Genomic DNA, 58437 nt, shown 5'->3' with positions numbered 1-58437 from the left:
TTAACAAGATCATAGGAGGTTTCACCTTAAAATCATATGGCAATAAGGAGAATAGCCTCTTTATCATATTAATTGTTTTAACTCTTTTATCTTTTGTCAATGTCGAACACTCAAATGTGTTGTTTGTGAAGACTTGTTTCAACGGTAGCAACGTCATTCTTGTTGTGATACTCAAAATTTGTGCAACTAGGATCTAAATCTATTGATGGCCCGTTTGGTAGCCGGGAAAAATGGTGGGAATGAGAATAAATTCTAGTGTTATTTGACAAAAAATTAGCATCACGAAGTCCATGGTAATGAAATTTTGTCTTAAGCTTGGTGTTTTTCTTCATAGATTTGCATTCCATCTAATACCACTCCCCAAATGGTAATGGATGATAATGGAATTTTATAAAACAAAAGAGATAATTTTGAGTGAGTTACCATTATCATGAGAACGGATATTGATTTTCCGTACAAATTTACCTACAAATTCATTCCCATTGACACCATTTATGGCCGACTAAGACCAAATGTCTATAACAGGGATTTATTAAATTTTTGGCCAGTGTTTACTCGTTGTCTACCAAGTGCGAGTACCTTGTTGGGAAAGGTTGGCTATGAACTCGGTATAGCCTTACATCTACCTTACAAAAGGAATGAAACATTTTCCTCCCTACTCCTTACATCCCTTTTTCTCTCCTCTCCTCTCCACTCCTCTCATTCATCATTTCCTTTCCATATCTGTTTTCTTTTTCCCTATAAATTTTCTGATAAAGGAACAAAGGGAAAATATTTTGCAATTATACATGTTTTACTGGCATGAAAACTGTTTTCCGTAGTAATTAATTCGGTTTTTTCATGAAATACCCCTGAGGTTTCACGAAATTCACCAAATACCCCTGCGTGTTTCAAAATACATAGTATACCCCTATTTTTTTCCAATTGTTCACCAAATACCCCTATTACAAATTTCCGTTAGTTCTCCGTTAAGTCATGTTTATAATTCATTAAATGCACCAATTTATAAACTTTAAGCACAATATACACCTATTTTTAAACTTATTTGCAGCAAATACCCAAATTGCTTTTAAATTTTGTATTATACAAGAAATTCCCACATTAGAAAGATACAAGCTGCAGGAATTTGAAAACCCAATTACGTACTTGAGAAGCTCCAAGAAGACAACAAAAAATACAACAAATTAAGAGGAGGTGGCTTGGTTCAATAAAATGATTATGAGCTAAATGATTATGAATCGCTTTAGTCATCTTAGACAGCCATGCCAATGCTTCTTTAATATCATTGCGCTTTGACAAAGCAGATATGAGAATTCATGTAAATGATTTTATCTGCTTGCAGACCTTGTTCATTACCCTCCTCAAGCAGTTCATAAGCTTCCCCAAATCTTCCCGGCCTTCTTGCAGAGGCCACTTATAATCGCATTGTAGGTATAAATATTAGGAGTCAACAACCTTCTCTCATCATTAAATTCATCAAACTATATGCTCTTTCAAAATTCCCCTGCTTTACAAAATTTCCTGCCCATCAATGAGGGTTGTATAGGTGTCAATATTAGCAACAGAGCTACCATTTGAATTCCGTATACCCATGAGCCTAACCTACTCAATTCAGCGATTCTAACTTCCAAATCATCATCGAGTAGTACCACATTCGAGCATATATTCTGGTGTTTAATCGATGGCTCAACAAGGTACAAGATATGCATCGATCCGCCTCTTTGTCGAGAGTGAATCAGATACAACAATCGCAGGTGCAACGGCAGAAACACCAACAACAACAATTGCAACAAGGAAATCCGCAACAATAGCAACAATAACAATTGTTAAGACAACAAGCACAAGCTGCCTTATATGGGAAAATGAATTTTGGTGGGTCAATGTTAAATCAACAATTAAGGCAGTAACAATTTTAATCTCAGCAACATCAATTGCAATTACAGCAGCTACAACAACAACAACAATTACAATCCCAGCAGCAGCAGCAACAAGTCAACAACAACCATCACTTGAACAACTTGTGGCGACTAACAAATCCGACACCCGAATCTTCACAATTGGTTTCTGAAAGAACACTACTTGAACATTATTATTTGCACCCAATTTCCCAACCCAACCCACAAAATTCCCACCCAATTTCCCAACCCAATTTCCCAACCCAACCCGATAACACCGCCAATAATCACCACCTTCAGGTTCTATTCCTTCCACGTCTCATCCCCAAAACATTCCCACATATCCCATCATTCCCACTAAATTCATCTTTCCCAAACATATATGGATGTGTAGTCAAGAAATCAAACCAAATATGAAGCGGTCCAAGCTTTTATTGGGCATGTATTCATAGATTAACATCCTTTCTCCAAGCTTGTTTCTTTTTGAGAAATAACTGGTAGCTTGGGCGTAACCGAAGAAGTCGAACCCTAGGCTGAGGTTGGCGACGGTAGCGGGGGAAAAGGTGGTGACGGAGGTGAGGGGTGGTGTTGGTTCAATGGTGAGGGTTGGGTGGGTTGAGTGAGAGGAGAGAGAAAGTTTGCAGAAGAATGGGATCTAAGGGTAGGAATTGCGCTAAAAAATACATAAGGGCAAAAACGTAAAGTCATGGTAACGGAGGACTAACGTCCGTTAAGTCTAAGTGTATTTTATGAACAGTACGGAAAAATAGGGGTATACTATGTATTTTGAAACACGCAGGTGTATTTGGTGTATTTCGTTAAACCTAAGGGGCATTTCATGAAAAAACCGTAATTAATTTTATATTGAAAATTATACTTCTACTTATATGTATAGCGGAAAAAAAAAAAAAAAAAAAAAAAAAAAACACTTTCCATTTTCTTTTACAAATGTCTCCTGTTGCATGAACAGAGATGCAGCATAACAATTGATTTATTCACAACATTACCAAGTTCCTCTCACGGGTAAATAGATACACGAGGAATATGTTGAATAAAGGGCCAGTATTCCCCATCTGGGCTCTTGCACCTCTCCGTAAGTATGGGGCATTCACGAATCATGAGTCTCTTCAAGTTGGGGAGGTTACTTATTTGTTGTGGCAGTGATTCCAATCTTGGGCAGTATGACAAATCAAGTGTGTGTAGGGAGGTGAGGCAGTCGATCCATTCTGGTATTGCCTTCAATCGTCTACAATTGCAGATACTCAGACCTTCCAGTTCCAATGTAGATAAATCTCGAATACTCTTCGGAAGAACCTCTAACTCTTCCGCATGAGAAAAATACAAAAAGCGGAGGTTGGGAAAGCAGCTGTTTAAGGGGATAACTTCTTGTTGTTCACCAATTACCAACTTATTGACAAGGAAGAGAGATTCTACGGTTGTTAAACCCCCCAAGTGCTGCTTTGCGACTGTAATTGCCGACTCCACACTATCCACACTCAGACTTTTTAACTTGGGAAATGCAAGCTTCCATTTAACAAGATGATAATGATTCTGAAGTTGCTCCTTCGAATCTTGTTTACCGCTTGACAATATCCTCCACCATCCCTTCAATTTCGGCATTCTCCAAACCATGAGTGATCTAAGTCTAGGGAATAGCGGATCCACGATATTCTCATTACAGTTAGAATTGTCCCTACTAGTGTCGTCGTCCTCAATATACTCCACATTGTCTAACCCTTCGAGAGAGAGCAGTTTCAGACGAGGGAGCCTTCCAAAGGAGCAAAGATATCTGCATATTTTACAATTTTTTAAATAAATTTCAACCAAATTAGGAAGGTGATTCTCTAGCTGTTGATCCATCATCCAGCTTGGTAACCTCTCCCCTCCATAACCCTTTATACGGAGAACCCGCACATTCGAATGGGGCTGGAGACCTTCTAACACCCTCTCATCCTCTTCTGTGCCATAGTTCAAATTTATAAACAGCTCTAGGAGGTTCTCTTTCATCTTCAAGTTTACTGCACTAATATCTGATGACACTATGTATTTGGACTGTCTACACACATCAATACACAACCCTCCACTTAGATTGTTAAGCTGATTTATGTCTGCTAATTTACCCACAACATGATTAGCCTCCGATTCAACATCTTCACTCACTATGAACACATCTAATGATCTAAGATTTGTCAATTTCTCCAATCCCGTGGGCATATGAGTCAATTTGTCAATCCCTCCTAACGAAAACTGTCTCAGGTTCACCAACTTGCTCATATCCCTTGGCAACTCCTCAAGGTTAACAGAATCATGCAAGTAGAGTGATTGTAAATTCACTAGCTTCATGATTGAATTTGGGAGTTTCACTATATCAGTACTAGACACATCTAGAAACCGCAAGCAGGTCAACTCGCCTAGAGATGCTGGCAATTCTTTTATCCCCACCCCATTTAGGTCCAATACCCTTAAACTTTTAAATCTAGATATTAATTTATCACATATGGATAAATTCCTTACCTTTATCTTACCACTATAAAAAGAATTGCCTCTGGTAAGCGATTGTAGGTGTTTGATTTTGAATACTGAGGAAGGCACTTCCCAATATGAGCCCACCGCCTCTTCGCCGATAGACAAATGGCGAACCCTTTCGTCAATTTTATCTGTTTTTGAATCTGCCACCTTATATTTGAATCCAGCTAGCGAGAGGACGAGCTCATACATCACATTTTCCATGCTAAATCTCCATCTGATACCAGCTGTATCATGGTTACTTATTTTGAGAAACCCACAATCACACAAAATGAACATATATTGTTCCCCTGCTTCCTCCAAGCTTTGGTTCCTATACTGTGGCTCAACATATCCCAAAGCAACCCAACGATTGATCATTTGTTCTAAATGAAATAAGCCTCCCTTTTCGAATAAGGTACAATACGTAACACAAAGCTTCAATCTTGCATCCAAGTGGTCGTAACTAAGTTTAAGCGTACGCATAATTTCACTCCCATAAGAAGCAAAATTTGCAAGTTGATCTTCTCTAAAAGTCTGCCATTCTTGAATCGTATGTTTCCTAGCTAAGAGGCCACCTATACTCCGTATAACAAGGGGCACATTGGGACACAATTTTGCAATCTCCTTCCCAATCGCCTCCACCCCTGGATCTTGAAGTTGTGTGAAGGCGAACTTTTGAAAGAGAAGCCATGTGTGATCTTCATTCAAATACCCAAGTTTGTAAGAATCGGAAGAATCCATGATTTCAACTACTTTTTTATTACGTGTTGTAAGGAGAACCTTACTCCCATTAGCCCCAAATGCTAGCAAGCTTCTCAGATCTATCCACTTTTGCCTCAGACACTCGTGATCCCAAACGTTATCCAAAACAAGCAGAAACTTTTTCCCACCAATCGCTCGGCGAAAATGATGAAAGAGCTGATCCATATCACATACATTGGGAGGCAATTCCCCTATACCACGACCACATGCTGATGATGCTATTATATTTTCAAGCACCTTCCTTAAATCAAAATCCTGAGTTGTTGGAACCCAGAACTGAACATCAAAACAACATTTAACCCTCTCATCACTATACACATACCAAGCCAATGTTGTTTTTCCCATTCCGCCGATACCAAAAATGGAGACAACAGAGAGGGCTTCTTCGTCTTCGTCCTCAGACAGCATGCTAACAATGTTGTCCTTATCATCATCTCTCCCAATGACCAAATCAGTTATGATATCATGAGATGTCGCAGCTCTTTGAATGCTCCATGCCCGTGTTTGACTTGGACTTGGAAAGCAGCTAATGCGACCAATCTGAGCATGGTCAATTGTAATGGAATTAAGTTTCTTCCTAATTTCCTTTACTTCCCGAGCATCTTTAAATCGTGCAACAAGCTGATTTGATGCAGAAAAGAACAACCGTGCCTCTTTTATGAAGTTACTTCCGCCCATGAGTTCTTTCTGCAACTCTCTAGTAGCTCTTGCATCCAAGAAGTCAAGCAACCGATCAAGCTCACAACTGAGCTTCTCGGCTGTGTTGATTTGAGCTCGGTTGTACTGCTCTGACATTGTATCTGCATCAATGAGTGCAGATTCAATGAGAGTCCTTGTATCTTGGAGCCTTTTCACCTCGTACTCGAGGTCTGTTACAGACCTTATTGTTCCGTATCCTATGTTAACTAATTTCTTCACGGCAAGTTCAACTAATGCAGTCTCTACGGCCTCAGCCATCTCACTCTTTTTCTGATCTCCCTTTCTGTTAACTTTTCGTCTCTCTCTCACTCACTGACTAACCTGGCTTTGTGAGTTAACTTTTTTTTCCTACATTTGGGCTTTTGTTTTTGGGTAGTCGTGGGGGAAACTTAGAAGAAAAGAGGGATTATAAAGAAAAAACAAGTAATGATATCAAGATGTAAGAGTTTTCCTCGAAATTACCGGGCAGCTTACAAGTCACCCATTGCTGAGGCATCTTCATCAAGATGTGGACAAAGTTTCCTACGACGTCTCAAGTGTAAAATATTCATTGTTGCTAACTAATGATATAAACTATAAAATAAAAACAATTAAAGCAAACATTAAGAAACTGAATAAGTACAACATAACTATTTATCATATTGTTAATGATCCCTGTATTATTATCTCGAGTGACTTTTTAAGTGTATTTCTTGATAAGTTAGATTTTCTAGCAAAGACTTTCTAAGCTAGAAGGGTACAAGTATTCTTCAAGGAAGCTTCCTCGTAGAAATTATCAATTCAATACTCGCAATCACGAGATTCTTAATATTTTTTTTTTATCACACATTGATGTACATCTAATTGATCACTCAGTAAAACCAAAACACATCGGAGTAAAATACTGCACACTAAAATAATGAAAGCAGGAGACAGTTACCTACCCCAATGATTTATTTCTTAATTTTTGGCCACTACTGCAATTTTCCAAACCTACTTTTTTTAAATAATGCACAATTAACGTCTTGACTAATTAACTTTGCAAGTCCTGGAATTCCCTCTGCTTTTGCATAGAGAATTCTGAGAAGTTTACATCTGTACAAAACACTCCAACTTCCTTGGTTATCCCTATCTTTCTTGTAGGTATGTTCACCTAAACTAGAATCCTAGCCAAATATTCATACAATAGCGACTACGAATACTTGTATAATAACAGGTAATAAGATTTGTACTAGGCTTCTGGATTAAGGCACTCAGAAACTGAACTAGAAATCCTGGCTGGCTCACTTTGGCAAAAGTCTAGAGTCAATGGTTCTAAGCAATTAAGCTCAACGCCAAGCATTCGACTTGTTTTCAACCCTAGTTACCATCCATGGACAATTTATTAGGATTATTAATACGCCCTTCACAATGATACTCCGTAATAGTCAATTTATGATGTGAAAAATATCATCACGTAATTTTACGATATAATTATTATTGTGGAGTAGTTGCCAAAGTTGACAAGATTAGACCAGAAAAAAGTAAAATAGGCTATAATATTTAGACATAAAAAATGCTAATACAATAAAAATAATCAATGTTTAGTGATATTCCTGTATTCTATTAGGGAAGGAAAGATCATGGTTCTCGGGTATCTAATCAATTAATCCCCCAAACCAGAGAAGCTTAAGCGGAAATGAAAGAATAGGGTGAAGAAAATCTAAATGTAACACAATCTTGTGCGCTTTAAAAGCATATGTAATGGACTTAATACTCCGTAGCACCAAAATAGCATCGGGATATCATAAAACTCGAGATTCAATTCAACTCATTAATGCAGCAAGAATCTCCATACAAAATTTGTTGGAAAAAAAAAAATTACCATCTGTAGGACACTATTTAAAAACTAAAATACTATGTATATACTCAACCTTAAGATTTTAACAAAAAAAAGGAGGAGAAAAGGCAGAGGAGCTTACTTATCTACCAAGAAAAACAGTACATCAGGTCTTCTGGCGACTCTCCAGTTGGTTAACACGAGGTAACATAATCCTTGGATCTTGTGATCAAATATGTGCTTAAATTGAGGATCCCGTGCCTCTACATCTCCATTCACTCAGATGATGACAAATTTGTACTTTCAACCAAATGTTGGCTTTAATTACTCAACTCCTTCATCACCACTGCAGTCTCCAAACAGAGCAGCCATTTGCATTGCCAACTTAGCAGCCATCTCTCGCCTCTGAAAATCAGGCATCAACCTTGAGTTGCTGCGCATATTTGCAATATCTGACATTAAATGCTCCAAATCCTCAAGCTCCAGATGCGCACCCTTATCAATGTCATCACTAACGTAATCCTCAACCTCTTTAACTTCCACATCCTCATCCTTTTCTCTACATTCAGAAGACTTTGAAGCTGATGGCTCTGCCTTTTCAGCATCCGAAACAGATTTTAGGTCAGAAGATGTATTAGGAGGAATGGCAGACACCCAGCTATCCTCTGTATCATCCCATAGTTCAGCTGAACCCCCAGAAAGGACTTCATACTCGGCTTCATAATCAGATTCTTCATCTGATGACTCTGCAGGGAAGAAAAAATGGTCAGAACTCGGAATCATTAAGATATTGGAACAAGCTGAAGAAATGTTCAGAGAAAATTAGTACCTTGTTTATCAGGTAGAGTTGGTGCAAGAATTCTGTTTCCAGATTTCAAAACCATCCCAGGCCACATGTGGGCAGAAAGCGCACCGTGAAGCCGTTCGACTCCTTGCGAATCACCATTAATGGATAGACCTGACAATGAAAATTATGTTCTATAAAACCGCATATTGCAGAAAATGCACTAAAAAGTTGTCTAAAAGTTGTCATGTTAACTAGTATCAGTATTCCGGACATTTTAAGAGCGTGCAGCGCTTCCACGTATCTGATGTTCGTTTGACAGGGAGAAGAAGATAGAAAGGAATCTTCCATTAATTTTATCTTACACAACATCTTAAGATGTGTCCAAGTGCAGTTTGACTTTTTTTACCTTAAACTTGAGTCTTCTTTTTAGACTACCCCACACCTTGTCCCTTTCCTTCTCATTATTTCCCTTGCATCACAAACACTCACAGTTACTAAAGCTTTCCCCTCTAGTGGTGGCAGTCCACACCTTGTCCCTTTCCTTCTCATTATTTCCCTTGCATCACAAAAACTCACAGTTACTAAAGCTTTCCCCTCTAGTGGTGGCAGTCCCATATTCTTTCCAGTTCTCCTAACCTCCATTTTACTTTCCCAAAGACCAACTATTAATACAAAACCTTATGTTTCCACAGTATCCCATGTGCGGTACTAGAACTGGGACAGAAGAAGATACCTCCTCCAATTGGCTAAACTACATCTATGCATATAAAGGCTCAAAACGCACAGAGGCTATAGGATTTTTTCTCGCCTCATAGAAGTAAGGCTGTAAGGCGCATTATATAAAAGGTAAAAATTTCGGCGAAAAAAGAATTGTGCCTCATAAAAATAACCTCAACCAGCCAAAAAGAAAAGGAGCTTAACACATGCATATATAAGTGACAAAAAATCTAACAATATACTAGTATTGGTTCCAACAGTGGCGACAGATTGAATCAGATGTCTTCCTTCATAAGCTATTTATATGCTTATTTTTTTGGAGAGGGAATTTTGAAATAACATCTATTTCATATATAATAAAGTATATGTAATGGACTAAACAGTAGAAGCGCATAATGCAATACCCCAACACCACCCACAGCTGCTGCAGACATATACAGGAAGGAAGAAAGGGAAGTCAGCGCTACAGGACAAAAGGGAAGTGGAAGCAGCCACCAACCCAAGGGGAGGAACCAATCCACATAGTGGGAGCAGCCTGCAGTACATTAAGAAGTTTGTCCCACCTGAAGCTGCTAGTTTGTTTAAACTACTTTTATTAATTGTTTTTGTCCTATTACTAGCAGTTGGTAATTAAAAGGAGAAGGGAAGGGGAACCAGAAAGCATGTTGAGAATGTGGTAAAGCTTAGGCTTTGGAGAGTGGTGACCTCAAGTCACTAAACTTGGAGATTGGTGGCCTCAAGTCACTACTTTTGTATCCCCTTTTGTGTTCTTCATCCATCAAGCAAATTAATATAATTTATGCCATTAACTTTCTGCTCAAAATATTCAGTTCATCTCAGTATCATAGTATAATTCCGGGATCAACTGAGAGATGAAAAATGTAACTGTTAAAAAAGGTCTAGCACTTCTCTAACCTACTAAATATTGACCATATAAGTAGCAACCTTAATCCAAGAATGCATCGAAATAAAGTAAGTTTTCTATGGCTTGACTCAAGGCCCTATAAGGATACAAATAAAGAAAAATATACTTTCTTTAACTCATATCCTTGTTCACCGAGTTAATAAGCCCTCTCAACAACTAATCCAAACACCATCCGCACATCAGCAAGCCTTGTTGGCCACAACAGGCACATCCACATTTTCTCCCCACAAGAGCATTCTGGGATCCAAGATCATGTTGCAATTGCCCCCTCCGGCCTATTCAAAAATATCTGTGTGACAGTCTTGTAGGCAATAGTAAGCACACGTACGCCAACAATCCCCAACTGCAAATCATATTCTTCAAAGTAACCCCCGTCTCATGAAATTTTGTAAATAGATCCAGGAGGTCGCCTTTAATTGTATCCCAGCTATCCTGTAAGAAAGCAACAATAACCCCATCCAGGCCACTGGGCCAGTGCCTTATCTCCGACCATACCAAATCCATATGCCTACTTCCCTTTCATCAGCCTCTCCAACCATATACACAAATGAAAAGCCAAATCCAACCTAAAAGACTAAATCCTCAATCCCAGGCCTTAGCCATAAGATTATAAAAAGACACAACTTCTCTAGAAGCCATACCAACAAAGTCATCAATAGCCTTACATATTGTTATTCTGTCCACCCGGTACCATGATGTGCATTATGCTTCCGGTTAATGTTCTTTTCATTAAACTTGGCTACTTGCATGTTCTTTTATCATACAGTACTTTCTTGTTCTTTTTTATTTTGAAATTCATGTTCTGTTAATCACGAATGGAGTGTCTTATATGAATGAAGACGAGGTGTGTTCTTTTTTTTTGAACTTCATGAACTTCTATCGGGAGCATTAGTCAATTTGCTGAAAAGATTTTAAGAAATTATAATTTGTTTTGAAAGTTTTTTAAGAAGGTGAAATTTTATAGCATGTTCTTTGAAACTTTACTTAAGAGCCTATGGGCAGCTTCGCAATCTGTTACGCATGCAGATATAGGCTGCACATAACTCTAATTTCGTATATAATAACCCAAAATGAGGCTATGGAAGAGTGATGAAAATTAATCAACTGCTTAAGTGGACACTTTTGGTTGAAGGAAAGAGCAATTGAATTTAAAATATAGAAAGCAAAAAAATAATGAAACACATTGTTATAGTATTTTAGTGTTACCTTCACTAATGACTAATGAGTTAAGGAGAAAAACACAATAGTGGGTTTATGGGCTGATTATTTATAGCATACTTCTCTGATTTATGTTTCCATACACACTTCAATATGCTGCAGTCACATCACATGTTAGCACAATCGTTTCATCTAGTTTTTGGACTTGTACTGTACACTTAGTTTTTCCTTTGTCCTGAATAACAAACTCGCAATAACAGAGTGTGTCATACTGTCATGTACAGGAACTCCATCCTAACCAATACAATCTATAGTAAAAATGACTAAATCTAATAAAATACCAAACCAGCAACATGTCTAACTTCTTCTGCAATATTTACACACAGTGATGGAAGCACCCTATATTTTATGTCAAAAACTAATATAAAATGTAAACACAAATTACTATAACTTTATAAGGTCAAGATACTCACATTTGTCAAATTCAGCATTAGAAGCGCACGCCTCAACGTATTCAATGTTACGCTCCATACACCATTCAAAGCATGAGCTCTTGATATCACAAGATGGTTCATCATTTCCCAATAAACTACTACCCTCAGATTCAAAAACTCCATACTCAAATGAATCCACATCTGAACCAGCAAAAGGATCTGCAAGCCTCTGTAAACGCCTTTTGTATTCATCATGAGCTGGGTGACCAGGAACAAGATCCACTTTGTTTCCAATACACAATAAGATGTCAGATTTCTGAACATCAGTATGTGAGACCCACTTTTTGAGTGCAGCAAGAGAAGATAGCTGTCAAGTGTCAATTGCATAATAAAAAGACATTCGTTAAAATGTGCTGCACATGCTGTAAAGCCTGTAATGGAAGAAAATTCTAAAAATGTTCACCAAAGAGGAAAAGGTAAGTGATGCATGCCTCACTCATGTCGAAAACCATCACTATGGCAGCAAACTGCTTGAAATCAGGCAGGGAACTGGGCGGGATACCTTCATGGAGATGAGCCATCCATATAGCAACATCAGCTGAATAATATTTTGTGTCAATTGTCCACCTGATTGACATGCAAAATGATAAAAATATTTACATAACATTTGATGAAACAAAAATATGCCAAAAATATGCATGTAACTTGAACTCTGATAGTGGGGAATAAATATTTAAGAATGAAAATGTGATATTGTGTCAGCTACCCTTGTATGAGTACTTCAGGTGAAGTATCAGAACCCTCTTCAAAATCCACAGACAAAAGTCCTGAAGTAAGCCAGGAGAGAAACATATTAGAAGGAAACTGACAAAGCCAACAAATATGGCACATCATCTGTATACCAACATCGAGATTCAGGTGACGAAAACATCTTGTGAAAAAGTGAAATAAAACAGATGTTACCCACCATCAATCACTCGAGGTATTAGTTTACATGTCCCTAAAAGCAACGGATCATTAAGAAATACTGCAGGTATGGTTATCGTGGTAACAGTCACAACGACTCACAATTCAGAACTCAGAAGTGAGAGTTCAGGGGTGTTATCACTAGCAGCTATTACACAATGAACTGAAAGTATTTTGGAAAACATCACTTCATCATTGTAGACTATAGTTCTGCAGCATAATTTCATAACCAGACACTACTAGAGCACTCACTCCAAACGCGGCGAAAGAAATCACTATTGCCTGACACAGGAAAGCAACAAAATCTTGCTTGATAATATGAGTATTTATTTAAGAGCTCAATTTCATGTACGCTAACCGCTAGCAATTCATCAATAATCCCAATATTAAAAGCTCCAGATTACCAATTGAATCACCTAAAACAGCAAATTCGCAAATGTCAACACAATTCAAAACCTAAAAAATCACCCAATTGAAAAGTACTGAAAACCCATCAAATTGATCGATAATGTCATAATGGTAACCTAAAATCTTGAAATTGATCAATACAAAACAATCAATAACGACGGAGATAGAGAGAAGGGACATACTGGATAGAATAGTGCGCTTTCCGACGCCGGGAGATCCGATAACTAAAATAGCAGGCCTTTTCTGAATTGCTTCATTTTCAGTATGTTGTTCCATTTTCTCTCTCCTCCAAATTGAACTTTTGATTTTGCCTTTTGTTTGAGGATTACTGGAAATAGTTGCTACCTGGGAATCTTCAGCATTGATTGGAAGATTGTATGAGGAGCTCGAAGATCAATGGTGTCACTTTTTAGTTGAGCAAGAAGGGGGAGTTCGGGCAACCCCAGGTCAACAAATTCAGGATGTTCAAAGCTTTGAGTTCTCGTACCAATTTTAAGTTGGTCCGTAAAAAACTAACCTCATGGTCACATTCATCCGACAAATATCAAAGTGAAGGTGTTGTATAAAATTAAAGCAATTATAGTTTTTATTTTTTTTATTTTTTTATTTTAAGAGGGTGGGTGATTTTGTTAGCAGTCAAGCGGTCATTTGAGTTTAGATAATACAGAGTTTAAGTTAGATTATTAACGAAAAATCGTCGAAATATTGAATTACTTAAAGTAATTTTTCTAGTACATTAACCTAATACAAAATTTTATGCGTGGAACCTATTATAATTCATCTCATTCAAAACAAAACAAAACAAAACAAAACAAAACAAAATAAGACTTGAAAAATAAATAATATATTTTGTATACATGCAAAAAGTACAAAAAAAATCTTTTACTCTTTAGTAACCTTTGATTTTGTAACTTTTCCCAACAATAATGAGGTTTGTCTACTAACCACTGAATACCTCTTATTGTTATTGCCAAGGTGGAAAGACACAAAGACCCGTACTGCCATTAGGGATGGCAATGTATCAGATTGGATCGAATTATACGAATTCCATATCCGGCCCACATCTATCTGACTCGGATTTTTTTAAGTGGGAATCGGACTCGGATTATATTTAATCAGATTTGTTTCGGATTATTTTTCCTCAAGTCGGGTCGGATTGAGTTGGGTTTAGATTATTTTAGCAAATTAAATCACAAAAACAAGAGTTTTAACACATTCAGGTCAATTTGTCGGATTTTACACAAACTCTACCTCTAAATGGTTTGCTCTAGGGATTAAAGTAAAGTTTGCTCTATGAACAATATTTTAGGGAAGCTGATACATATACGATATACCCCTAGATATGGAATATTGCCATATATACGTCCCTAGGGTATGACACTACTCCATACCCAGGGAATATATGTAGCCTTTTCGATATTTTAGGGATGAAAGTACTAGTAGTACCTAAAAAGGTTGTTTGTGTTAGGGCGTTGGGCCCTATAAATGGTTGCCAGTATGCCAGTATCCTACGAACACTTTAAAGCGAAATGAAGTTACAATGGATTTGAAAGATACTCGCTAAGTCGCTATACATGAAAAGAGGTCTCTATATTTCTGATTGAAAAAGTTGGAAAGGAATCCCTTTTGGGTTTTAACCAAAAGAATACAAGTTCAATGTTACGATAAAACTTTTCCATTACACATGGCATGAAAAGGCACCCTAAAATTGGATAGTCATACAAAATAACAATAAAATCAAATATTTCCTAGGTTCTCTTTTACTCCATACAGTATCTGTTACGTTTTGACTTGACACTATTTCTATAATTAATTTTGACCATATTTAAAGATTTATTCGTAACTTAAAACTAGTCATGTGCGATTTTGTTAGTTTATCTCAATATATAATTGTACAATATCAAATTTTTATAATTTTCACTCATTGACAATTAGAAAAATTAACGGTAAAAGATGTGTGTTAGACAAACGTTTTTCTCACTATTAGCAAGAAGCCTAGAGCAAATTTCTTTCGTTGTTAGGACCTAGCTTTCTCTTCTTTCTCTTACCTAATGTAGAAAAGAAAGTCATAAGTTTAGCTAATTTGACTCATTGCGTCCTCTACGAGCTAGATGTAACAACTTTATGACGTAAAAAATAAAAAGGTAAAAGTCAAAACGTTGCAACTAAAAGAGAACGGATAAATTACACTACTCCGTAATACGGAGTAATGAAATCATCAGGTCAATCAGTTTTTCCTCCAACCATATTTCGACAACAAAATAGGGTGCATGCTTTTATCCAATGGATTAAAAACAGTAGCATCCTTTTCGTTTGTCTTCCGCAGCAAGCCCTTTTCTTTCCCTCTATAAAAGCTTCAACAAACCAACTATTCAACCACACTATTCAATATTTCAGTAACGTACTTTTTTTTTTTGGTGCGAATGAGCCGCAAGGGCGGGGATGAGAATCGATCACCTGGAATCGGGATGAAAGCTCTAACCAACTGAGCTGTCCATCATTATTCAGTATTTCAGTAACTACTTTGGGATAGTGAAGTTGTCGCATTTTCGGCTTTGTTGCTCACTTTCACTTACAAGTTAAAAACGGGCCAGGGAGCGGATTTGAACTCGCGATCTGTCGTATCTATAGAGGTATGAACTTCCTTCTTTGAATTTTAAGGCAACTTTTTACGTACTTCAGAATTTCCCCCTTTCTTTTGTGTGTTTTATTGTGTTTTGCAGTAGATCTCTCTCAAGTAATTTTGTTTTTCGATTTTTTTTTGTTTTATTGATTTTATTATGGAAATTCCATTAAATATGGGCTTCAACTATAATTACACGACATGGGTGGTTCTCATGTGCAGTCAACATCGCATTTTCGTACTCCCTCCGTCCCAGAATAGTTGTTACACTTTCTTGGGCACATAGTTTAATGCGATAAGTAATAGTGTGGTTATCAATTATTATTTTATTGAAAAAGTAAATGTGATAGGAGTTAGTGGAGTATTTTTTTAATTGAATGAGAGAGAGTGTGGGGGGGACAAAAACAATTTAGTGGGAAGAGTGAGACAATATAATATTTGTAGGGTCATTCCTAATTTAGAAGTATAACAACTAATCTGGGACGGACGAAAAAGGAAAGTGTAACGACGGAGGGAGTAATACATTTACTAACAAACTATCATTATATTGGATGTTAAATTGTTAACTAGTTTAGCGATAAATTCTTAAAAAATAATATCTAACACTTGGGATCGAATACCGTCTACATTATATGTCGTCTTGACTGAAATTATACCACATCTAATTTTTCACCAAAATATTTACATAATTGCCATTAGATCGAAGGGTTTTCTCAATCAAATATATACATCGTGCTACTAATTTTGAGCTACTTTACATTGTTGAAATATAATGCTGATTTTCGGCAGGTGGAAGAAAATGGCTCGTTCATCTCGCTTCGACGGCCCTAAGTTTTTCAAGGTTTTTCTCCCGGAGCATTACGCGCGCCAATTAGTAATAACCTCTCTCTCTATCTTTCCTTAACTTTACTATGAGTATGTCCTTAGTAGTACTTTGGTAGTACTAGTAACTTAGACTTGTCAAAAATCAAACCAATTCGAAAATACCGGCTTGTGAACAAAATTTTGTGATCTAAAACCCGATACGTTTAAACCCAAACTACTCCAGAAGTAATGGGTCAAATTCTAATCAAACTTGTTTTTGACCCAATCAATCAGTGACGGATGTTCTATATTGCTCGTGTGGGCCTGGCCCTACGGGCGAAATTTTTTATAGTGTATTTTTAGTTCCGGCCCTTAAAAATATGCATAATTGTATGAATTGCATGCTACATTGCTTAATTATTCTACTGCCTCCTTCGTAAAATATTCAAGATCCGCCACAACGACCAATTGAAAATCGTTGTATCTCTACATAATATGTGTTTTAAAATCGATCTCCCAATCCGTTGATCAACCGAACCCGAAATTTATGGATCACGAACAATCATTTATAGATCTGAACCTGAAAGTGATCAAACTAAGTTAAAATTAAATTTTAATATAACCTCACCTGACCGACCCGTGTCCATGTAGTATACTACTAGCAATAATCATTTGATTTATTTCCCCTCTTTTGACCAGCACATTTGTTCAAACTTCAAGTCAAACCTAAACTCTTCAAATGTAACAAGAGAAGCCACCATAACAAGGCCCGGCACAACCCAACAATGGAAGGTAGAACTACTAGAAAAAAACACCGAATTCTACTTCCAAAAAGGTTGGAATAAGTTTGTAAAGGACAACAACATGAAAATCGGAGAATTCATGGTTTTCACATACAATGGAAACTCAAACTTTAGTGTTAAACTCTACGGCACACATTGTTGCCTCAAAGAGGACGTTGAAGAAGGTGAAGAAATTGATGACGTCACATTGATCAATGATGACGTGAAAGTGAATAGGCCAAAATTAGGGAGGCGTCCAAAATGGGTTCTTGAAAGTGAAGTTGTTAAGGCAGCCGAAGCTTATAGGATGACTCATCCTGAAATACCGTCTTTTTTGGTTGGCATCAGCATTTGTTATACTAGCAATATGGTATGATCGTTACCCTTTTAATGCCTCCTAGTTTTATGTTTGTTTGAAAAATAAGTGTGAAATGAGTAGTAAATGACCTTTTATGTTACAATTTTATTTGGGAAAAATACGTTTTAATATTTGTACCACCCGGTTCACCCTTAGGAATAATCCGGATTCGGGACGAGTTATGAGTGATTAGGTTCCAGTCTCATCCCAATTGTTGTTGCGGGGGATCGAACAGCGGGTCTTTCCTACCAAGTTCAGCCTTAATGACCACTGAATCAACATGCAATTGGTTGAGAAAATATTTTATGAGTAAGGTTTGATTTTGGTCAAAAGGTCAAAGTTTTGGCACTTTTTGAGTTTTTCCTTCCAACCGGAGTATGTGGTAAAGTACACTATTAAAAGTTATTAAAGGAATTGTGGAACTTAATTAAAGAGTACTTTTCTGTTTATTTCATCTAAAAGTGCGTAAAAGTTTTTACTCCCTCCGTCCCTTAATACTCGCATCGTTTTGACTGAACACGCTTGCCAATGCACAACTTTGACCACTAATATCTCTTATTACATATTATAAAAATTTATAAAATTACTAATATTTTGAAAATATATATTAAGATGAAGCCAACAATATAATATATACTAACATTTGTTTTCACATACTATAAATAAAATAGAGTCAAAGTGAATTATGTGAATAGTGCAAAAAGTCAAAACGGTGCGAGTATTAAGGGACAGAGGTAGTATTATACAAACTGATTTATTTTGTGTTTGTTTTTGAAGTGCATACCGAGCAAATGGGTGAGTGCCCATTTGAATATCACAACAGACGAGTGTTCCATAACGCTAACCATACCAAGGTCGGAGAAAGCTTGGTGTGTGAAGATGATCACACACCCGCGATACCGCGACCGGGGTGGCTTGCGTTGGAGGCTATCGAGAGGGCTTGATAAATTCTTTCTTGATAACAATATCCAAATTGGAGATGTTTGTGTGTTCAAGCTTGTGGAAGATCGTCATTATACCTTTAAAGTCATCATCTTTCATAAGAGTCACTATAACTAATGTCTCTTTAAGTCTTAACTCTTAAGTGTGTACTAACAAATATATAAAGAACCTTGAATTAGATTTTAATTACTTGGAGTTTAATTTATTTTCCCTTATCCTCTAACGTGTTATGTAACATGTAACATATGTACTTGTATTATGTTACATTCGACATTAATTTCATGTGCTTGGTTTATTATGACTTTATTGTTATTTTATTATAACGGTCTAGAATTCGCATCCCTTTAAATGAAAAATTTCATACTATGAGGTATAGCATGATGTGCTTTATGCTTCGTATTACGTTTGTACTCCGTATTTGTGTACACTTCGTATTTGTATAATTGAAGTACAGTACTGAATTTTAATTTTTAAATGGAATATTACTAGATTTATCCTCCTAACATTTTGGGGAGGAAATGGAGAAATATATAGTGGTGTCATCTCTTTCTCTCTCCTATTCAAGGGAATATAGAAGTATAAAAAAGGGAAAATTTTTGGAGATAAATCTGGAAATTTGAGATTTTCAATATAAATGGAAGGATTACCAGAAGAGCTTTGCCTTAAGATCTTCTGTTTCTTGGATTATAAGAATCTGTCAACTGCTCAGCAAGGTTTGTTAACTAAACCAACCCATATTTTTCAAGAATCAATCTTTTCAATAATTTTAATTAATTTAATTTCTGGGTTAATTGAATTCTCTCATTTTGTATGTGGGAATTCTCTCATTTTTTTGTTCTTTTCATTGGTTATTGTGATTGTAATTGTCAATTGTGTGATTTATGATGATCAAGAATGTTTAATTTTGTGTTGTTGAAATGTTGACTTTGAGCAAATTGTCAAGGGAGCTAAATTGGGAAACCTGAATTTGCTAAATCAATTGCCATTTTTGGAGTGTTGTATATTAATTTTGATTGGACTGAAATTTTGATCAATTTGTAAAGTAATTAGATGATTTCTTAAGAAATTATGATGGTTTAAGATAACTATCAAATTGAGAAGGGAGGAATCAGGTATGCTAATCAAGATTAACTTCTTGTTGTGTATAAGGTATTAACATGATCTCCGTTACCGGACTCATTTTACCTCAAATAACCGTGTCAGACCCTCACACTCGGACATGGGTATGAACACTTGAACACTTCATTTTGGACTAAAATCATGCAACTTTTTTCACAAAATAGCCGTATCGGACACTTGGACACGTACCCATGTCCAATATGGGTACCCGAGTCCGGGTAACATAAAACTCGATACTTTGTTTGGGTTTTATTCCGGTTGAGGATTTAGAACAGTGTTAGGGGCCAGTCCGGTCTGCTCTGGTTTATGTGCCGACTGTAGCTTGCACAATGGAAAGGGTTAACTATCTTCTCTGGTTTTGTATGAGCAATCTAGATGCCTGTCCAATTTTACATTGTAGCTATTGCCTTGGCGGGTGGCGCGTGGTTGCAGAACTTGCATTGTATTTTTCGTGTTGTTCGAGTTCTAGATTATATACTGAGCTTTGTTGCATATCTTTGGTTGTTTCTAAGCTTTTCTTACACGAATCACATACTACTTTCCGGCAAGGAAACCATATTTTAGGCACGACTTCTCGTTTTTTAGAATGTCCTGCACACTTTGCAGTTTGCACATCAATCTCTTAGCAAAGTTGAATCAGTACCAAGTTTCATCTATTTTTTTCACAATGTACCATTTATATACAGTTACACAGATCTTTTTTTCACAAACTTGCACTTAGCCAAGATTGTTGTTCTGAGCAGTGTATACAGTTACACAGATGTTTATTAGTCTCAGATTTCTGACAACCAATTTTTGTAGAATGGACTTTTTAAAGCTCGTTTTGATCCGAGGTCCGAAATTAAACGAATTGTTTTGAGATTTTATGGGAAATGCATCATATGCACATCCTTTACCAACCACTTTTCCCTCCAAGCATTTCCCGAACTGCTCATATGAATTATGAATCAGAATGGGTATTTTGTTTTAATGTTGGAGAGAAACAGTTCCGACTTCTATGCAGAACAACAACTGCTAGAATATGTGGCGAAAGATAGTACAATATTACTATTATTGATCTATTGCTACAAGTTGATTGAATGTGGTTCCTTGTTGGTTTGAAGTTTGCAGGAAATGGAATGTCTTGGGCTCAGATAATACTTTATGGGCTAACCTCTTCAAGGAGAGGTGGGGTGAAGACCGTGCTGTGATCTACACTCCGGCTAATTCAAAGTCATGGAAAGATATGTATATAGTGCAAGACCGTTGTGATCGTGTTGGATTGTAAGTTCGAATTGTTATATGGTTGCGTTGAATCCATTCCATGTTTTCGTTTCTTAATTCTTACCTGCATTTTCTTGACTGTCTTTGTCATTTCTTGGGTCTGAAATCTGTTTGGTGATTTCAGAGAATTGAAGATAATTAGAGAGGGAGTTGATTATTACCTCATCCGCCGTGGTGAAATACGTCGTCATTTCGGTTCAAGGAGACAGCGGAAAGGGCAAGAGGCTAGCACGTTGAGCCGTCCGGGTGAACTTACTCAAGACGGGTCTTTGGTAAGAGGATCTAGTTATGGGATCCTAGAGAAGATGCTGTTCTTTATTGGGGATTTGGAGGTTGCTTCTAATGAAGCGAAACGAAGCCGATTAATGTGAATAAATTGATGTGTTTGTAACCCCTTGTTATCCACAAAGATCTGTATGTAAGCTTATTTCTCTGTTGTATAGTTGTATGCATTAGAGCAATACTAATTTCTCTGTTGTATAGTTGTATGCATTAGAGCAATACTAATTTCTCTGTTGTATAGTTGTATGCATTAGAGCAATACTAATTTCTCTGTTGTATAGTTGTATGCATAAGAAATCCTCTCACTTATTTGTAAATCTCACTGGATGATTTGTAAGTGTCCACTCCTTAATCCTTATATGTGAACTACACGTTAGTCAAAAGATGGCTTTGGGTCGGCACAACCCAACACGAGAAAAGCACGGCCTTGCACGAGCACGAAAATAGCACAACATAACACGAGCACAAAGTCGTGGGTCGTGGATTGGGTTTGGTCTGTTTTTTTTTTCAGGAGAAGCACGGTAAATCATAGGATGAGATGGCCCAGCCAGATAAAAACGTTAAATTTAGTAAAATTAGGCTTGGGCACTAATGCTCGGCCCGACACAAGGGTTTGGGACGTGCCTGGGCTACCTTTTGAAATTTCCATCCAGTGCGCAGGGATGCGGTTCGCCAAGCTAAAGCTGCCCGACGAAGGTGCTAAGACCTAAAACTGGTTGGGTCCATTCCAGCCCAAGGGGCACAAAGCACAGCTCAACCCGGCTCACACCATCTTTAAGTTAGTCGAACCGTATGTTAATCATCCAAACGCAACGTGATCAAATCGAACATTTATAAGTTCGTTGTAATACACGAGAGGTGGCAAACAAACTAGTGGCGTTTCCGAAATGAAGAACGGTAACCGAAATGAAGTTGAAGAAACTACAATACGGTAACCGAAATGTAACAAGTGCGGAAATATGTCAGTATCAGCTCGACAGCTTGTGAACAAATTACAACATCAGAAAAATCTCCAAGATAAACCAGAAATGAAACTTCTCAATTGCTTTCAGATAATTTGTGACACCAATCTCATAAACACTTGCTCAAATTGTTTTGCGCAAGAAATTGCTTACACAATCAACGCAATTTTTAAGGGAGGAGAAAACTATAGTGTATGAAAAACTGTTGGACAACTGCATAATATATAATGTGGAGCCTAAAAAGAAGGAAAAAATCGGCAGACTCCCCCTCCTTCTTTAAAGTTTGAGTAGGCGAGAACGGGAGGTTAAGTACATAGGGTCAAAAAAATTGCTTCCTAATGCATTAATCAAAAGCTATCTATCCAGAACTTTAAACTACATACTACATACTGCTTCTGAGTTCTGACAGTTGCTGATGTACCTTGTATCTCTGTATATATTCTTACTCACGCGTGGAGCAGCAAAACTAATCAATATGATAGCGAGATATAGCTGTGTCAACTTTTTCATGACGCTTTTAAATGGGTTTTTCATCTATCTTTCACGCTTTTTCCTTCTCGTGCTCAGATGTTCATTGGCTCGGATTCAGTATCTCTTTCCTTGAGTCCATATGCTTCTGTTTCTGTTAATAAGTTTATTACCAGTATTAGAAGCAGATAGCAGCTAGATTGGCAGAAGAATAACAAGAACTACTATTGGAAAGGCAAGAAATTGCATAAATTTCTAAAGCTAATGCCAAGTCTAGTCTGTTGAGCATCCATTCTACTTCCTCCGCTCTTTTTTGTTCTTTACGTTTGGTATTATGCACGCGATTTAACGGCTAATTAATATGCATTGAGATTCCTTTGATTTTCTATTTAAACAAGGCAATTTACGTTTATTTATAATGTTTTCACTTTCACTCCGTATCAAAAATATGACACTGGGTAAATGTGAAAGATTTAATGCCCAATAGAAAAGTGTGAGAGATTAAATGTCCCAATGAATTTAATTGGGTAAAATAATCCTTGGGCACAAATTCTGATAGAATATTAAGACACTTATGTGATAATATAAAAGGGACGGAGGAGAGAGTACTTACTAGGTTTTTCAGAAATCGCCATGAGTCGTCTCTGCAAGATAGACGCTACGAAGAGGAAGATTGAGCACATGCCAAACATGACAGTGATGGGGAAAGCGTTGACCTACAAAGACAGACACAAACAAGCGTTAGAAACAAAGGAGAGTAAGAGGCAAAGAGAGATGAAATGGTAGTAAAAAAAAGGAGAGAGGGTTCTGTGGTGACATACATTGTATAGAACAACACAGACAAAAATATTAAGAGGAATGCGGAAGAAGTTCATGATGGTACTCCTGGCTTCCTCCGGAATGTACTGGGACCTCATCTTCATGATAGATGGCCAGAAAATTCCAACACATGCTTCAAAAGCACAGAAGCCGAGAACTTGGATGCAACCTGAAAAACTGATGCCACCACCCTTCACCTTTGAGGGCTCTACAAGGAACTGTGTAAGGATATGAAAAGTCAGAACAATGACAAGAAATTTAAATCCAATCTAGTTTGGGATTAGAGGTGGAGATATAACATACATTCGTCACAATTGGTAGCAAGAGAGATACAGCGGATATGGAGAAAACTATTTGCATATAGCTCTCAACTCTAGGAGATGAACGAGCCAGAAGCCGAGATGCAATAGAGCTTCCCAACATCGAAGCCAGCATAAAAGTTGCAAAAATAAACCCGTGTGGAATTTCCTCATCGTTTGGGCTCAATGCAGGGGTCCAGAGGAACACAAAGGTATACATAGAACCCTCAAACAATGACTGGATGGCTCCAAGTAAAGCTATTTTTTCATCTGAAGATAGTAAACAAAATTTACCCCAAAATTAAGATATCTCTAAGATTTGAAGAAATAAAGAAACAAAAAAGACAATCACTAAAGATAAAGGAGTCTTCTTTAACAAAGGATCCTTTAACTAAAAGTCTAAAAGTAGAACAATTAAGATACTAGTAAATCTGTCAGTTGCTAACCAGGAATCATGATTGGGAATAAAGCATACAGAAGATATATACAATCATTTAAGGTCAAGAGTTTTCTTACCCGAAGCAATAGCTATTGCAGCACCCTTGAACTGTGCAAGCAAATCCTTATTCTCTGATGGATCTCCATAGTTCTCAGTCCATGATGATAAAATGATGGCCATGCCTATAGCAAGAAGACATGCTGCAGCGTCGAAGGGTGCAACAGGCCCAAACCCGAATGTATCCACCAGCAAATTTCCGACCAATCCAGAAAGAATAGCGACGAGACCGTTCCCAAGAAAAATTGCTTTTGAGAAAGTTACAGACAGCCATTGTTGCTCAAAGCCCCTCTACAGAAATCACACGAGAGAAGAAACCCATAGTCAATAGAATAAATAGCCAGAAGATAAAATTCTCAGGTCTATGTTTAAATCGAGATAAAGCAGATAAAAGGCGAAGATGCTTTGAAGGTATGAGCATAAAGTCAAGGAAAAAGGATACACACTGAGATAGCCACATATAAGTTTTGACACAATGCACAAGTTCAAACTTCAAAGTGAACTAAACCAGATAGAGTGCAAAAATCATACTGAAATGCACCAAACCAAACATAGACCTATCAATCATTACAATTGGAATTTCACACCTGTGCTCATGTAGAATATGCAAACAAACGACACGACCCCGAGTCCAAACTCCCACCCACCAAAAAAATAGGATCACAAAGGAAAGAGGAGAAGAAAAAGATTAAACAGTGAACATTTTCCGGACTTGATTTTAAACAGAAAGCATTACCAGAATACCAGACATGATTTCAGTGATTTTATGCAAATTGGATTTTCAATCGTTTTCTATCAACTAGACATACAAAATGTGATAATATGGAAAATCTATTTACTTTCATCCAATTTGGAATGTAAATTAGCAAATGTAATCCATCCATCTGAAAGACAGAATCATTTTTTGGTCAACCATATGTAGAAAAAACTATCTTCTTTTACAATAAACATATCCACTCATGTTCAATATTTCTAAATTTCGAAAGGCACTCATGACGTCCTTGAAAAGAACTTCTGTTTTCGCAGATCACAAGTTACAAATGTCATTATGACACAAAGACACTGAGAGTCAGATGATGCACTGGTTTGAGACAAGAACCAGAATGACCGTTGCTAAGAAGGAACCAGTAGGGTTGGTATGGACTATGGAGGCTTCCTCCTGCCCAACGTACACTCTTGGGGATAATGTATAAGATGGCTTTCAAACAGATATGTATTCATGCAAGGTAATTTGAAACTCACCTTGTTGTGCTCTGCAACAAGCCATGACTCAAATGCAGAGAAAAGAAGTGATGTGGCTATGCCTCCTAGAATTCGACCCAGCATAAGGACTTTGTATTGAGGAGAATGTTTGGTGATGCAACTCAGAATGTAGGTAATGCAATAAGTCACACATGCCCTCTTCCGGCCCCTGGATTTGCGCAAACAGAAGTAAGATTGGATAGAAAGGAAAAGCAATAAAACATTTTGAAGTATCAAGAAAGAAAGTACAAGGAAGCATTACTGTTTGTCAGCCAGAGATCCGACGATTGTCCCAAATAGCATAGAGGATCCGAAACCAGCAATGAATAGCTGTCCAATATCCCCTTTCCCGAAACCATAAGTACTATAAAGATAGTATACATATGGACCCTGCAACCAGTCGCCAGCTGTTCACATATAAACAGTTCATCAAAAACACTTATACATTCTCATCCACAATTCAGTAGCCATATAAGAACAATTTAGCTTAAAGATACACTGATTGGGCTTAAACTTGCCTCTCTTAAGGCACTAGAATCTATTGAAGAAAGTAAAAATCTTAAAATTTAAAAGAATCCTCTGTGCTAGACAAACAACGGACTTCAATCCTGATTGGAGTTCCGCAATAGAAATGCTATCATTAAAGATAAACAATTTGGATAACGTCTCATTATGAACAAGAAAGACATGCGACCCAGTATAGCCAAGGCTCTAATATTCCATCAACATGCTACCAAAAACCAAAGATATATCAAAAATTTGGCATACACCCATTAACCTTGCACTGCATAGTGCATATAACCACCAGCACTATCATTAAGTCAATAAACCCCTATTGCACCTCCAATGCATTGACCATTACTGAAGTTCCACGCCATTGCACTGTGCCTAAAACATGGAAATTCTCTTTTACAGTTTTACCTCAACTATTTTTGGCAATTGATCCTTAAAACTTTGAAATTAGTGACGGTATGACATATCCAAACTAATGACTCAATTTCTGACATACTTACCTAGGGATCACAAGTTAAAAGTATCTTCAAAAACTTATTTTTTTTGGTATGAATGAGCCACAAGAGCAATATAAATTACAAATATGGGCGGAGTATTCGAATCTAAGACCTATTACAATAGACCCCCAATCTTAACCACAAGGCCAAGACTTCATCGGTATCTTCAACAACTTATGAATGCACACTAATTTGCAAGCCAACGCAAAAGCTGAAGTTATCTCTCTATTAGGCCTTGATCACAAGAAGACTTAATCTTCCTTGTCAAATTGAAGTTTGAAAAAATTAATCAAAAATCTTAAGCACACGTATCTGATAAATAGCCTTATATTACAATTATATTAATATGATGATAGTGTATTAGCGTAACTTATGTGGTCAAACTATTACATTGAAAATGTCAAACGATCCTTCTTTCGAATAAAAAAAAACTCTGAAACAACGCTTATTCTGGAACGAAGAAAGTACCAAATTATGATCACATGGTTGAACAATTCTTCCAAATATCTTAACAGGCATTAATTTTAGCACTCCTTTCGACACCAAACAATCAAAACACCACCCCATAACAAGTCACAAGGTGATGCATATGAGCTTGTGAGAGTGCTAAAATCATACCAAATCGATGCACACATAAATTTTTGGTGTATAGAGAATCACACAGAGCAATGATATGGACGAGATTTGATCCCATGGAATGTCGGCAACACTCCTCGCATACACGACTTTACCAACTAAGCTAGCTAAAATCCATCATTACAAATCTAGACACAATTAACATATTATATTCCAAGCCATAAACCACATTAATCTTAATATTATATTGACATTTCAACTACAAAATCTACATTGACATTATTTCTCTAGGACCCACACCATACAATGGCGATTATTTCTTTAAAAAAACAAATCAATCCTAATCCAACAAACCGAGATCCAACAACATTAAAACGCATATAAATCATCACAAAAACAAAATAAAACACCAGATCAACCCAAACAAACCAGAATCAACCAAAATTAAGACAAAAAAATCAACAAAATCAAACGAAAAAACAAAAATGCGGGGAGAATAAGATCTAGAAATTAAAAGGGAATGATCGATTAAAATTACCCATCATGAGAGAATAAACGAGGACATAATTGTTTTTGAAGGAATTGAAAGCAGTGGAAGTATTGATACGATCTTTGTTGTTCTTGCTTAGCTCAATTACCGCAACGACTGCAGAAAGAGATCCGAATAACAGGTAGAAGAACCACTCCATTTTTTTTCTCTGGAGAGAGAGAATTTGAGGAGAGAGAAAGTGAAGAAAAAAAGGATGATGAATTTCTGTTCTTCTGAAAATGAGGTATTTTGCAGTGGGATTATATAAACAGAGAGAGTGTGTGAGAGTGAGTGAGAGTTGCTGTGGAGACGCGGGTTTGTTGATATTGGAAGGAAGGACACGTGGCAAGATCAGGGAAGGGGTGATTATGGGAAGTGATTAATTAATTGTTTAGGTGTCGGTGGATTTTGAATTTGGTTGGTCCTTCATATCATAATTATTCTTCGTTACTCACTACTGTAGTCACTACATACACTGAGTACACTCACTACATACACTGAGTACCAATTGAGGTTGGCATGAGTGGTTAAGGGCCTCTTGCTCCTTAACCAAGGTCTCGGGTTCGAGCCTTGGGAATGGAAAAAATCTCAACTGGGAGGGATGCTGCCCATCGAGGTACCCATGCAAACTCCCACGGGAGATTACCTCGCCGAAGGCGGTGGGAACTCCTCGTACTAGAACCAAAAAAAAAAAAAAAAAAAAAAAAAAAACTACATACACTGAGTACACTCACTGCTACACTGTAGTACTATATAAAAATTAAACGGCTAAAATGTTAAATTTGTAAGTGTTTGGTAAAGTAGCGGTTTAGGTAGCGGTTGTGTAGCCTTTGTCAAACGTTAAAATTAGTAGTGTTTAAGATAGCGGGTACCGTTTGACAAATTTATAATAAAGTTTTAAATAACATTTTAGCTTTTATTTTTATTTTATAATATCAACCGCTACTTTTACCGAACACTCATATTAGTTACCCGCTACCTTGACAGCTAATCATTACCCGCTACTATCTACTCGCTACTCTAACCGCTACTATTCACCGCTACTCGCTACTCTAACCGCTACCCGCTACTCAACGTGAACATGACCTAGTTAGTATATCTCTAAAATAAAATACTTCTTTCGTTCTATAACTATCGCATTTTTTTTTTCTACTGTTCACATTAAAACTTTTATCATTTTTGTGATTCACACCTAAGAAAATTGCAGTCATGCGACATCTTGTTAGATTCGTATTAATATATATTTTCTAATTTTTTAAAAAATTATTTTTACATATATATAATTCGAGATATTAAGAGCCAAAATATGCATTGAAAAGCGTAAAGTCAACCATGATGCAATATTTAAGGAACGGAAGAAGTAATCAATTTACTGTCTACGTCAGTAACAATTTCGGTCTTTTTTTAATGACTCAGCACAAAGTCGTCAACTCAATTAGCGACTTTATTTTAAGTAAGTCGTCAATAGAATTGTTGAAATTAGCTTAAAGCAAATTCACCAACAAGAAAGCCTGTTTTTAGCAATAATAAATGTCATTGCGATTTTTTTTAGAAGTATAAGTTTCTTATGATGAACCACTTATTATTTTGGCATTAAGGACTATTCAGATGAACTAATGTAAGTTCAAATAATTTCAGTTCAACAAAAATAAGTTTTTTCAGCAAAAATAGCTTCAGTTAAATTCAGATGTTTTAAGTTCATTCAATTCAGTTGTACCAACCGAGTCTAATTGCCATTAGCGCAAAGGGGTAAGCAAAATAGTCGGATACTTGATGCAGACCTTTAATTGATTAAAGGAATTTATTTTGACTCGTAATTAAATTAATTGACATGTTTAAATTCGGATATATTTATTATAAACCTTTTTTTTATTGTTTTACTTTAGGTACTTATTAGGACATGTATGATTGTAAGACAGTAAAAAGATACCAAAAAAATCCCCCACTTTAGGTATTTATTAGGGCATCTATGATTGTAAGACAGTAAAAAGATACCAAAAAAAATCCCCCTTTGATGAATCGTAAGTTTGTAACCCCATGCTCACCCAACCTTTGTTTGGTAATTGGTTTACTTTCAACCTTTTTGTTCTGATTTTGTTTTTATACGGTCAAATAGTGGGATAGTGGGATAGTGTGTTACACCTTTTCAACCAAAATGAAACAATTAAATGGCTCATCTTACATTCTTACTCTTGATGACTTCTGCTCAACCGTTTCACATTGACTTTTTACCTATTTCGCCTAAGGGCGTGTTCGGCAATAGCGTTTGAGGTAGAGGGCAACGTTTTGTCCTAGTCAATACGATGCTTGTAAAATTTGTAAGTGTTTAGCAAGGTAACGGTTTAGGTAGCGGTAGAGGCAGCGTTTGGGTAGCTTTTGTCAAACGTTAAAATTAGTAGCTTTTATGGTAGCGGGTAGTTTTTAATTGACAAATTTATAATAAAGTTCTAAACAATATTCTACATTTTATTTTATTTTAGAATATCAACCGCTACTTTTACCGAACATACATATCAGTTAGCCGCTACTTTGACAGCTAACCGTTATCCGCTACCATTCACCGCTACCCACTACTCGAACCGTTACCCGCTACTCAACTGCTAACTGCTACCCGCTACCGCTAATTTTGCCGAACTTAGCCTAATACTGTACTTCGTAATTGGCTAGTATGCATATTATTAAATAAATAAATAAATAAATAACACGGTAAGCTAGATATTGGAATATCTAATATCTTCGTATATTGCTTTACCTAAAAGTATAAAACAATCAATATAAACAAATAACACAACAACTTAGAAAAATTACCAATAACTAGTAACGGATTACCAAACATTTCACGGTCTCGAAAGTAAAGACAAAGAAGTGTGTTGCACGCTTACAACATAGTTCACATATTGAATAGTATCAAAATTACACAACATAATTTGTACGAAGTATATTGAATAGCAATTGTTAGGTGCTAGTTCAATAGGGTCCATTCTTCTTACCTTTAAAAAAAAAATGAATAGCAACTACTTCGTATATTTTTGCTTGGCTATGGACACTTTATGAGTTAAGGACTTACCGTAAAAAAAAAAAAAAAAAAAAAAAACCTAAATTCAAGAACTTAAGGCCAATAGGATGTAAATGCATGAGAAAATATTAGTTAGTAGGTGAATGACATAGGAAGTTACAATGACAATCAAGGGTTGGTCTAGTGGTCGAAAGACTCTTTTTTCATTCATGAAATAGGGTTTCAACTACGTTCATTTTTAAGGAGAATGTTACATCTACAGATCTACCTGAAAAAGACCTTCCTTTTTTTAGCTCCTTTTAAAAATGCCTTAAAACTATAACCTAAAGTTGGTTATCCATCATCCCTCTAAGGATCCTTCTAAAAATGATTGCCACAGAGTAGTAGAGTGCATACTTCCATGTGTTCTTAGTACATAAGAATATAAATGATATAAATACAAAAGAAATGGGACGAATAAGGATGAGGATATATCCAATTAAGATTATAGCACCAACGGACCACCACAAAATCAGATTGTTCACTAACCAAAATATCTTCACCATGGCATCTTTTATGGTCCACCACTTTAAACAAAAACATTAATCCCATCTTCTGCAATCAAAGAACTGCAGTTTTCTAACCATAGTGTTCTAAATTTGAAGCATTGGATTTAAACAAAATGGCCACTTTCACTTCAATTACTCAACACCAGTCAATTTCGTCGTCATTGTACCAAAAATTTCATGAATCAACCCATATTTACTCCTCAAAATCTAGTCAGTCATCTTCTCTGATGGTCAGCTTAGGAAGAACTCCTGCAGGTAGTTTACACTATCGCGGCTCACCAGTGGGATTAAGCATCCGAAATGCAGCAACTAAACAAGCTAAATCTCCAGGTATTTTGGGTCTATGTTCTTCATAATGATAAATTCGGGGATTAGCGTCCCGTTTGGTAGCCGGTAATAAACGGTGGGAATGGGAATAAATCAAAGTGTTGAAAAAAACATCATGGTGTCCATGGTAATGAATTGTATCTCATACTCGGTGTTTTTCTTCATAAATTTGCATTACCATCCATTACTACTCCCCAAATGATAACGGATGGTAATGGAAATTTATATAAAAAAAGGATATGATTTTGAGTGAACTACCATTACCATGGGAATGAATATTAATTTTCCATACAAATTTACATACAAATTCATTCCCATTTACACCATTTATGGCCGGCTACCAAAGGGGCCGTAAGGAGTTAAGGACTTACTTGATTGCAGGGATTTTATATGATCTTGTATCAATGCCTTGTTCTGACTTTCTGATGACTTTCTATTGTTGGAGAGATTAGCTGAAGAAGAGTGGAAGGTAAAGCGTGAAGCTCTGCTACAGAATAGGGTATGCCACTTTCCTTACGGCTTTCTTTTCACCTTCCTCTGGATATCTCAGATTAAACACTGAATTAAAGCAAATCAAAGAAAGACTGTGACTTCAGACAGTTCCGAGTCATTAATCGATTCCCAGATGATGATCATCACAGTAATCAGTTCGGAATCAGAAACTTTTTGTTTAAACATGCACATATAGTGGAAGGTTACAGGCTACGTAATGCATCTCTTTTCCCTGTTAACAGACACTTGTTTTTCAATATTAATTTTCTATTACCACCTAAAAATGTAGGTTTGAGCAGTAATGAAATGCAGGGCAACTAGTGTTTGCTGAAAAGACATTAATCATCTATATTCACATGAGAAATCTATGTATGATCAAAATTAGTTCAGAATTCAGAAACATCTGCATGTCTGAGATCCTAGCTAAAATTGGAATTCAAGTCTGAATAACATGAGGTGAAATTACATCCACTGCTCAGAAAATAACCTAGGATAAGAGAAGAAGAGCAGTTTATCACAAAAAAGGGATAAGTGTGTAAGAAATAGTTAATGCTTAGCCCCAATTTCTGAGACACGACTATCCTAAGATAAAAGTATAGCAAAAGTCACCGAAAAGAGGTGCAACCTGCAAGACATTTTCAAAATAACAAAACATCTCCTTATCTTTGATTTTTTTGCAGGTAAGAAGTGTAGACGCAAAAGAAGCTCTGCGTCTGCAGAAGGAAAATAAGTTTGTGATTCTAGATGTACGGCCAGAGGCAGAGTTTAAAGAGGTTAGCCTGCTAACTTGATCACATTAAGCTAGTCTGAACTCTGAAACTCTAATAGCAACCTGGCACTAAGACAAAGGGGAACTTATGGATAGCTAAAACCGGCACAAATTAATTATTGAGTCTTAAAGTTTCGAATGTTGGGCAGGGGCACCCACCAGAAGCAATTAATGCGCAAATATATAGGCTTATAAAGGAATGGACTGCATGGGACATTGCCAGACGAGCTGCATTTGCATTTTTCGGTATCTTTTCTGGCACAGAAGAAAACCCTAATTTCATACAAGGTAATGTGCAGAATCCAGAATATCAGAATCACATAAGCAACTCCAAAACTAACTAAGCATTTACTTTACACTAACAGAGGTTGAATCAAAAATCAACAAAGATGCCAAGATTATAGTGGCCTGCTCAGCTGGGGGCACTATGAAACCCACCCAAAATCTTCCTGAAGGTCAACAATCAAGGTACATAAGCTATTTCTCAAAATATTTCCTCTTATTTCCTACATTTTATGCATTTAGTTGCATGACATGTTTGACAAACTTTCTGGCCTATGAAAACATAGGCATGTTGAACACACTACCATCATTTTTCTAGAACTTAATTCAACAGCAATCAAAATTTCCGTTCTTGTCTATAGCATAAATGTGGTCACTATCACAAATAGAAAATACCTGCCTACCATAACTCCTAGTATCTTTTCCTAGTAATCCTAGCTTCTACTCCATAATCTATGTTAGTTGCTAATTAACATCAGTAAAACTCTGCATCCAGGTCATTGATAGCAGCATACTTGCTTGTACTCAATGGATACAAGAACGTCTTCCATCTAGAGGGAGGACTTTACAGTTGGTCCAAAGAAGATCTGCCACTAGTTTCAGAAGAATAGTTTGCAGATAATCGATAACTCACGACTCTATGAGGAATTGAGGAGGTTAATTTTGTACGTGTGCTAGATATCGTTTGTGTATAGACAATGAGTTTTCCTTACATAGAGAGGAAGTTTATCTTCTCCACCACAACCCATGATTCCCTGTACAGTTGTCATTGAGAAACTTGCACCTCTGCAATGGTGAAAGTTGCCTACCACTAAATCTAATCAAATTTGGGAAGAGAATTTGTAATATGCTGTGCAAACTTAAAGAAATATCTTGGAAACTCAAAAATTATAAGTCTATGTTTGAATCAGGATCAACAAAGAACTAATCACATTAACATGAGTAAACAAATATCAGGATGATGTGAATTTTCATCATGGAGAAATGATTGAATCAAAAGAATTAAAAATATGATTCACTTCCTAAGTACTAACAAAAACTTTTGTTAAAAGAGATACCTCTTCCAAACAGTGTATACTTTGACCAATATGCATTTCAGAATCCAGAACCAATCTTGAAGGCTGGAAAGTGGAACGGCTTCCATCTGTCTCACATTCGTTGTAGAATTGAAATATAAACTCTGCTGATTGATGGAATCCACAGGAAACTTAGGATGAAGTAATCGTGCATACAGAAACTGACTGCATACCTCTGGACATCCTTAAGCTCTAAGTTGCATTATCTCTTCCCAATATAGGAAACATAACAAATATGTATAGTATTGCAGTAGTTACCCCCTCTTTTATACTTTCAAGGAAGCTCTTGCCATTTTAAGAGCACCCTGATAAGTCTGATTTCCACCAATAAAACCACTCATGTGTGCAAATACACAGCCAGGGATCCCTGCTATCTCTGATAGCTCTTTTCCCTCCAAACCCCTCCAATGTTGTGGCAAGGGTTTTCGGCTTTCAAATCTATCTGGTCCAACAGCCACTGCCTGCACTCGCCAAGAAGTTCGTCTATCATCCTGCATACAGTGAAAATGAGAATGTTAGCAAATTATCATAAGAGCATCTCCAACGGTAAGCTAATTTATAAATTGGCTTGTCATGCCACATAATATTTTAAGCTACTTTCATTTCTAGCTAGTTAGTACCCTAGTGGTTAGCTACTAGCTTGATATTTAATGTAGTCATATTTGTCAATCAATATTTAAATTTAATTTAATTTAATTTAATATATTTCATTGGCCAAGTCTTTTCAAGCAAATTAGCTTAAAATTTGCTTGGCCAAGCTAGTTTATAAATTTAACTCCAATGGTCAAGCTAGTAGCTTGGAATTTCTAAAAATTGCAAGCAAGTCCCTAACTACAACCATTGGAGATGCTCTAATATGCCACATACAAGGATCTATGATGTTGCTCTTCATTATACAATGTGATCCAGATATTCTGCAAAAGCATTTCAACTAAACAATATCCCCCCTCCCTACCCCACCAAAAAAAAGACATAGAAGTACATTATTCATACTAGTGTGTCAGTAATGCTAACATTACCTCATAGATAACGTATTTGATAGAAGGTTCAACCTTCATTTCCTCCTCAAGCTCAAAGATGTGAAGTTTCCACTGTTCAAAAGTGAAAACAAAATTCGGGTAAATCAGTATTACCAGTTTTAGTGCCCCTAACATGCCAAACAACAAAAGCATATGGGGCAGGAAAAAAAGCATATGCATATTACGAAGTATTCAACAATGCAGTCAAATGAAAGCAACTAACTTCTCTATCCCCACTCCAAGGGGGGAAAAAAAGAAGAAAGGCAGAAGGATGCGAAAAATACAGTCACCACTCACCACTTCTTATATTTCTGAATCTCTGAAGACCAACTAATTTTTCCAGATGAATTGTAGATTTTTAGGGGCTTGCTCGGAACACTTAAATAAATTAACTAGGAACCATGTTTAATGGATGAGATGACAATACAAACCAGCAAAGTTTTTCAAGTCGTAGCACGGACACTTACAGGGCAAGACTTCTTCAGCACCATGATTTCACCACTGGAGTCGATATCTTGCCTTGCTTGAAGACACTCTACTACAATTGATCTAGCCGGTAGCCATGATTGTGCATGAAAATGAATGCTCTGCAATGTAAAATATAATAGCAGAATTTAAGTGGAAGAAAAATGAATCCCTGTGTCACCGAATCACCAATGGTTGCATATCACAAGAGAAAGAAACAGGGTAACTGATAAAAGAACATGACAACACAATTCAGATATTTGCACCTCCAAAAACTCATTCCCAGCCAATGCCATTGCCTTCTGGAAGGCCTCATTTTCACGCTCAGCTGACTGATCAGGATCTGTCCAGCCAAGATTCAATCTTCCAACTCTAGATGACAAGTATGTGTTAATGACATATTTTGGTGATAGGTCTGCACTGTATTGATTGACCCCATTGTCTACAGCATCAACCGCCTGCCACAACAGGTAATGCATCAAGACATTAACAACGATATAAATCCAATGACATAAACAGAATAATAACAGTAAAAATACGAGATGGATTCATCCCTTTTAGCTTCCCATCTGCCACCCTTCAAAACGAAAATGAGAAAAGGGGTTACAAAAGAGAATGTTAGGGGAGGAATGTTAAGGTTAGTTAATTGTTTTGTCTGTTTAGCTTTACTTTTGTATAAATAAGTTGCATCGTAGATTGTAATATTCATTCAAGAATTAATACAAACATCTTCATCTTATTCTCTATTCTCTCTCTAAAGCATTCTAATTCTTCTTCTGTCTTATTCTCTCTCTCAATTCTGTTCAAACTATCTGAACACCATTATTGGTTGTTCAACAAGCAGTGAGCTTAGCCTCCTGCATCAGTGGTATCAGAGCCGTTCTTTCCTCATACTATTTTCCGTTCTTGAGAAATTCTGCTTGCACACAGCTTGTTCTTGAGAAATTCTGCTAGCACACAACCTGTTTGAGTAAATTCCCAGCCAAGAAACTTTGAGTTCTTGACGTTTTTCCAATCATATTTGAAACAGAATCTTGTTCTAGCACATTGCAAAATGGGGCTTGATGATTTTTACAACAACCTTCAACAAGAAGAGCCAATCATTCCACAACTTGAAGTTGCTCAACAGAAAAAGGTAATAAAATCATTCAAAAAGCTTTTGAAGAGTGAATGTTTTGATAGTTGGAATAAAGGATTTTGTGAATGGTGTGATGAACCATTACTTCCGGTACATGAATGCAGCCATAGTGGTGATAATTGGGATTTTGTTGTGGTATATGATGAAGAAGGTGATTATGTGATTGCATTGGAGTTCAGTAATAAGGATGCACCAAAGGTGTTTGATAAAATGTCAAGCAGAATTGTAGTTTCCGAAGAAGTAAGTTCTACAGTAGCCAATAACTGCCGTTCAATGCTGAGTACTTAATCCTCTGTGTCAATTCCTTCTTCAGAATTAGTAAAAGTTGATGCTATGCTCACTAATCCTAAAGCATTCTTTCTGCCTACACCATCACATGTTAATCAACAAGCAATGTTGGTCAAACGGGAACTACATATTCTTGGAGAATCAGACAATTCGTTTGAGATTCATGTGAGGGGTTTTGACTACATAATCTCCCTGGAACTAGTAGCAGTACTAGTCAACACGAGGCCTAGACTTTGGCCTCCTCCTCTACCTCCTTTTTAATGGCAAACTAGAGACGTGAAGTGTTGAAACTGTCTGTTGAGACTGTCAACATAAGCAATTAAAGAAGAGAGATGCTAGCTTGATTAGTTAAATGTCAGTTGCTTGGTGCATTCAGTAGAGAAATTAGGAGGTGGGTTCAGAATTTTGTTGGATTTCTTGGTTATCTTGATGACATCAATCCATCACGAGTGAGTTCCATCAGTTGGTTTTGCTGGATACTTACATATTTTTTGATGCAAATTGTTTTGGTGGCATAAAAGTTTTACAGTCATCAATATGTTCTACTGTATGCTTTCATCTTGATGCAGACTTGAGGACAAGTCTTTCATAAGGAGGGAGGAATGTTAGGGGAGGAATGTTAAAGTTAGTTAATTGTTTTGTCTGTTTAGCTTTACTTTTGTATAAATAAGTTGCATCGTAGATTGTAATATTCATTCAAGAATTAATACAAACATCTTCATCTTATTCTCTATTCTCTCTCTAAAGCATTCTAATTCTTCTTCTGTCTTATTATCTCTCTCAATTCTGTTCAAACTATCTGAACACCATTATTGGTTGTTCAACAAGCAGTGAGCTTAGCCTCCTGCATCAGAGAACGATAAATCATGTTGCTAGTGTCTTTGGGGAAGTATCAAATACCCAGATTCAACCTAACCTTTGTCAGTCCATGAACACCAAAGAAAAATTACTGTTCTTATTTTGTACTTATCTGAGGAATAAAATAAAATTTTATCCGATAATGTATACTGGTTGATTGAGCGATTGAGAGCCAATATAAAATTGCTGGAAAAATGAAAGAGCCAACCGGATTAGCATTAAGGCTTAACAAGGACATATACTACTTCCAATGCATATATTATACTTTGTTGATTACTCAGTTTTATATTCAATAAGAAAGCACCTCACACATCATCTAGAAAAAGGTCCTTTCCTAGGCCGGGGCCTGTCTTCTTTTCTGAATAATGGAGTTACTCTAGCTGTTGACATACGCTTTGAGTTGAGTTCTTGCTCGTTACTGCTTTACACCCTATCAATAGATGAGAAACGCACTCTAGACAATAACTAAAGTTTCCCAAGAAGGATTAAAACATAAAAGAGCGTCTTTGAAGACATGTGAAGCTATGCAAGCTCTAGGATGTCCACACTAGATGAATCCATTGTCTAAAAGTGATTAACAAGACCAGGCTGCATGTTTTTCAACCTCAGGTACTTTCCACTAGTTTCCGCTGAAAACACCTCGCATCTGAAAAAGAGTATGCTGATGTATACTCCTTACAAACATGAGGAGGATCCAGTTTAGTACAGAGAAAAAGAAAAAGAAGATATAGAAAGTTAGAAACTGTATCATCTCTTATTTCCAATTCTTGGCCTTGATTCTGCTAAAGATCGGCCCTAGTTCCCGCAGTTTATATGCTTGCATTACCCCGACTAATCCTAGAATGTCCGCATTATGACCTATACCATAAAGCCCTGAATTCAACTTTCTGTCCAAACCAAATCAATGAACTTGACAACTGTAAAGAAAGGTATATATATTTCTATCCTGAGTGAAGAGGAAAGATTTAACAAAACTTTACAAGTCCCCGGTCACTAAGCAGTTGTAAACGACTTTTTAATTACTGTTAAAACTGATTAAGAAGAAAAACAAGAAGTATATCAAACACAAACCGCTAGGAATCAATGGGAATAATGAAACATGTTAAGTAACAAACAAATAACACAAGCAAGCATCAAGAAGAACCCTAGACCCACATTCACAGTTTGAAGTCCAATTACCTCGACAAAATTCTTGTAGACAGCTAGAAACAACTTATGCACATCTGGATGCTCCTGATCAAGCTGAAGCTCCTTAGCAATTATCTCTTTTCCATAATGCTAGAAAAGAGAAGAGAACCAACACAAAGATTTAATTATCAGTGTGTGAAACAATATACTTCTTATTAGATACAAACAACATACATTGTGATTTCCAAATGATGGTCATCATATATACAGCGCACGGCATGATGGGAAGGATAAAAAAAGAGATGAGAGACCTCATAACCAACTGATAACACATAATGTTAAGATACCTATGCACATATTCAGAGCACTTTTCGAGTTTTCTCAATCAAATACTTCGTATGTGTTAGTTCCACAGTAAATCTGTTCTGAAAACAGTTGAGAAACAGCTAAAATACAAGTACTACGTTCTACATAGTTTGTTTTGTGATGGCCTATTATACAAGCAGAGATCATATAAATTTCTACCTACCAACCATAGAGTTAGGGGTTCGATTCTCATCAAACACAGGGGTTTCTCCGGATCACCAATCCCACATTCTGTCATAATTACAAGTGTAAACATTTCACTGAATCACATTCCAGTCTCCAGGCCGGGGTTTCCCTATGAAGTCAGCTCCCCCTTAATCTCCTAAGTTCCATACTCGGATTTCCAACTCAATTACCTAAAAGTCTAAACAATTATCAGATCTATGCAGTCTTTATGTTCGCAATGACAACAAAGCTATGTTACAGTTGACCCTACAACCATTATGTAACTACCTTCATAATTACAAGTGTAAACATTTCACTGAATCATTCACATCACTGTTATAAGAAAGAGATTTCAAAGAATATTGAATATTTAAGCCAAGTAGCGAACTCACAAAGCCAAACCTAATTACCTAAGAACATGAAACAGGCAAGAAGAGCCTCAAAAAAGGAAGATTTAAATAAAGAGACATTTCGTCGAACACCTTGTATACAAGCCCAGCACTACTAAGTTTAGTCCCAAACCCATGACCAAAAACCTCATCAAAACCCTTCTGATGATGATCATATCGATCTCGGCACGGATCATAAAATCCTCCAACATCTATAACAGCATCCAGCGACTCCAACACCTACACAACATTCCACAAAAACATAAAAATGTCAAAATTCAAGTAAATTGTGCAAAACTGAGGAAAGCGAAAAAGGGTTTCAGAACCTGAAGGTCTCGAGTTCGAATAAGCTGAGAATCGGCGAATTTGGAGGTGTGACGAAGGAGAAAGCAGCCGAGAGCTTCGTCGCAGTGAAAGCTGCCGTTGTGTGTTCCTACGCTCTTCGGAAGGTGGGCGGTGGAGGAGAGAGAACGAGAAGAAAACGGCTTGTACAGGGTTTTTCTGAAGGGTAAAATGGTGAGCTTTGGTTGCGGGAAGAGGGAATTTAGCTTGGAGGTCCATAGTCGAAGACGCAGTGTTGTTGTTGCCATTGTTGAATTGTGGGCACCGTTGAAAGAAGGCGGGAGGGAGAAAGTCGCGCCTAACGTCTATTTTAGTTTTGCGACTATCAAAAACTTATATGAATATTGAACTATTCGTGTATTGAACTATTTGTGCATAATGTTTATGCAAGTGATGTATTCAATATATTTTATATGAATATTGTAAATTAAATGATAAGTATTTGATTTTTTTTTTTATAAGAATAAAAGAAAAAAATATTAGGAGATCCTTATCACGAGGAGCACTCGTAATGTATCAGAGAAAATGATGAGGAAATAAACTAAAGTTACTACAATTATCAATATCTAAGCTAGTAGAAATAAGATGTCTAACATTGACAATTCAATCTTGTAAAGAGAGGACCAAGTATCAAGCACAACATTTATTATTAAAAGATTATCACCTTCGATGTGAAGGTTAGAAATACCCATATCGCGAGCAAGGATGATGCTTAGGTCGAGAGTTGTGACTTCTGCGGTGAACAAGGAAGTGGAACCCAGATTGTAAGCGCAAACTTTACGAGGTTGACCATTGGAGTTGCGGATGATGACTCATGTAGTTGCGGAGTTATGACGTACCGAACCATCGAAGTTGAGTTTGAAGAAATTAGGAGGAGGGGCCTCACATGCTACTGAGATGAGGTGGAGGTTAGAGGGAGGATGTGTAGGGGGGTGCCTGATAGGCTCGCCCAAAGAAAGAAAAGAGTCTATACTAGTTATGTAGTCTCATTCCATAAACGTGAAAAGAGTTAAAGAGCACGATGATTCTAAAACATCATACATTTCATGCATATAATGATAAATATATAATGATAAATGTCGTGTTGTTAAATGTATCTGGAGTATCTACATATACAATAACGTTAAAAAAGTTTACACCATACGATATAGTGATATACCATCTAATATTTATCGTCACCTTTGTAACAAATATCCTTCAACAAAAAAATAAACAAATATTACTACTTTCAAAATTAAAAAATACAAACTACCTTGATCTACCTGCAATATTGCTTCTACTTAAGAAAATGTACACTCAATTTTAACTCAAATCAAAAGATTCACCCCTACTACCATTTTTCAATCTTAATCTTCCATACATTTTCTGAATTTCCCTTATAGCATAATAACCATCTCGTTTTCCTTTAGATTCCCCATCTAATTCTTCTAAAACTTGATCTTTACCACTTACATTTAGTTGTTGTTCAACACAATTAATTGGTTTACCATCTTCACTTTCAAAAGGCGAAACCCTCGCCCTCAGGACCCCTACCGCCTGACCACTCGGGTATCGTGGAGGTTTACCATCATCACTTTGCAAAGCCTTAATTATAGTTTTTATAGCCCTACTAGGAGAACTCCTATGTGATATCATAATCTCACTAATCTCGGCCGGGCTTAACCGTGGCCCGTTTTGTTGAATCAAGTCCTCCACTTGACTAAACAACTTGTGTTCTTTACAACCCAAATGACTCAAAGCCAATCCCTTAAACCCATTAAAGTCACAAAATGGGAAGTGAATATGGACATCAACCCGACCCGGCCTTATAACCAAAGGGTCAATATGGTTTTTACAATTCATGGTAAAAACCATTACCCTTTCCTCACCACAACTTGACACAACACCATCCATAAAATTCAAGATCGTGGATAAACTCACCCCATTTGAATTCCCCATCAAATACCAATCCAAATTCTCAATCAAAATCAATGACTTTCTTGTTGTTTGTAACAAGAGCATCTTCAAACCCGACCCGTCAAACGGCTTCGACAAATCAATATCATAAAGATCATACGACAAGAACTTAGCCATCGCGGCTACAAAGGTAGACTTACCCGTACCCGACCCGCCATATAACAAATAGCTCCGTTTCCAAACACGTCCAATTTTGTTGTAATAATGTTTAGACTTCAAAAACAACTCAAGATCATTCTTAACCTTACTCTTAACTTCATTATCCAACACTATGTTATCAAATGATGATGGATTAACAAAAGGAAACGATCTCCACAATGGATTAATATTATTAACCCCATTTTCGCCCGAAAAACGGTTAAGATAAACCCTTAATTCCTTTTTCTTTTGCTCAATCTCATCAACCACCTTGTAAATATGTTGAATGTAAGGAACCAAAACCCTCTTCTTATCTTTAGCCTTAATCTTCAACACAACCTCACCTCCACGATCTATATTATCGCATTTATTGTACATCCAGGTAACTTCTGCATGTAAAAACGTATCCGAAACACACCCATTAGAGTCTAAGGACACAAGAATATCACCCGGTTCATCTCCTGAAAAAAGAACCGCCAAATCGGAATCTTCCAAAGAAGGCAATGATTTTATGTAAGTAAAGATTTTTCGAAACAAGGGATTTTCTTGAGAATGATCATTGTATTGAGGGATTTTGTATGAATTATAGATATGAAATTGGTTTACAAGAAGAGTTGAAAACCTAGTAATGATACGAAAAAGTGACGTGTGATACAAGAAATGAAATAAAAATATGATCACTAATAGTGTAATTAGTAACCAAATTAAGAATGTGAATTCTAGGATCATCATATTGGTTTTGGACAAGCAAAGTTTAGATTAGACAGAAAATAGGGATTACTTATATATACTTATGCCTTAAGAAGGCGGTCGAGACGGGGGAATTGAATTAGTCAGAGAAAGACACGGACAAGGAGTAGCAAAAGTATGAATAAAACGTTGTAAATAGTGACGTAGGGTTTGTTGAAAATGATAACGTTTGTTCAAAGATAAGCAGTAAACTTTGGCACTTTGCCTAAGTGAAGATGAAGAATAAAGAATGTGATAATATTGACTAAGTATGGAGAGAGAGAATGAGAGATTAGTCGTAATGGATGTATTTGTTTGACACATTTTAGCTGAAACTTTGCCTTTGGAGTAGGGTGGTAGTTTCGGAGGAAGTGGAAGTGTGGAACCTATAGTCTATAGCCCATTTCCAAAACATGGTCTTTTAAAAATGAAAACAATTCCAAGTTTCTTTATAGATGCTACTTTGAGCTATTACGGATTCTTATTTAAAAGTGGTGTACAATAACTATCGGATATCGGAAAAAATTAACTTAAAATGTTTAAAAGTTATCCCGACATGCTTCTTAAAGTAAAAGTTATTTATTTTTTATTAATAAAATTTTAAAAAATTTATTCCTTCAAAATCATTAATAGTGTACTCGACCCTCTGTCCTTTTAATTCTTTACGTATTTCGTTTTGGGTGCCGCAGTTTAATCTTTAAGTTTGGAATATTCTCTTTTACATTATACTCCGTACTCCGTAACATAAAGGCACCTAATACTATATCAAAAATTGTGTCAAGTGATTATTTTAATTAATTAAATTCATTGGGACATTAAATCTCTTCCATTTTCCATTGGACATTAAATATCTCACACTTTTCTAGTGTCAATTTTTTTTATAAAAGTGAAAATATTATAAATAAACACAATTTGTATTGTTTAAATGAAAAAGGAGGAATCTCAATCAACATCATTTAATCGTTAATTTGCATACATGATACCAAACATAAAGAATAAAAATGAACGGAGTGAATTTAAAGGTAACTATTTAACCTTTTAAAATGTTTATTTGATTCTTATTCACTATTTGGTTCATGAAAAAAAATGATGGATTTTAAAGGGTTAAATGATACTCCGTAAATTTTTACGTAGTACATTAATATTTAATAGTGATTTTGAAGGAATTTATGAAAATGAAAATTTTTATCACTAACAAAATAGATAGCTATAAAATTGGTATTATGAGAGGGACCTACAAAAGATGAAGTCACCAAAATACTTATCTCTATTCCTAGATACGGAGTATATAAACTTCAGAAATTGATTTTGACACACCTTCTCGTGAGTGGAGCACAGAAGATTGTGCTCTCATAACGAGAGACAAAACCAATTGTTGTTAGCCAAAATCATTTTCCCTAATTAAACTCTATGATTTGCTCTATTTTTACCCCACCCAAACACAATAAAAGAGGCATATATGATAGGTAGTGCCTAGTATAAGCATATGTAGTTAAACCAGAACCATTTAACAGATAACAGACCAATATTATATCAAAAATTGTGTCAAGTGATTATTTAATTAATTAAATTTATTGGGACACTAAGGCTATGTTCTGTTCACCTTATTTCCACTTATTTCAGGAAAAATAAGTTCAGATAAATTCATATAAGTTTAGTTAATATAAGTTCAGGAAAAAAATAAAGGCTGACCAAGTATAATTTATAACTAAAATAAGTTTTGATAAATTCTAATAAGTTTAGATAAGTTCAGTTTAGAAAATTCAGAAAAAATAAGTGAAAATCAGGTGAATAGAACGCACCCTAAATCTCTTCCATTTTTCTATTGGAACGTTAAATATCTAACACTTTTTCCGTGTCATTTTTTTTTTAATAAAAGTGAAATATTATAAATAAAGCAATTTGTATTGTTTAAATAAAAAAGAAAGAATCTCAATCCACATTAATTAATCATTACTTTTCGTACATGATGCCAAACGTAAAGAATAAAAATGAACGGAGGGAATATAAAGATAACTATTTAACCTTTTAAAATGTTTATCTAATTCTTATTCACTATTTGGTTTATGAAAAAAAATGATGGATAAACATTTTAAAGGGTTAAATGATAAATTTTTACGTAGTACATTATTAGTGATTTTGAAGGAATAATTTTATGATAATGAAAAAATTTATCACTGACAAAATAGATAGCTATAAAATTGGTATTGTGAGAGGGCCCTACAAAAGATGAAGTCACCAAAACACCTACCTCTATTCCTAGATATATAAACTTTGAAAATTGATTTTGGCACACCTCCTCGACTCCTCGTGAGTGGTGCACAGAAGATTGTGCTCTCATAACAAGAGACAAAACCAAATGTTGTTATGCCAAAATCATTTCCCTAATAAAACTCGGTGATTTGCTCTATTTTTACCACACCCAAACACAATAAAAGAGGCACATATGATAGGTAGTGCCTAGTATAAGCATATCTAGTTAAACCAGAACCATTTAACAGATAATAGAGATATACATCTGCATAATTTCAACCATAAATGCAGATCAGGGTAGAAAGATCAAAACCTCAACTGGGAAATCTAGCTTTTGAAGGTTGAAATTGCATTACATTTGATTTTTCTACAATGCTGCATAGACAAATCAACAGAGCAGATGTACACAGGGAAGAAGTTAGCTTTGACTCTGAAAATACTGCAGATGCAGATTTTACCAAGGTTGTGGTCATTTCTGATAGGCAACACCAGCTTCATCACGATTCACGATGAACACGAGAGGCGGTGTACTATTCACCCAAGCTACAGATGTTGATGAATTTCTGGACTGCATTATGATACTGTGTTCCCTGTGATTACGTTAACGAGAATCAAGAATTATAACCAAGCAAAAGAAAGAAAGAAAAGTATGCAAGTTCTAGCTTCTTGAAATCACGAGATATTTCGCAATCAAAACTCACACCATTACATCACAGTCAGAGGTATGACTTCTCCTTGGTAAAGTCAAATGTTATGTATCACCAAACTTCTCAAAGACTCAAAGAGTCAAGAGTATTACTCCTAAAGGATTGACTTTCATGCAATACTATGACCTCCATTGTTAATCCCACGATAAAAGAAAAGAGGGAAAAAAAAGCGTACAACTTCCTTTCAACTTTTATGTAAAAGATTTTTTCTTTCAATTTCGTTTCATAGATGCCTAATGCCCAAACATTCACATTAAGTCAGGACTTGAGAATCAAAATTTTTAAAATAAATGAATATTTAAATAAAATCACTAAGGATTATATTTCATACTTGCATACATTTAGCCTTCAAATACAGCCTTAAGGCAGGACTGTAGGAGCCTCAGGCAGTCGGCTACTAATTTGACAATGGTCTTTACGGCACATACAATGATACAAATGTGCCACGGACAAAGCATCTAATTGATATTTCCTCCCAAAAGAAATTCAACTATACAAGACGCATTACAAATAAATGTACTCCCTCAGTCAGAAAATCACAAATTATATTTTGAAATTTAAGAAAAAAGTTGCAACATTTACTAAAATATAAGAGTTGGTTTATGCTTGGATTTGCCAAATTATGTCATGTCATCAATTATGATTTGAACTCATATAAAGGATCTTTTACACTTTGTTGGATAGCAAGATAGAAGGGGAAAGCGGAGCTTCATTTTTCCTCCGAATCTCTCCAATTTTGGAGAGAAAATGAATCCCTACCTCTCGATCTCCTTCCTACCAACCCTTATCCAAACAAGGGAACTTGTTCCCCTCCCTTTCCTTTCCATCCCTCCTTTCTCCCCATTTCCTCTTATCCAAAAATAGTGTTTGTAAAAGTATGTCATATCCTTAACTATGAGAGTTTCGGTCAAAGAGAAAGTACAGATAATCGACATCGTCACTTTGTCAGGCATACTAAGAAGCAAATACGTACCTCCCAATATAGCTGATTGCAGTCCATGCATTGCCAGAACTCTAAATTCTTGTTGAAAAGGCAATTAGGTATTTTCTGAAAACCTTTGGCAGCTTCGATAGCCTCTTCTGTTGTCAATGGTTTATGAATAAATCTGCCATTGCATTTTGTGCACCTTGACATAAGGCTGTCCTCAGAAATTTTTAGCTGAAATGTTTGAATAACCTGTGCAAAACACCTCAATTTCAGGTTCCTGACAAAGTGGTTTCACTCTTAACATTAGCTCAAGACAAGACCAGCAAACTTAGATTACTACTGTAAGTCTGTAATACATCTCGAGTTTTGGTTCTTCCATTTCAATCTTAAAGAGGAGGATAGTTCACAACTCGATAATTGAAATCTTATGGCATAACTAGTGGCGGAGCAAGGATTTTTAGTCGGGATGTCGGCATGTTAATAAACTAATTATTTAATCCGTATTTATTTAATTTTTCTAATAAATACAAGGTATAAAGTTTTTTTTGAAAAAAATGGGTGGTCAGACGACCACCCTTGCGCCCACGTGGCTCCGCCAGCATAAGCACTAAGACACCTAATGACCTATATTTAACCACAAGCTCAAGTTTTATTACTACAGGTGGGGAACAGATTGTCAGATCAGATTTGAGTTGGCTCCATTTGGTTTAGATCAGAGCTGGGTGATGAGTCATTCACTCAATCAGATCAATTTTGGTCCTGGATCGGGTCATATACGGAGGGGTCTATCATCAATTAGTTTGTTAACATAAATCACTCGATGATAATCAAATCAATTTTCCAGGTTTGGTCAGCTGGGGCTGGGTCAATTTCATTTCCGGTCATGTACTTTCAGCACCTTCAGAGTTTCAGGTAACAGTTAGAGTTTGGTTAGGGTAAATTGGACCAGGTACAGATCTGAGAAGCTAAGCTTAAGAATATGAAAGTTGAGAAACAATTTGAAAATAGACAAGTAGACAACGTACTTAATACATTTTGTTCTTTGGTCAAAGGACAGAAAAATATATGCAAGATTGATATACCATCCCTAACTCTTCGACAAGCACTAATTTTGAATAACCAATATGTACAAATTCGCAACTGAGGCATGAAATAGTTTTATCATAATTTCAGCCATAACTAGAATCTGTCCATTTCGAATTTACTTATAAAGTCAGATCATGTGTTACCTCAAGTAGCTGTTCATTCTTGAGAAGACTCTTCACTCTATATATTTGATTATCTAATAAATAGTCATGCCTCAACAATTTGGCATCCCGAGTCAAGATCACCCTTCTCTCCCTCTGTGCCTGATCTACTAGCTCCCTGGAAAAGATGATATCAACGATTGTATCAGAACTACACACGGAAGACAGAACATTCAACTACAGCACTCGCAAGCTTGACTGATACCTGCTCTCAGGCTTCTTTGAGTGGGGGGTTGCAGCATCAATTCCGACACAGCGTAAATGTTTTGCCAATCCTTCAATCTGGAAAAAGCTTATTTTATCATGCACAAGAAATTTAACACAAGTCAAGTTATCTAGACGCTTTAAAATATAAGGTAAACAACAGAAGAATATCAAATTACCATCACATCACAAAGAAACTTTGGGCATCCATCGCCTCCATTTAGTGATTCCCATGGTGGAAGGCCTTGCCAATCATCAACACCATCACAACCTTTAGGTTTTCCATTTAAACTCGGTTTAGGCTGTTTTTTCCCCTTCTTTTTAGATATTTTAGGTTTTTTATCTGATTCAGACAGCAAAATTTTACTGCCGTAGTCGGAAACAATTCTTGAAAGGGACTCTTTTAGGGGTGCAGTCTGCCTGCATAATGAGCCAGAAACAACCATGTCCATGGAAATCTCACTTTTGAAGAATTCGGTAGCTATTGTTGCTCCAACAATACTTGAAGCCTCGCCAACTCTACTATGTACTATTCTCTCACAAGCAGTTGGCCTTTGAAGTACTTCTTTCAATCCAAGACTTAAATTAGGGAAACCAAGCATATCAACATCATTTACAGATTTCCCTGTTGCAGAACCAACAAAAGGATTAAACAATGTCACTTCATAGTTCATACCCTTCTTCAAAGATGGAAAATGTATTGACAAGATCAAGTACAATTCACAAGTTCTCTATCTCGTAGCAAATTAAATCTTAAAAGAAATAACAGCCACATACAATATGAATTTTCAGCAGCCAAAATCTTCCGTATAAACATGGTGTACATACTACATTCACAATGTGGCAAGCACGGGGAGTGAACAATCAGAAATTCATATTAAACTCTTTTATCATGAAAAGGTACTTTCCAGGTTATTGTCCCTTGACCTGAATATCAAGTTCCAAGCCTTTCCCGTGACATGATTGCTAAAGTGACTACAATTCCAATTTATTAAGAACATTAAGGTATGTGTATAGCTTTCATACACTAGGAATAGTTGAAGTCTTGAAACTAGCTAGAGTACAGGAAACAACTCTTAAGCATTTTAGAAGAGTTTCTTGAGGCAGCAATTCGGACTTGGAATTGAAAGGTAAATATAAATGTAGAGCACCAAATGAGGCAAAAGAAATGCCCTCCAAAACAGTAGTAGTTTTTAGAAAGATCAGGAAGAATCAAGTACCAGGCTTGACGGACCTTCTTTGTCAACCTTGAGTTGGAAAATATCAAATATCTCAAGTAGACAGTGAGCATCGATTGCTGCATATATTTGTTGCTCCTCTGTAAGGGGGCGTTGAGACCAATCACTGCATTGAAGCTCCTGATAAAGTGCCAAAGAAGAATCTCTATTATATGTGCAGACAAAGTCCATTAATAAGAAAAGAAAATTGTAAAAGTGACTGTACGATGATTTATTGTAGAATTTTTTTTATGTAGGCACATAGATGCTGACAGAATTTCTTAACTAAATATCCGTGACAGTATATGTAGATACTTAATAAGATACTTAATTAGTAGCTGAGTATGGAGTATGATAACTGATTTTTTTCTGCAAGTCATATTTGTTATAGCCTATAGATATCAACTCTACAGGACCAATTTATTCAGCGCTAACACACAGGAACAGTTGATGTAATCAGATTATTAGACATCGATCTTAGGATCAGCCAAGACTGATAAGTGTTCTGATTCCTTATCTAAAGTTTTCCGAGCACACCAATAAAGAATCAAAATACTTAGTTCAGACCTAGATAAGCTAGATGAGAATACAGGGAATAAGATGACAGCAAGTTGCTCATAAAGAATCAGACTAACCTGTTTCAAAATCTAACCCTTTCTACGTTAATTATTTCCTAAAAGTTCCACAGATTGAGAATCCCTTGGAGCAGTGTAGTCAAAATGATGATAACCTGTAGGGTTCATTCTGCAAGAAAATATTCACAATCTAATCCACACCACACCCGCCTCTTTAAAACAATAATGATAGCCAGTTACTTTTGTGGTACACTTTCAGTGAATGTATCCTGACTCGATGACCCTGAGTTTGAAGGTCCTTGGTCGCATCCAGAACATGGAAAGAGGTAAACGGACAAGCTTCTTAGGCATAATATGGAGTAATTGGATGGACATTGATGGGAAAATCTTTATTCTCAAAGTCAAACATAAATATTATCTCTTCTAAACATGGATAGCTATGTCACGGTCTTCAACATCATATAAGTGTCCATATCTCAAAACATAAAGGAAACAGGTACCTTTAGTAGGTTGTTGATGTTGTTGTATACCGTCAATTATATCTTATATGAACTTCCCTACTCGGCTCATTTATAAACTTCCATGAATTCATTATTAGTTTGGAACGTCACCTACGTTTAGGCCCTATTTGGTTCATTATTAGTAAAGGAAAGGAAGAGAAAAGAAAGGAAGGGAAAAGAAAGGAAAAGAAGGGCAGAGAAAGAGATTTTATGTTCCTGTTTTTGGTTTGAGGGAAAGAAAGGAAGGGAAGAGAAAGGAAATATAAATGACAGCTTTTAATTTTCTCTTTCCTTCCAAATTCCTCCAATTTTGGGAGGAAAGGAAAGTGAAAATTTTATAAAGGAGCTTTCCTTCCAATTCCCTTCCTTTCCTTCCACTTCCCATATAATTATTTGAACCAAATACAGGAAACCTTATTTTACCTTTCCTTTCTTTTCTTTTCCTTCCAATTCCTCCCAACCAAATAAAGCCTACAAGGGTTAAATATGGACATGTTTGCAGGTGTTACACAGAGTCACTTCATGAACAATTTGAATGTCATATATCTAAAATCAAACGTGACCCGCGTCAAGTGTTGAATATCTATGTGGAAGCTTGAGAAAGAATGAAAAGTCGACTTAACAAATAACCTAGCCAAGAGAAGGTACTTTGCACAATGGCTGGTAGCCTGGTATGTCATGTTGACAGTAAAGATCCTATAAGAAAGCAATATTTGTAAGGCTAAATTTCAACCAGAAATTTACCAACATGAACAGAAAAACCAAAGGTTCCGCCATTTTAGCATTTATGATCATTGACTCATTGTGATGGATATGAGTAAACAGAGAGCACGGAATCGAGAATTTGAGACACATATTCTAGTGATTCACCAATAAAAGTGGGTTATGTCCAGAGGCACAGACAGATAATTCTCTGTGGACAAAGTACAATTTCACAATGAATGCTGCCGGGTTAACTATATTCACAACATTTCAACAGTGATGCAATTTCACTAGGGGTAAAGAACAAAGTCAACAAACAATACATCAAGGGAATTACACACTGCAAAAGACCATAAACCAAATCGAGAATGAATATGACTTGTGCATAATGATTAACAAAGCTCACCTTCGAAAGAGAAACTCCCAACAATTCCGTGCAAATGGTTGCCAAACTCTTGCTATTCTTTCCTATCTTCCTTGCAGTTAACCTTTGTTGTAAGTGATGATATATGCTAGATATGTCGATAAACGGTTCAACCTAATAAAATTCAATACACTTGTAAGTTTGTAAGCACAGTGCATGGTAGTGAATATTATCAGCAAAATTATACAACCCTCAAATGCCATTCTTAAAAGCAGATGTACATAGTATTTGAATAAATAATTCAAAATGTTTATTGATCATTCCAAAGTTTACCCTAACAAAACTTTACTTTTACATAATCTGTAAAATCCAAAATATACAGGAAAACTTCAAGCAATTGGTAAAGTAGCAAACTTTCAACATTAAAACCTAATTTACAAAAACTATGAATCATTGATCATTCCAAAGTTTACCCTAACAAAACTTTACTTTTACATAATCTGTAAAATCCAAAATATACAAGAAAACTTCAAGCAACTGGTAAAGTAACAAACTTTCAACACTAAAACCTAACTACAAAAATTATGAATCATGATTCATGGATACTAAAATGCACATAATCAGCCATTAATAAAGAAAAATAAAATAAATTTTAACTTCAAAATATTCATGAGTGATACAATCAATGGGCAATTAAAGCAAGCAATTATATATTTATAACTATTTATGGATTAATTGATTATTATCTTACCAAATCAAACCCAGGTTCAAAACCATGAGAACAAAATGTAGAAGACAAATAGACCAAATCCTGCTTAAATCGAAAACCCAATTTCAAAACATTCTCATCAACAAACATCTCTTTCAATTGCCCATAAATTGAAGCAAAAGGGACTGATTGTAAGTCAACAAGAAACACAACTGAGTCATCCTGGTTGAACTGAGTCGAATCGGCCAGGTCTGGGGGAAACTCGACAAGTCGGCAGGCGAGTTGGAGGAGAGATACAGATGGGAAGGTGCGATCCTGGTCCTGGTCGGAGTCGGTTAGTTGGGTGGTCTGAGATCGAACTGGCTTCCATTCTGCATCAAGGGCGACGAGTGAGGAATGAGTCAGTGCCCAACTCAGAAGGGTGAACTCGGACGAGTCTGTGGTGGAGACCCAGTGTATTGTTAACGGTTTCGGGTATGCGTTATCCATGATTAGGTCCGGGACTCCGGGGGTGGAGTTTGAGGTGAGGAGTTTTATACCGTGGACATAGTTCACTTGCAGATATTTTAGGCCCGTAGAATATCATCTTGACTCTTGAGTTCGTCCGCTGACCCGGAATGGAAAATGACGGGTTTTTGGAAGATATTAATATTTTAGTTCCTACTTGCAGTTCGACTTAATTTTATCATTTTTTATGGATTTGGGGCAACTCAAAACTGAAATTTTAGTTATAAAATTGGATGAATTGGAAATTGTTCAAAAGCATACTTTTTACGGAAATTTCATGAAATGCCCTCGAGTTTTGCCATAATTCACCAAACGCTCATCAAGTTTCAATAATTCATAAAATACCCCTCACAATTCGTACAAATACCCAACATACCCTTACTAATAACGGGCCGTTAGTCCGCCGTTAGCCAAGTTTCCAATTCACCCAAATGCCCCTATTCTGAAACTTATTTCACCAAATGCCCCTAGTAGGAAACTTATTTTACCAAATGCCCCAAATTTAAATATAGCTATTCTGATGTTCCGACAGCTAGTTTTTGTGTTTGAAAAGTGGTTCTTGGTCATGGTTGGCTATAAAAACCCCTTTGCTGAATGGTTCTTGTATTTTAGATGTTATTTTACTTTACTTTGCTAATTTTATAAGATTTGTGTCATGAGTTTTCTTTCAAAATCATCTTCCACACCCAATGAGTCCACATATATTAGGGTTCCTAACAAATTTTGTTATTGTGGTAGGAATGGAGGTTGAAGTGGTGTTCCACAAGCTCTTCTGGATAGCTGCTAATGCTTTTTGGGGTAGTTTTTTGCACATCTGTTTTGATCTTGCACATATTCATTGAGTAGAAAATAACATTAAATGTAGTTGGTGCAAAGATGTTTTGTAAGTGAAGCTAAAAACAAAAATGCTTCCCAGTTTGGTATTTTGTGCAGATTATGCAACATCAATTATTTATGAAATGTGAATTTGTTTCTCATTACTTGTGTTTACTTCATGATTACAAACAGTAAAATTACAAACATCAATATCCCCATTTGTATTACAACTTTGACTAATTTTTGTTGTTGTTTTAGCTTCTTCTTCATTTGCTTCAATTCTTCTTGCATCTTACTGTTTCGCCTGTTTTCAATACTTTCTCCTTCGCCTAAGCTTCCCCCGCATTGTCCTTCGTGTTGTTGCCCCTTGTTTTTTTGCTCAACTACTCCCTTTCACCATCTCATATTGTTTCAAGGATCACACTTGTAGTACAACCTTTGTGGATTGAGTGTTGTATCAAAGCTTCGAATGACAAATTTCCTACCACAATAACAAAAATTGGTAGGTACTCTAGTATATGTGGACTCATTGGGTTTGGATGATGATTTTGAAAGAAAACTCATGACAAAAATCTTATGAAATTAGCAATGCAAATCAAAATAACATCTAACTTACAAGAACCATTCAGCAAAGGGGCTTTTATAGTCAACCGTGACCAACAGCTACCTTTCAAACACAAAAACTAGTCGCTGAAACATCAAAATATCTATACATAAGTTTGGGGCATTTGGTGAAATAAGTTTCACAATAGGGGCATTTGGTGAAATAAGTTTCAGAATAGGGGCATTTGGGTGAATAGAAAACTTGGCTAACGGCAGACTAACGGTCCGTTATTAGTAAGGGTATGTTGGGTATTTGTACGAATTGTGAGGGGTATTTTATGAATTATTGAAACTTGATGGGCGTTTGGTGAATTATGGAAAAACTCGAGGGCATTTCATGAAATATCCGTACTTTTTAATCCCGAAAATAATGGATTTTGGCACAAAAAGTTTACCCGCGGTTGGCTCGACCCGACACGATGGCCTGTGGTTTTTGGTCACAGCCTAGCTCACTCGATCCGATCTTGCCTTTTGACCAAATCCATCATAATGGTTTGTATCCATTTTGTACATAGTTGACTTTTATTGATATAGTGGTACTAAACCATGCTTTGTTTATATAAGTTGGATTTCAACAAAGAAATTTGTTGGTATTAACCCAATGTAATTTTTCAATTGGTACAAATAAATATGTCAACTAGGTACTCCCAAGTAAACACTATTATGTAACAAAGATGGTCAAAATGGGGTGCATTTTGGATCATTAATCATTATTGACTTGTGAATCCTTCCAAATTACAAAAGTTACAAGAGAATTTGCTTTCAATAGTTTACCTTCCTTCCTATGAAGTACTCCGTAACACCTAACTATTGACTAAACTAACGAAAGTAACCACAAATCTCTTGCATTCTGTTAATGTAAAATATCTTCACCGTACAACCGGTTGTACCTTAAAAGTATAACTGGTGTTATTTTTCAATGGCTATGTGCTTCAATGTACAATCATGTATGCAAATAAAGAGTGTTTTTTTTTTTACGAACTACCTTTGTTTCAGTTGTTTGGTGCCATTGCTGGTAGCTCACTAATCATTAATCACACACCCTCAAAAAAACAGCTTTGCCGCCAAAAGTCTTGCCCAAATTTACCGCGAAACCCAAATATCTCCCGCCAAAACACCTCAACGTCTTATACCCCCCCTCCCCTCCCCAAACAGTCGAACACCACCAGCAACCTCACAGCACCACCGCTAACCCCCCTGTACTACTTTCTCTCTCCTCCATTTCCGATGGCTTCAGCAGCTGTAGCTCTACGGCGAAGAACTCGAGCTCCGAAGCCCGTCTTCCGACCCCCTTCACCGTCATCAGAATCTGAATCCGAATCTGATTCGGACTTTGACGATGTATGTTGCGAGGAGTGTGGATCTGGGAAGAATGCTCCTGATTTATTGCTCTGCGACGGTTGCGATCGAGGCTACCATTTATATTGTCTTAAGCCTATTCTGGCTGCTGTTCCTAAAGGCTCCTGGTTTTGTCCGCCTTGCTCCGGTGGCAAGAAGCCCAACAGTATGTTTCTGGGTTCTCTTTATTTTCATTTAATTTTATCTGAAATTTTGTGGGTCTTGTTTTCTCGTGCTTATACGCCATTTTACATTAATTTCAGCTAGAAATTTGTGGGTATTTTGATTGCTGAAGTTGGTCGGATTTAGATGTTATAATCAATTGTTCTGATTTTGGGTTTTGATCTATTTTAGGATTAATTGGGTTAGCAGTCTGTTAGTAGTTGATTTGATTTTCTGGGTTTTGTTAATTTGGTGAAATAGCTTAATATTGGATTGACTTGAAATTAGGGTTTGTTCCAGACAATCCCGATTGTAAAGATCGGATTAAATTGGGAAAGTACATTTGGGGAAAATGGGTGAAATGGTTTATTGCTTCAAATTGGAGAGAGAATCTAGTGGTGCATTGCTGGAACAAATGGTGAGATATGACACATTGCAATTTGCAAATAAAAAAATTGAGTGCTTTGCATGTTGATTTGGTTGAATTGTTGGAAATTGATCATTGCTTAGGTGGTCCAATTCTTGTAAAAATCCGTTGTTGGACTTGATTAATTGTCTTTAATTGTTCAAAATTATGGTTTCGAACTTTTGATTATTGAGTTTTCTAATGATTTTCATCCTTCTGGCTTTTGCTCAATTTGAGTGTCTTATTGGACATTGATCATCGCTTAGCTGCTCCAATTCTTGTGAAAATCCGTTGTTAGACTTGATTAATCGTCTTTTATTGTTCAAAAGTATGGTTTTGAAGTTTGAACTTTCGATTATTGAGATTTCTAATGTTTTTCATCCTTTTGGCTTTTGCTGAATTTGAGTGGCTTCTACTTCTGCTGTGAAAATTGATGCTCTTGTTGGAACGTTTTAGCCGTAAGAAGTTTGCACTTCCGCTTTCTTATACTGAATATATTTTTCTCCCATTTCGTGTATGGACAGGTTTTCCTTTAGTACAGACTAAAATTGTTGATTTCTTCAGAATCCAAAAGCCACCAATAGAAGTTGAAAAGCCAGTGACAGGTAACTTCAATACCTGTTTGTATGACACTCCAGTTTCCCAAACCTTTTGTCTACTGAATCAGGAAATGGAGATTGATTAGAATTTCCGATTGATTTTAGATTCTCGAAAAAGGAGGAAGCGATCAAGTAGCTTTGTAGTCTCTAAAAAGAGCAGGAAATTGTTGCCCTTCAATCCTAGTGAAGACCCTAACCGGAGATTGGAACAAATGGCATCTTTAGCCACTGCATTGACAGCAACCGGGACAGAATTTAGTAACGAGCTCACTTATGTCCCTGGCATGGCTCCTAGATCAGCAAATTGTGCTGCTCTTGAGGATGGAGGAATGCAGGTAATGCATGCATTTTTCTGTTACAAATTCTTCAAGTTTAACTAATAGGGTAGAGATTGGAAATGGAAAACAATTGTTTTTGTGATTTGCATTAGTTAGAGAATGCGAGGCAGACTTGTATTCTTGTGGAGATTAGTTCTCAATCTTGGTATGGTTAGTCAGGTTACATGTGCAGATATTAGGCCAATAATACTGACTTTGTTTGTTTAAGAGGAAATGGGGAAAAGGGAGGGGAACAAGTTCCCTTGTTTGGATAAGGGTTGGGGGAAGAAAAGGGATGGTTCCCTCCAAAATTGGAGAGATTTAGAGGGAAATGTAGCTGCACCTTCCTCCTCTTTCAATCCCCTTCCTTTCCCTTCTATCTTGCTATCCAAATAAAGTATAAGGATTAACCAATACCCATTGAGTTCTGGTAGAGTTTCTTCCAATTTGAGCTAAATCTAGTGATGCTTCAATTATGTGCATAACAAACAATGATGCAAACTGCAAGAAGGGCTGAAATCATAGAATATAGCTTCCTCGTCTATAATTACCTGGCAAGAGAATTTGTTGCTAGCTAGTTTGCGCATTTTTAATAGCCCTAAAGCTTTTCAAGTACTTTGTATAACATATGCTCTACAAGCCGAAATAAGCATCCAAATATTTACTGCCAGTCTGTTGTGCTTGATTCTCTTGTAGGATAGTTCATGTTTACTTGTTTGATATTATGAATGATAGTTTCTAATGAACACGACATTATTCAGGCATTGTTTTGCTGTCACTGTTATCATTTTGGTTTCCCTGATTAAATGTGGGTTTCAAATTGGTTCAGGTCATGTCAAAAGAAGATACCGAGACCTTAAATCTGTGCAAAAAAATGATGGAAAGAGGGGAATGGCCTCCTCTTCTAGTTGTCTTTGATTCTAAAGAAGGGTAAGTACATCTATAAAATTTTGACAAACACAACCTTCTTCACCTAAGAGAACACTGATTTGATTTTGGGGTAGAAAAGGATCATCAACTTACAGTCAGAAATCAATGAAACAGGTTCACAGTACAGGCAGACAGATCAATCCGAGATTTGACAATCATCACAGAATATGTTGGAGATGTTGATTACCTTAGGAACCGTGAAAATGATGATGGGGATAGCATTATGACATT

At 36.4% G+C, this 58437-nt stretch overlaps 10 protein-coding genes across 15 annotated transcripts in view; 4 read left to right on the top strand and 6 right to left on the bottom strand.

The window, feature by feature from the left end:
• Nucleotides 1–2830: 2830 nt before the first annotated feature.
• Nucleotides 2831–7943, bottom strand: LOC110783158 (putative disease resistance protein RGA1). The gene is made up of 2 exons (XM_021987460.2): nt 7805–7943; nt 2831–5965 (listed from the first exon to the last, which is right to left on the bottom strand). Exon 2 carries the CDS (start codon nt 5958–5960, stop codon nt 2913–2915), a length of 3048 nt encoding a protein of 1015 aa, XP_021843152.2. The 5' UTR covers nt 5961–5965; nt 7805–7943; the 3' UTR covers nt 2831–2912.
• Nucleotides 7626–13588, bottom strand: LOC110783159 (uncharacterized). Its single transcript, XM_021987461.2, has 6 exons — nt 13240–13588; nt 12450–12510; nt 12175–12310; nt 11723–12050; nt 8492–8620; nt 7626–8408 (listed from the first exon to the last, which is right to left on the bottom strand). The coding sequence occupies exons 1-6, from the start codon at nt 13331–13333 to the stop codon at nt 7987–7989; spliced, it is 1170 nt and encodes a 389-aa protein (XP_021843153.2). The 5' UTR covers nt 13334–13588; the 3' UTR covers nt 7626–7986.
• Nucleotides 13589–15391: 1803 nt separating this feature from the next.
• LOC110783068 (B3 domain-containing transcription factor VRN1) lies at nt 15392–18867 on the top strand. The gene is made up of 4 exons (XM_021987364.2): nt 15392–15690; nt 16470–16554; nt 17184–17636; nt 18402–18867. Exons 2-4 carry the CDS (start codon nt 16480–16482, stop codon nt 18681–18683), a joined length of 810 nt encoding a protein of 269 aa, XP_021843056.2. The 5' UTR covers nt 15392–15690; nt 16470–16479; the 3' UTR covers nt 18684–18867.
• Nucleotides 18868–19045: 178 nt separating this feature from the next.
• LOC110783042 (uncharacterized) lies at nt 19046–21588 on the top strand. The gene is made up of 3 exons (XM_021987337.2): nt 19046–19279; nt 20789–20948; nt 21073–21588. The coding sequence occupies exons 1-3, from the start codon at nt 19201–19203 to the stop codon at nt 21317–21319; spliced, it is 486 nt and encodes a 161-aa protein (XP_021843029.1). The 5' UTR covers nt 19046–19200; the 3' UTR covers nt 21320–21588.
• Nucleotides 21589–22248: 660 nt separating this feature from the next.
• LOC110783156 (uncharacterized) lies at nt 22249–27919 on the bottom strand. The gene is made up of 8 exons (XM_021987459.2): nt 27641–27919; nt 25779–25923; nt 25517–25685; nt 24295–24565; nt 23783–24048; nt 23482–23697; nt 23274–23376; nt 22249–22814 (listed from the first exon to the last, which is right to left on the bottom strand). Exons 1-8 carry the CDS (start codon nt 27789–27791, stop codon nt 22756–22758), a joined length of 1380 nt encoding a protein of 459 aa, XP_021843151.1. The 5' UTR covers nt 27792–27919; the 3' UTR covers nt 22249–22755.
• A 3349-nt stretch (nt 27920–31268) lies between these two features.
• On the bottom strand, nt 31269–40647 carry LOC110783154 (uncharacterized). 6 transcript variants are annotated; one of them, XR_008929784.1, is made up of 9 exons: nt 40284–40647; nt 40051–40197; nt 39089–39187; nt 35892–36083; nt 35628–35747; nt 35161–35232; nt 34315–34632; nt 34124–34209; nt 31269–32080 (listed from the first exon to the last, which is right to left on the bottom strand). XR_008929784.1 is itself a non-coding variant. In XM_021987457.2 (7 exons), the coding sequence occupies exons 1-7, from the start codon at nt 40545–40547 to the stop codon at nt 34408–34410; spliced, it is 1119 nt and encodes a 372-aa protein (XP_021843149.2). In that variant the 5' UTR covers nt 40548–40647; the 3' UTR covers nt 33914–34407. The 6 variants fall into 6 exon arrangements, 1 of the variants encoding a protein (XP_021843149.2); XR_008929785.1 differs by having other exon boundaries at nt 31269–32059; XR_002532025.2 differs by having other exon boundaries at nt 34124–34632.
• On the top strand, nt 31309–33809 carry LOC110783155 (rhodanese-like domain-containing protein 14, chloroplastic). Its single transcript, XM_021987458.2, has 6 exons — nt 31309–31525; nt 31975–32021; nt 32695–32787; nt 32933–33071; nt 33149–33251; nt 33562–33809. Exons 1-6 carry the CDS (start codon nt 31309–31311, stop codon nt 33674–33676), a joined length of 714 nt encoding a protein of 237 aa, XP_021843150.1. The 3' UTR covers nt 33677–33809.
• Nucleotides 40648–41447: 800 nt separating the features above from the next.
• On the bottom strand, nt 41448–43131 carry LOC110783041 (AAA-ATPase At2g46620-like). Its single transcript, XM_021987336.2, has one exon. The coding sequence runs from the start codon at nt 43123–43125 to the stop codon at nt 41602–41604; it is 1524 nt and encodes a 507-aa protein (XP_021843028.1). The 5' UTR covers nt 43126–43131; the 3' UTR covers nt 41448–41601.
• Nucleotides 43132–45673: 2542 nt separating this feature from the next.
• LOC110783153 (uncharacterized) lies at nt 45674–53075 on the bottom strand. The gene is made up of 8 exons (XM_021987456.2): nt 52571–53075; nt 51862–51993; nt 49696–49819; nt 48641–49086; nt 48463–48539; nt 48240–48375; nt 47056–47259; nt 45674–45965 (listed from the first exon to the last, which is right to left on the bottom strand). The coding sequence occupies exons 1-8, from the start codon at nt 53015–53017 to the stop codon at nt 45906–45908; spliced, it is 1626 nt and encodes a 541-aa protein (XP_021843148.1). The 5' UTR covers nt 53018–53075; the 3' UTR covers nt 45674–45905.
• Nucleotides 53076–55567: 2492 nt separating this feature from the next.
• The window catches only part of LOC110783040 (histone-lysine N-methyltransferase ATXR6), a 4006-nt gene continuing 1136 nt past the window's right edge, over nt 55568–58437 (top strand). Inside the window, exons 1-5 of the mRNA XM_021987335.2 lie at nt 55568–55958; nt 56885–56965; nt 57065–57294; nt 58106–58206; nt 58321–58437. The exon at nt 58321–58437 is cut by the window's right edge and continues 96 nt beyond it. Of these exons, the coding sequence (XP_021843027.1) occupies nt 55682–55958; nt 56885–56965; nt 57065–57294; nt 58106–58206; nt 58321–58437 (806 nt within the window). The 5' untranslated portion in view covers nt 55568–55681. The remainder of the gene's footprint in view (nt 55959–56884; nt 56966–57064; nt 57295–58105; nt 58207–58320) is intronic.

The sequence above is a fragment of the Spinacia oleracea genome, chromosome 3 (genome assembly GCF_020520425.1).
Source record: "Spinacia oleracea cultivar Varoflay chromosome 3, BTI_SOV_V1, whole genome shotgun sequence".
NCBI lineage: Eukaryota > Viridiplantae > Streptophyta > Magnoliopsida > Caryophyllales > Amaranthaceae > Spinacia > Spinacia oleracea.
The sequence above is the reverse complement of the archived record's forward strand: the minus strand, read 5'-3'. Positions and strand labels throughout refer to the sequence as shown.

What these genes read in the sequence shown, in the direction of transcription:
- LOC110783154 (XM_021987457.2), bottom strand. Translation starts at nt 40,547, where the DNA reads ATGGCAACAACAACACTGCGTCTTCGACTATGGACCTCCAAGCTAAAT. An exon ending in TTCGAACTCGAGACCTTCAG is followed by an intron (nt 40,198 to 40,283) that starts GTTCTGAAACCC and finishes AATGTTGTGTAG; the next exon opens with GTGTTGGAGTCGCTGGATGC. An exon ending in TGCTGAAGAAGTCTTGCCCT is followed by an intron (nt 35,233 to 35,627) that starts GTAAGTGTCCGT and finishes ACTTTTGAACAG; the next exon opens with TGGAAACTTCACATCTTTGA.
- LOC110783159 (XM_021987461.2), bottom strand. Translation starts at nt 13,333, where the DNA reads ATGGAACAACATACTGAAAATGAAGCAATTCAGAAAAGGCCTGCTATT. An exon ending in CCTGAAGTACTCATACAAGG is followed by an intron (nt 12,311 to 12,449) that starts GTAGCTGACACA and finishes CATGTCAATCAG; the next exon opens with GTGGACAATTGACACAAAAT. An exon ending in TGGTTTTCGACATGAGTGAG is followed by an intron (nt 12,051 to 12,174) that starts GCATGCATCACT and finishes GACACTTGACAG; the next exon opens with CTATCTTCTCTTGCTGCACT.
- LOC110783158 (XM_021987460.2), bottom strand. Translation starts at nt 5,960, where the DNA reads ATGTCAGAGCAGTACAACCGAGCTCAAATCAACACAGCCGAGAAGCTC.
- LOC110783155 (XM_021987458.2), top strand. Translation starts at nt 31,309, where the DNA reads ATGGCCACTTTCACTTCAATTACTCAACACCAGTCAATTTCGTCGTCA. An exon ending in TAAACAAGCTAAATCTCCAG is followed by an intron (nt 31,526 to 31,974) that starts GTATTTTGGGTC and finishes TGGAGAGATTAG; the next exon opens with CTGAAGAAGAGTGGAAGGTA. An exon ending in AAGCTCTGCTACAGAATAGG is followed by an intron (nt 32,022 to 32,694) that starts GTATGCCACTTT and finishes ATTTTTTTGCAG; the next exon opens with GTAAGAAGTGTAGACGCAAA.
- LOC110783041 (XM_021987336.2), bottom strand. Translation starts at nt 43,125, where the DNA reads ATGATGATCCTAGAATTCACATTCTTAATTTGGTTACTAATTACACTA.
- LOC110783156 (XM_021987459.2), bottom strand. Translation starts at nt 27,791, where the DNA reads ATGGAGTGGTTCTTCTACCTGTTATTCGGATCTCTTTCTGCAGTCGTT. An exon ending in TGCAATAGCTATTGCTTCGG is followed by an intron (nt 24,049 to 24,294) that starts GTAAGAAAACTC and finishes TACTATCTTCAG; the next exon opens with ATGAAAAAATAGCTTTACTT. An exon ending in GGCGATTTCTGAAAAACCTA is followed by an intron (nt 22,815 to 23,273) that starts GTAAGTACTCTC and finishes ACTTATTAACAG; the next exon opens with AAACAGAAGCATATGGACTC.
- LOC110783153 (XM_021987456.2), bottom strand. Translation starts at nt 53,017, where the DNA reads ATGGATAACGCATACCCGAAACCGTTAACAATACACTGGGTCTCCACC. An exon ending in TTGAACCTGGGTTTGATTTG is followed by an intron (nt 51,994 to 52,570) that starts GTAAGATAATAA and finishes GAATTTTATTAG; the next exon opens with GTTGAACCGTTTATCGACAT. An exon ending in TGGGAGTTTCTCTTTCGAAG is followed by an intron (nt 49,820 to 51,861) that starts GTGAGCTTTGTT and finishes GCACTTTATCAG; the next exon opens with GAGCTTCAATGCAGTGATTG.
- LOC110783042 (XM_021987337.2), top strand. Translation starts at nt 19,201, where the DNA reads ATGGAAGGATTACCAGAAGAGCTTTGCCTTAAGATCTTCTGTTTCTTG. An exon ending in TCTGTCAACTGCTCAGCAAG is followed by an intron (nt 19,280 to 20,788) that starts GTTTGTTAACTA and finishes GTTGGTTTGAAG; the next exon opens with TTTGCAGGAAATGGAATGTC. An exon ending in CGTTGTGATCGTGTTGGATT is followed by an intron (nt 20,949 to 21,072) that starts GTAAGTTCGAAT and finishes TGGTGATTTCAG; the next exon opens with AGAATTGAAGATAATTAGAG.
- LOC110783068 (XM_021987364.2), top strand. Translation starts at nt 16,480, where the DNA reads ATGGCTCGTTCATCTCGCTTCGACGGCCCTAAGTTTTTCAAGGTTTTT. An exon ending in AGCATTACGCGCGCCAATTA is followed by an intron (nt 16,555 to 17,183) that starts GTAATAACCTCT and finishes TCTTTTGACCAG; the next exon opens with CACATTTGTTCAAACTTCAA. An exon ending in TTTGTTATACTAGCAATATG is followed by an intron (nt 17,637 to 18,401) that starts GTATGATCGTTA and finishes TTGTTTTTGAAG; the next exon opens with TGCATACCGAGCAAATGGGT.